This window comes from Xiphophorus maculatus, chromosome 14 (genome assembly GCF_002775205.1).
Source record: "Xiphophorus maculatus strain JP 163 A chromosome 14, X_maculatus-5.0-male, whole genome shotgun sequence".
In the NCBI taxonomy this organism is placed as follows: Eukaryota; Metazoa; Chordata; class Actinopteri; order Cyprinodontiformes; family Poeciliidae; genus Xiphophorus; species Xiphophorus maculatus.
In genome coordinates, this window is record NC_036456.1 from 24,758,741 (window position 1) to 24,820,647 (window position 61,907).

General features: G+C 38.0%; 3 protein-coding genes across 5 annotated transcripts in view; 1 reads left to right on the plus strand and 2 right to left on the minus strand.

Moving 5' to 3' along the window:
- Nucleotides 1-3,417, minus strand: part of LOC102218387 — an 11,410-nt gene extending 7,993 nt beyond the window's left edge. The window contains exons 1-5 of the mRNA XM_023345778.1: nt 3,380-3,417; nt 3,085-3,187; nt 1,646-2,095; nt 1,295-1,558; nt 655-912 (exon numbers count right to left, since the gene is read on the minus strand). Coding sequence (XP_023201546.1) covers nt 655-912; nt 1,295-1,558; nt 1,646-2,095; nt 3,085-3,130 — 1,018 coding nt within the window. The 5' untranslated portion in view covers nt 3,131-3,187; nt 3,380-3,417. The remainder of the gene's footprint in view (nt 1-654; nt 913-1,294; nt 1,559-1,645; nt 2,096-3,084; nt 3,188-3,379) is intronic.
- Nucleotides 3,418-10,424: 7,007 nt separating this feature from the next.
- Nucleotides 10,425-12,721, plus strand: LOC111611225. The gene is made up of 5 exons (XM_023347096.1): nt 10,425-10,547; nt 11,176-11,220; nt 11,379-11,405; nt 11,512-11,874; nt 11,962-12,721. The coding sequence occupies exons 1-5, from the start codon at nt 10,508-10,510 to the stop codon at nt 12,147-12,149; spliced, it is 663 nt and encodes a 220-aa protein (XP_023202864.1). The 5' UTR covers nt 10,425-10,507; the 3' UTR covers nt 12,150-12,721.
- A 20,009-nt stretch (nt 12,722-32,730) lies between these two features.
- Nucleotides 32,731-49,254, minus strand: LOC102218636 (GRB2-associated-binding protein 1-like). Of its 3 annotated transcripts, XM_023346565.1 has the most exons (14): nt 48,982-49,252; nt 48,718-48,851; nt 43,223-43,351; nt 42,634-42,799; nt 41,162-41,351; nt 39,909-40,537; nt 37,712-37,794; nt 37,517-37,626; nt 36,154-36,449; nt 35,469-35,540; nt 34,642-34,738; nt 34,187-34,316; nt 33,972-34,100; nt 32,731-33,178 (listed from the first exon to the last, which is right to left on the minus strand). In XM_023346565.1, the coding sequence occupies exons 2-14, from the start codon at nt 48,790-48,792 to the stop codon at nt 32,993-32,995; spliced, it is 2,292 nt and encodes a 763-aa protein (XP_023202333.1). In that variant the 5' UTR covers nt 48,793-48,851; nt 48,982-49,252; the 3' UTR covers nt 32,731-32,992. The 3 variants fall into 3 exon arrangements, with proteins under 3 accessions (XP_023202333.1, XP_014328143.1, XP_023202334.1); XM_014472657.2 differs by having other exon boundaries at nt 48,718-49,252; XM_023346566.1 differs by lacking the exon at nt 35,469-35,540 and having other exon boundaries at nt 48,718-49,254.
- Nucleotides 49,255-61,907: the final 12,653 nt, after the last annotated feature.

Here is a 61,907-nt window from a genome sequence, read left to right on the forward strand (position 1 = left end):
AGTACTTAATACTTAGACTAATATAGTATTTCATTTACATTTTTTACAAGCAGAAGAAAATGTGCCAAACAATTTAATGCAAATAAAAAATGAGAATTTTATTTTCTTTTTTACAGCATGCTGGGTTGATCGGGCAACAAAGTATGACTCTATTGGGCTTCCTTTGAAGATATGGGTCACAAAATAGTTCAATAAAAGCACAAGCAATACGCTATAAATATTATCTAATATAATTATTTCTAAGACATAAAGTTTAGTGTTTAATAGTAAAATTGTTGGTTTTCTTTATTTTCATATAATTCAAATTTTATACGCTCTGTAGTTTTTCACACAGCCTATTCAGGACTGGTGTGATGTTTTACTGACATTTAGAAATTAAAATACATTATCAATAATATTTCTGTGGATAAATAACCTGCTCTCTGTTTGCAGATTTCTCCATGTATTCTTTGATTTCAAAAATCACAGTCAATGTGTTTTTCAATCTCACCATTAGCCTGTAAATAATACTGTTCATTCTGGGTTCAGGTTGGAGATGTTTGACAGAATATCTTTGGTTTTAAGAATTTTTCTTCTTTTGGGATTATAGTTGACGTTTAACAAGTTTAAAATTGACGACTTACCTAAAAATAACAAATAACGTTAAAATCTTACCAGTTTGAGCAATAAGTTGTATTCCAGTACTTCTGATGTTCTCAAACTCAGAGAAGAGAGTGAACGTGTATTTGGTTTCAGCAGAAAGAGACGAGACGGTGTAAGTTACTGGTCCATTTCCAGCTGGCGCATCGATTCTTGTCTTGTTACCGTTGACCTGGAGAACGAAGCTTTTGACGTTGTTCACTCTGTTCCACTGCAGAGCTAAACTGCTCTCAGTTTCATTCAGGGACACCAAGCCAGATGGATCTGGAGGAGCTGAAGACAATGTTTAGAAATTTACTAAAGGTGGAAATTTCACTGTGCCTGAGTAACGGTGTCTAATTTCATAAAGTGGAGAATAAAGTGAGCGTCAACTATATTTTACCTTATAATTAGGCAAAAATGTTTTGTCAGAAGTGAAATAATCTGCCAGTGGAACTAGTACTTTTCCCCCCCAATTTTAAGGAATTATTTACTTGAATCAAACTCGTATATCTTGCTGAAAAGTTACTGATAAGTAAGGTTTTGTCTTATTTCAGGTGTACTAACACATATTTACACTAGACCAAAAACACTTGGGAAGGTTTTGCATCTTTGCAGTGAGGGTACTAATAATTTTATTATTATTTCCTTCAAAAAGTAAAGTGAAACATCTTACCAGTGGCAGCTGTAAATTGGACTCCACGGTCTCTGACATTTCCAACCACAGCAAAAACAGTAAATATGTAGTTAGTTGCTGCTGTGAGGGAAGAAACTGTGACCGTTACGGCTCCATTTCCACTCGGTGCTCCGACTGGTATCTCTCTACCGTTATACTGGATGATAAAGCTGATAATGTTGTTTAATCTGCTCCACTGTAGAACGATGCTGGACTCAGTTTGGCTTATTGCTTTAATGTCAAACACATTCCGAGAAACTATTTCTGGAAAAAACAACGTAACAAAATGATATCAACATTTTGTGGGTTGTAGAGAAAGATTGAATGGTAACAGTGGTGATGGAGCAGTACCTGCACAATATGCAAGGTGGCAAACTGATGGTTTTGCAAGTTTGTAAACGTAAAAGTTTCCAGGGCAGAGCTTGACTTTTATGGTGTGTGAGGGAAAATAGCAACAGGAAGATTCCCAGTGATTACACACAGTGCGAGTTACGATTTCATTGGTCTGTGTGGGATGAGGCTCTGTTATGTACAAAGGAGCATGAGTTCCACATCGGTTTTTTTCTACACAATTTTCTGGAATAGAAGCACTTTTCTGACTGAGGTAAAATCGATACCAGCCATCCCAATTTACATTCTGGTCACACTTCAAATTGCTCTGGTCTTGGCTATTTATTGAGCGCCACTCGTCACGCAGTTCAGTGTAACGGGAGCAGGGATCGACACACTGCAGAACTCCATTTACGTTGATGCAGTCCAGTCCAGCAGGACAACCTACCACGGCACAAGACAGAGCTTGTCCTATGAGGCATAGAAATCATGATCAATAAAAAACAAACCTCAGAGATTGAATTGCATTTTAACAACATGACCTGAATTTCTCCTAAAATGTTAAATGAACTGTTTTCCATTGTCACATTTATTTGATCCTTACTTATTCTCTTGTTGTTTTCAGTTACTTTGCATGATTTTTCTCCGATTATAATAAATAATCCTGCTCTATAATCTACTGTAGCCTCAGTTTGCCAAAAACGGCTCCAATAGCATTGAAAAACATGATCTAGAAATTATTCTGTGCATAATAATAATCACCATAATCATCATCATAATAATAGTTTCTGTCATACTGGTGTTTAGAACCAGAAAGTTGCTGGAGAGCCAGTCACTGATACTGGACAAACATTGGACAAGGATGGCCAACATGTCCAGCTGATGCGGTCGAAATGAAAAATACAATCGAACGTCATCCGTGTAAATGTGATAAGAGATCTGAAAAGGACTGAATAATGCCAGCAAGAGGAATAATATAAAAGAAAAACAAAAGTGGACCCAAAACTGAGCCTTGTGGCACCACACAAGTTAAGGGGGCACAATCAGAAGAAAAGCTGTCTGTCTTAATGCAGGATGTCCTGTGAGATAAACATGAGGTGAGTCAGTCCAAAGCTGAGCCACAGATACCAGCCAGAACCTTCAGCCTGTTCAACAGGACTGCATGGTCAACAGATGAGATCTAATAAAACCAGCACAAGATACATTTGTTTATTTTTATTTCATTTTTGTAGTTTTGCAGAGAGTATTTTAAAATACCGTAGCAGAGAAGCATAAAGAGAAGAAACAAAACAAATCTCCAAAAAGAATGTGGGAGTGAATTTCCATTAACAATAATTTCAGATATTAACAAAAAAGAAACCTTGGAGTCTAAATTGTAACCAAACTAAGTACAATAATAAAAGAAACACAAAGTGTTTTTTTTTTTTATTCCAAGAATAAAATGATGTGTGTTTACATGCCTGTCACTGTGACACAAACACACAGGAGCAGCAGAAGGCGAAGCATCTTGGAGGCTGACCAGACAACCGACACCGTTGGTTCAAATTCTCCCAAAGTTTTTCTCTGGTTTAGAAATAAATACAAAAAAAATGACATTTAGGATTATGGTTATCAGAAACAAGGGTAAATACAAGAGTTCAAACTGTAAATATAAACAGTGATGTTGCTCTTAAACTTGGACAAAAAGATAATTAAAATAAAACCACAGTAGACAAAAGCTGTGACCCATAACAGGTTTAAGACGACGTTTCTTACATGTTTTGAAGGTTGTCTGCTGCAGCTGGAGTTCTGTCTTCATCTCAGTTCTCTGTTTCTTTCTGCATCCTTTTATGCTCACCTGAGTTCTGTCCACACCCAGGATGGGTTGTTATCTCTGTGGAAAAAAGTAGTTTTATGTTACACAACTGGAAGAAAAGAAAACATACAATTTTTGCATGTACTCCATTTAAAATTAATTCAAGTTTTAGTGTATTTGTCATAAAACTGAAAATAAAATAACATTTTTTGCATATTACTTTTCTTTAATTTGTTGCAACAGTTTTTTTTGTTCCAGAGACACAATGCTGTTTTTCATGTATCTTTAACACAATTTTTGAATTGTTCTTCATTAGAAAAAAAGAATGCACAAAAAATAGGTTTTCCGTTCTGAGGTCTTTTTTTGATTGATTGATTTATTCATTTGCATTATTGCTATGGGTGTTTTCAGAATACACAAGGAAGTATAATGGGAAAAAAAAACTCTATATGAGGCAACTGTTAAAGTTCTCAATTACTTTGTTTACCTGTGACCCACAAAGTAAAAACCACAATTTGCAGAGTGTCAGTGGAGAGACAGAAGTTTAAACATGGAGTGTAATAACGCCTGTAATTCCAGGAAATACGTCCTTGTTTTCCTTGAACCACAGGCAGGCATCATCCGTTTCCTAAAAACAAACACATCTTCCAAGAAGCTCAGTTGTCACGGTTTGGGATTTGGATTAGAGTTCAGATATGAACTGAGTATAAGTTACAGTTTTGGTTAAGTTTTATTAATGAATATAAGTCAAAACAATGTCTTGATGACAGGAATACAAGCATGCCAATAATGGCGGCGTGTGTGCTTCACTGTCTAGTACGTTGTGTTTATTCTGCGATTTGCTGCTCTCAGTTCTGCTGGTTTATGACTGCTTCCAGGTCAGCACAACTACAAGCACAAACAGGACACTTTCTGCTTAACAAAATATAGTTTCATCTAATTATGATACAGAAAATGTCTTGTTCATGACCTGCTTCCAGCTACTGACATGTTTCCATGACTCCTCTTTTAATCTGGGTATAAAATGGATTTGTTTCATTGTTTGGTCTAGAACCTGTTACATAAAAAAATCAATTAATACTCATAAATTGAAATGAAAAATAGGCGTAAATTCAAGCTGGGAGACTCTGTCCGCCTACCTGCATCATACATGTGTCATGCCTTCGCCTCATCCAATCAGCAGCAAGTTGTCACTCCAATTCAGCCAATCATCACTCCAGAAACCTTCCTAATGCCAAACATGCATGGATCCACCTGCTTTGCTTCGCCCCACCTCCTCCCCGTCTCCACCCTCATCCTTCCAGGCTTCACTCCACCATCAGAGTCTTTGCCCTGGGGGAGAAGGCTACCCTGAGCTCCGCCCTGAGCTGTTCATCCAAGCTCACGGCGATTCTCGGCATGCATGTCTCCTCAAGAACCTCAAGTCAAATAAAACTTTCTAACTGTTGTTTTTTCTCCATCTGAGTCTCTCCAGATTAAAATCTATTTAATGTTATGATCATTTTCACTTGACAAATCTATTTTTTTCTCTCTTTTTCTAATTAATTCAATGTCAGTTGTTAAAGTTTTGTGCCTTTACTTAAATATTTATAGCAGTAAATCTTTACCCCGCAGGATCATCCCACCTTTTCTAAAGGAAGGTCAGACATTACTCTAAAATTATATAGATATAGAAAAGCAAACAGGAATTGACTGGAGCTTTTATTTTTTAATTCCTAAAATATTGTTTGTTATGATTTATAAATGTTCTGGTTGTTTACACTGTTCAGATAATGGAGTGTCGTTTGCAAAAACCCAGAGACAGTTTGTTCCCTCAGGCGGTCTGGTGAACTCAATGTTCACCTCACATCCTGAGTATCAGTTTCTCTACAAAGTGAGCATATTTGCACTACTGGAGCCTGCCTTAAAAAACAAATATTGAGTCTGCATACACATACAGTTTATGCACATATTGGTCTTTTCATTTTTTAATTGAAATGATGCCACAGCAAAATAGATAGATAGCCTTCAACTTTGTTCTCAAAAGTTTAGAAAGCCAATATCTATACACAATCTGTTTAAGAATACGTTATTTCCATACAAATGAAACCCAATAATCAGCAACAATCAATAAAGTAAATAAGCAATTATTCGCAAAATAGCACCTTTCACAGAAACCATGCAGTCTGTTAGTTAAGATTGTGTGATTAGTAACGTTAAAAACTGAAAAGTCTAACCAGATTAAATCCTCCAAAGTCTGCAGCCATCATGTTTTCATACAACACTTTCAGTAATATTTAAAAGACATAAAAACATTAAAAAGCATTTAGCACAACAGTGTGGAGTTTTGCATTCATACCTTCATCACATATTTACACAATAAGAGGAGAAAAAAAACACTTTTCTAAATAACTTAACATTTTATTAACAGATTTTACTCAAAATAACCAAACTGTAGAATTTGTCTTAGTTACAGAAATTTAAACAACAAACCAGAACAGAAAACCTAAAGCAAACTTTAAATTCTGTCTGAGAGTTTCTGCAGCTCAACAACAATAAAACTGACTTCAGATTATTTAGACGCCTGTTTTATCCAGAAATTGTTGATAAAATCAATCAAATACAGTCCAACACTCCAGTTATATTCAGCTACATAAACTAACAATGTGGCCAGATGTGTGATATGGATCTGCAAAGCAAAATAAATCAAGAAACAGGAGGAAAAAAATCTGGATTTTTCCTCTTTTCTTTTAAAGTACTACGGCAACACAGACTAATTGTTACATTTTGTAGTAAAAAAGTTACTTTTTCAGTTACCCAAACAGGTTTTCATAAAATAACCTGAATGAAGTTGGTCCCACCACCTTCTACAAATCAGTCAAAATTGGTGTCAAACGTTTGTGCTACGTTTGTGCAGCATTTGTTTTTTGCTTGTGCTGCTTTGGCTTTGAAGATATTAAAGAACGTTTAAAGTGCAAAAGGTCTTTAAACCCCACGTTTACTAAATCAAAATGACCTTTAAACTTTCATTAATATCTTTATCAAGATATAGATAAAGTTTGTGCTGCTTTATCTCAAAGCAGCACAAACAAATATTGTTGCTGCACTAACCAGCACAAACATAGTCGAGTTGATTGACACCAATTTTGTCTGATTTGAATGAAGGTGGGGGACTGGTTGACCTTTCATGACCTCTTTAAATATTTTATATCTTTAAAATGATAGCGGCACAAACAAAAATATTTTGCAGCACAAATTAGCACAAACATTTGACACCAATTTTGTCTGATTTGAAGAAGGTAGAGACGGTAGAGAGGGCATTTCCATGTTTTTAGTTCATTTAAATTTCTCTGATGGTTCAATGATTTTATTTACCTTCCTGCTTCATTCACTAGTTTCAGTCAACATGTTTTTTAGTGTATATAATGTAGAATAACCTGGAACACACTCCTACCTCATGAATCCAGGTTATGCTGATGAAGACTGGAAATCCAACCCCATTGTGAGTCTTGGCAGATCTACGTCTTCTGTTTTCCCCACCAGTGCAAACCTGCAAGTTTAGAAAAGGAAATAAACTTTAGATTGTTGCAACAATCTTCTGAATTCTAAAGAAATAATTTAAATTTTTTACATCATCCAGCAAGGAGTTTGTTGGGTTAGATTTTTTCATGGCCTAAAAACTAAGAAACAAAGAAATAAAGAATCCTTTTTTGTAATTTCTTTTCAATCAGTTAGATTCAGTTAATGAATTAAAAACCTAACCAACATTTTGAAACAAATGTGATGTTTTTTTATGAGGTAAACACTTTGAACTGCCTTGTTGCTGAAATGTCCTGTACAAATAAAATTTGATTTAATTTAATTTGGGTTGTTTTCAGTGAACAGTACCGGCTTGCAGGTGTTCCCCTGTTTGACACACAGCTACAGCTTGCAGTGCAGATAAACGTCCCCAGAGCTCCCAGAAAACTGGAACATGTTGAAGGAGAAGTAGTTGGAGGTTCCTTCTCCGTTTCCCTCCACCTGCACCGTCTCATCATCAGCACAACTGAGGGAAAAGAAAGTTATGCAGCACATTTCTCTTTATTTTCCTTTTCTACGTTGACTACCTAAAAGTGTCCTTCACCCGTTCTTGAGATACACCGGTATTGCTCAAAATCAATCAATCAGAGCCAGGAGGAAGGTCTTAGTGCTGTCAATCAATCTTGTGTACGTGCTGATAATGGTGGCGAAACAATGCTTAATCGCCATAATCAGTGGCTGACTAGCCTTAGCATTCATGGCAGCTGGAGAACCAGCTGTAGCATAGCAGAGAGCAACAGGAAGCAGTAGCATATACATGAGAGTGATTGACAGTGCTGACTCCTCTCCTCCCTCTGATTGGTTGTTTCTGACAAAACAGTGTATTTGTTCATTTAGTAGTGGGAGAAGGCAGAGAAGCTCAATTTTTTTGCTATACTATACTGCCACAACTTAATTTGAACAAATATATTAAACAATGACATATTCCTCTGTTCTTTGTCCCCATGAAAAAAACAGTGGCCCCCTGCTGACTCTCTGGTAAATTTGGTAGTTGCCACTGATGTGACAGTTTGTCTTACGGCACTTGGCAGCAGACCACCAGTCTCCCAGTGAGGCTCTGCTGTTCAGGATGCAGGCTCTGGCGTACGCCCACAGGAACTGACACCTGAGACCATCAATTGAGGGATATTTGTACAAAGTGTCGTTGCAGGCGTTGATATAAAGAACTGGATTCATGTAATTGCTGCAGGAGGAGAAGGGAGATTCCTTCAGGGCGTTTCAAACAGAGAACACAGAAGGTTTTTTTAAAGTTTGTCCTCAGAACATAAAATCTTAAGTAAGTTAGTTTTGTCTAGAAACTAAAGCAAAAATACTTGGTAAGATGTTGGGTTTTTGCAATGCAAACTACAGGCTAAAATGAAAAGTGACATCCAATCAGTCTGGTGTAACACAGACTGATTATGTCAGATGTTAGTAATCTGACATATGTCAGATTACTAACATAATCTGACTTAGTGTCAGTATTATTCTGCTCACCGTTTGGTCATCAGGGTGCAGTTGACTGTACTGTCCACTGGGTCTTCATATTGAGTCCCATAACTAGCAAATGGTAAAAAAACAAACAAACAAGATAATCAGAAAAGGGTTTTATTTGCTGGGCTGTCAGAAAACAGCATGCCCATCAAGCACCAGTTGCAGTGTCACAGATTCATGAATGTTAGACGGTAAATCACCTGGAGGAGCAGAACTGAGCGACCTTTGCATTTGAGATTCTGCTGGAGTTGACACACACAGTCCGTCCACAGAGGATCCAACGGGTCCGGGAGCCGTCAAAGAACACAACAGCTGGAGGCTTTGAAAACTTTGCAGTGACACCAGTTTCGTTCTTGGAGAGATCAACACCATGAAACTGCTGTGCAGAACTGTTGAGGGTCAGCTCAGTACTGCTGAACTGCATCAAAGAGATAGAGAAAAAAATAAAATCCCTTAATGCGACATTAGTAGATCAGAGCAGATAAAGAGAGGAAATATGAGTTCAGATTACTCGCATTCTCCCGCCTTGTTCCAGATGTAAGTGAATGTTTGAATCCTGCTGCCGTATCGTTACACTATCCAAAAAACTAAACTCCCTTGTTGTTTCTCTCTGTGCCGTCTGCAGAAAAGTTTTAACTATTACATGTCTGCTGGTTGTGAGGAATACTAAAAAATACTGAAAATACAGAAAAACCAGTAGAGAATGACACCAAGTAGAGATTATTTTATTTGAAACTCATAAAAACTACATTTTCATGGTAGGTTTGGGTTTATGTACTAAACCTACCAGTAGGTGGCGCTAATAGAAGATATTGTCATAATTAGACGGGTTATTTTTCAGTACAGTCCCCTATGAAGTGAAATAAATGCAATTTATAACATATTTAGTTCAATCCAAAACTTTTTCTTTGTTTTACTCTTGATGAAAGTTTGGAAAATGCATTTGAATTTGTGAGTTTGTTTCTGGATTATGATACGACTGATATGATTGAGGAGATTATTTAATTCAGAAATGTCTATTCATTTAATAAAGACTCATGACCGCCATGTTTAATATTTGAACAATTTGGTCTACTTCAATAAATCCCTTCATTGTTATGTAAATTTTGGTCTTTAATATTGGAGTATTTCTGCTTTTGTTGATTTGTTTTGCTCTTTATGTGTGCTTATGTTTCTAAAGTTGACTGACTTAAAAAAAATCACAGTGTTATTCATAGATAAACTGATGCAAACTGTGAAGAACTGTTCACTTTTTATTTCAACTTAAGATGGCAACAAGTAAGAGTAGATGTTTTTACACAATGACAAACCATTAGGACTGGAAACCAGGTTGCAATTATTAAATAACTTCTCTGCTTTTCTAATCAACATCTGTCTTAAAAGCCTTTATTTCACTCAAACATGATAAATTCAGTTAACTTTAGTCTGTAACTACAATCTGCAATCGCTACAATCTGGCATGGTTCTCTAGTTTCTTCTTAATTTAGCCTCTATTAGAGCTTTACATCTACTGGTTAAGCTTGCTTTAATCTCTGATCCCCTGAGAAACTTGATGGGATTCACAGTGATCACTTATTCAAATGTTGAAACTGTTATTTTGAACATATAAGCAAATAAATCATGCAGAATAAAAAACCCATAGAATAAAAGAAAATGTTAAAATGAAGCATGTAACTTTGTAACTTAGAACTAACAGATGGAAACACTTTATCCATATGGCAGAATATTTGTCTCCTGAAATGATTTTTGGGTTTTTGAAGCGTCTAAATGCATTGGACAGATCAGTAACACATCAGTTCAGCTAATTGTTTTCTTCTTTTTTTTTTGAGGAACATGAAAGTGAAATCTGTAGCTGTGTCAGAAATCCAAATCAGCCCAATCACAAGACCTAACATATGATATCTCATATATAGTGTCATCCTAGACACTGATGCAATCACTTTTAACAATCAATAGTTGTTATAGGATCAGAAAGAAAGATAATTGTGTGTCGGCTTAAATCTGTTCTGACCGGGTTTTCTGTTTTTGCTTATAGACTTTTTTTTATCCCTGTACTAATGGCTTGGACAAAAGAATTGGGTTTCTGTCTCTGGAAATGTAAGTATATATTAAGATTTTCTGTCAAAGTGCTTGACATCCTCAAATTTAACGTATCTATTTACTTGTTTTAGAAAATCTTCTACCTAGGTTCAATGCTGAATCACATTATGGTGCCATAAAGACTCATGTATGAAACATATTTGTGCACCCAATCTTAATCCATGTATATTTACTGTTAGTTATCAGTGAAAAACCTTAAATATTTTGTGATTAATATACGTACCCACACAGCCATGCATTGACAACTTGTACACTTACTGGCTTGATTAGAAAAAGTTCAGGCTTAAGGAATCACTTACTTGTCTTTATCACAAAAACTCTGAGTTCAGTTTGAATATGAAATGACTAATTAGTGTTTTCTCTGCAAATAAAGGGATTTTCTTTCCATTTGGTGAAAGAAATGGCTTAAATTTAACTTGATCATTGGATTATATCTTAAAGAAATGAAATTATGAATGACCAAAAACAATTTCTTTCAGAATAATATTGATGATACCCTGCTGTTTAACTAATTAAATCTTTAGTAGTGTCATTTTAAAAGGCTTTCAAATAACCAAGAGATGTCTAAGTGAAATTAATGACATGTTGATCATAACACTGATTGTTTTTATGTTCTGTCTCACAGGGACAAAGGTTATGGCTTTCATCATGCTCTCTTTACATCCCTGTGGTCAGTTTTCACTTTCATTTCATCAAGATCATAAAATAAATGTTACCAACTGTTTGGTATCTTAATGTTTGATCATGGACATGAGTGAAAAACAACAAAACAGAACTATTTTTTAGACACAGTTTATATGTCCTCACTTTCTCTCTTTATCTTCTCAGTATCAGAAAATGGAGATCAGAGGATCCGTAAGTAGAATATTTAGAGGTTATAAAATCAAAGTTAGTTGTAATAACAAAGGTTTTATAAAATTGCCTATTGTCCTGTGTTTCTGACTGTAACTTTTATCTTCAGTAGAGAAAATAGAAGTAGATGTGACACAGAAGTTATATCAGGTTGAGAAGAACCACAACATCACACTGGATTTAACCTTCACCACCAAACCAGAGTGCTCCCAAACTTTCTGGCTTGTACTTTGTTACCGAATGGAGGATAAAAAGGTTTTATACCAGTATGTTGATGTTGGTAGTAATAAAGCCTCAGAGTCTCAGGATGAACAGTTTTCAGGACGAGTTCTATTTGACAAAGACGTCCTCAGAGAAGGACGGATCCGACTCCATGTATACAGTCTCAAGATGGAAGACTCTGGATTTTATGTCTGTAAACTGACCATTGGCCGTTGCATGGGCTTGGACACATGTGACCTCACTGTGACTGGTAAGTCAGTAAATTTATACTTTGAAGTGAGAACAGTTTTCTGTTGAATTTTGTAAAAGGTTTATTTCCTCCTGTCCTTCACCACAGACCCTCATCCATCTGAACTCCCAGCAACTATCAGCTCTCCACCAGAGAATTGGGGAAGGACAGGATTAATTATTGTGGCAGCAGCAATAGTAGTAACTATTCTGATTATTGGTTACTTTACTTCTAGAAAGAAAAATGACTCTGAAAGCCAACCTCTATGGACAAAAAGACAAACCGTGTCTTCTTAACCTGTTTCATGGTATTTGTGCATTCTAATATTTTTTGTATTAATTTGGCAACTAGGATCAATTTATAATCATTTTCACTGTGGATCAAAATAACATAGCTGATGCTAAAAAGTACAATAGAAATGACTACTTTTTTCTGGGTCTTTCAATAAACTTTAAAAGCCCTTTATAATATTAAAATATTTTATCTAAAATATCACACAGTAGCTATTCTGGATTAAAAAAGGTTTGTTTGTTTTTCCATATAAATTCCAGCATTGAAGAAGGAAACTGATTACTTCATTAGAGTTTAAAGGAGACGTTTCTCATTCTGGTTTAGAGTCAGTGGATTTACGCAACTTCCTGGTTTGTGGTTAAATCAGCTGAACTGAAGGAGAGAGAAACAATAAAGTCATTTAGAAGAATGAAAGTAAAACCGCCAAAAACCTGTCAGGACATTTTTTTACGTTAGATTTTTAACAATGAGAGAAATTAATATTTTAAGTGAAGAAACAATGCACTGGAATGTTTTCAATGATTAAAAAAGTTTAAGGCTGTTTCAGTTTTAGTTAGTTTTTGCTCCTTTGTGTTTTTTCAATAAAATAAATGTCAAAAAATGCAGAATATAAATAAACTGTAAAACCTGAAGCTTTTATAATATAATGGTACGTGAAGGTTTTGTTAAAAGTTCATGATGTGAAATAATAATTTACATCCAATCAGGACAATCGGCTTTAATACTGATTCAGCCGAGGTTGGTGTCACAGGATTCACTGTAAAAAACAAACTGGAAAATCCCCTGGATTTATTTCTATTCTCTTTTCCCACAGAATTTGCTTCGTAATGAAGACGAATCAGATTTTCATTGATAAAACAGAACAGGAACAACTATTTTAACTGAAAATAAAATAATGTGCAGACATTTTGAGACTTAATACTCAAATGTTGAAAGGTCATTCAGTGTCAGATTTACAGTGTATTTTCTTTACAGTCTCATTTCAAGTCCTCTCACAACTGACCAATTAGCAGTCAGGTTTTCAGGCAGGAAAACAAACTAAAAGTTAAGATTTATTATGAAGAGTTAAATTAGCATTTCAGAGAAGAAGGTTTTTTCATGGTTTAACTAAAGCCGCTGTCAGATGATGAGACTTAGATGTTGTGGCTGAGGACAAGTTAAAGAGTTATTGAAGTGATTGACTGAGGGAACACAAGGGTTTGCCTCTTCTTGCTGATCCACATGGTGACTATCAGTACACTGTGATGATGTGCTGAAAAAAGCTGGAGCTTCTTAAAGAGACAGAAACCAATTTTGGCTTGAACACAATTTTAACATTACTGAAACAGTCTGGTAAAGAGTGAGTTTTAGGAATATCCAGGAACTGTTAATGAATAGTCAAGCTGAAAAAGAAAAGGCAAACAGAAGGAGTGATAGAAAGAAAAAAAAAAAGCTAAACATGGCGGACCGCTAACTGCTTGGTTCAGATTTACAGAGAAACAGTGACACCCAGTGGTAAAACCTAAAATGACACGATGCATGTAAAAATTGCTCCAGGGTTCTCCATCGTTCATTTTGCTCTTTATTCTGCTGTATCAGAATAAAGAATAAACTGATCAGACCTCCTAATTAAACTGAATGTTCAGCAAAGCTTCATGCATCAATCCAAGATTCAACTGTAACAACAAACATAGAAGTCTATCCTGTAATTTTGTAATGTATTTAAACCAGTTCATCATGAAATTCTTTGAATGATTTTTTTGAAGAAAACCATCAGATTGCCTCATAGCTGTCCTGTGATGCTCTCTGTTATGCTAATAAAGCACGAGCCGTAAGTGGAGAGGAATAACTCAGGCCCACATCCAGGTGCAGGATGTTCCATTCTAACATCATGCAGTATGTAATGTTGAAATAAAAATATTAGTATAACATATTTTTATACAAACTGAATTTATTGTTAGCAGACTTTAACATATTTTAATCAGGAGAAAAGATAAGAAAGCAAATCACACCAATAACCCCCCAAAAGTAAAGTTCTTTAATTATTTACAAAATCCACCATAGTATTTTTCACTGGGATATAGAACACTAAAACCCAAAGAAAGAACCCTGTTAGTCATTGTAAACAAAAAGGTTCTGAACGGAGATTTGATCCGTCTGTCAACCCCAAAACAAGGTTCAGTTTTCAAAATGCACTTCACTGAACGACAAAAACCATGTTTGTTTTCTACAAACATGATTGTATTCTCAGTGCAACCAGATAGTTGTATCTGTTGAAATGTTTGTCACTGTTAGTCTGACTTATTACAGTCATTATAAAAATAATCTATCACATAATAGAATACAAAACAACAAGATATGGTACAAACTGTAGACATTTTTATAACAACAGTCACTAAAATCTTCAGGATCAGCTTGGTGTGACTTAATAAAAAGTTTTAATTCCTAAATATCCATTTTTAACATAAGCGACTAAAAGTAACTCATGGTCTTCTCTGAACATCTTTAAACCTGCACAAATAATCCACTTCCTGCTTTAAAAGACAAAACCATATAAAGATAAAGTCATGAGCCTCTCAGGCTGAAAACACTCTTTCTGTTTTGTCTGATTCATCTCAAACCACCAACAATGTGACCAGTAATTTATCGACTCTGTAGATCCTCCTCCATCTCTCTGGTTTCATGGATTCTCTCTTGAAACCAGCAGAGGGCAGAAATGCAACATGAACGCAGCCAGCTGTGGCCTGGTTCTGGTTCTCTCTTCACTTCAGACATCCTGGGCTGTGATGCTTGATGAGTGAAGCACAGGAAGCCAGGAGAGCTGAAGCTGAAGCCGCGGTGAAGAGTCCCAGTCCGACACAAAGACCGGTTCTACCTCGGGTCGCTGGTTCTGGTTGTTCTGATATCACTCCAGGCTCAACTTGGGCTGGAAAAACGAAAATAAAGTCAATTAATCAATCAGTTTGTGTAGCATATTTAGCAACAAGGCAGTTCAAAGAGCTTTCTGTCAGAAAATCACCATGGTAACAAAAATTACATTTTGATGACTGAATTCACCAAAACCGCCGATTCACATCAAATAAGTTTGTCAGTGTTTCATTTTGGTTCAAAAGCAACTCTAAACATTAAGGCGAGTTTTTAGCCTTAATGTGAAGGAAGTAAAAAGGTAAAGCAAAAAGTCTATTCTGGTACTCAGGAGCTGATCAAATTATCAATTATTTAATGTTTAAAAATTACATAATCAGACAAACCAAAATATAAAGTTAGGTGGAGATTTTGGTATTGCAAGGTCCAAAATAACAATAATTCATATAAAAATAAAGAAATATTTTCCAAATCAGTTTCATTCAATATAAAACTTTAACAGAAACTGCAGATGTGTGTCTGTGTCTGGTGAATTTTTTATTAAAACATGTCTGTTTTTCATTCAGTGGGTAAAAAATCCAGAAATTTGAATCAAGAAAGAGTAGAAATACTTCAAAATAAAATTACAAAGAGTAAAAAGTACAGCATAGTAAAAATACTCTTGGAAGTACATATGTTTTAAAAAAGTTACTCAAATAAAGGTAACTAGTTATTATCTAACTCTGTACCTATGAAAATGCTACATTTAGAAGAGTATTTCTGAAAAATAAAGGACATTGATTCCTAAAGGAATATTTAAAAAACAAAACTTATATTCCCTTTAGTCCCCACGGAGCATTGCTCACATAATAACAAGAAACACAAATTTCTGTGATTTTTTTTCTTATTTTGGAGACAAAGATTTGGACAATCTTTGTCTATCAATGAGAAAAAATATTTTAGATGAGTAGAAACTTACAAGTGACGTTGAGTGTGAACTCTTTGACCTTCCTGCCACATCCAGTAGCCATTCTGCAGAGATAACTGGCCGAGTCTTCGGCCCTGACTCTGGCCAGGTGAAGCCTGACCCGGCCCGCCGCCAGCGCTTCTTCATCGCACCGAACTCGACCAGCGAACTGCTGGTGTTGAGCTTCGACGACGCTGCTGTCCAGATGATAAAAAACCTTCAGCTCAGGTAACTGAATACAGTGGATCTTAAGAGAGGAGACTCTCAGGCCAGGCCTGAAAGCAAAGCGCCACTCGATGGTGACATTACCACGTTCCTCCGCCTGGTAAAACAGACCATCGCTGTGACTCAACACCGAGCCTGAAATCAACGAAGGACACAAAGGCTTAATATACAAAAGAAAATACACAATTAAAATAAATCTACTCTGACATTAATTTGATAACATTTATGGAAGCTTTTCTTTGTGTACACAATGCAAAATACAACAAACGTCTGATTGATCTACAATGGACTAATAAAAAAATGGGACGCAGTTTGAACACATGCCTTAAGTTTTTTTTCCTCTACAACAAACTAATAATCTGAAGTACTGCTGAACCAGACGTGTCGGGACTCAACATTCAGCATTTTTACCTGCATCTTAGTTATCCCTGTCTGATCATAAGGAAGTTATTTATAATCTGTCAGCATAATGATATTTAATAACCTCTGCCTTCCCTGCAGCTCTATAATTCCTTCAATTATTTGCAAATAAAACAAGTTTTGTTGGAAGTTTTGTAGGATTTTTTTTCTGCTAGCTTTCATTTTAACAAGTTGACTCACCACAGATGGTTGAGGTCATGGCAGTGAGCAGCAGGATGCTGCAGATCATCATCTTCCTTCGGAAAGCAGAAGATCATTAATGCCATTGAAGGTAAATTCAAGTTAAAGAGATTTAAATCCCTGATTATCTGTTAGAAAAACAGTTCTACTTGCTGGCATTCAGCCATCTGACTGCTACACAGTAAAACCTGAATAACCTGCTGCACTGATTGTTTACTTAAAGCTCTACAAAGTTGTTTTTCTACTTCGTCAAATTATTTTAACGTCATGCTATCTGTGTCTGTTCTTCTACCATCTATTTAGCTCAAAATATACTTACAAATTAGATTTTTAATCTCAACAATAAGAAAATAAAGATGGTAAAATAAAGATTGCATAAAATAAAATAATTCACAGTCCCTGTTTACTGCAATTTCCTCTGTCTCAGTTCTGTTATATTATAAATACTCACATAAAAATATCCAGTATAAACAGCCTGCCGACTCTCCTGAATCAATGTTTCCCAGAATGCTTCACTCTGCTTCTGAAGTTTAAAGATTAAACTTCAGAAGTTTTACAGCTTGTGCTACAGATAATCTCAGCTGTCTGAAGCAGCTGCAAATCCTGCTTACTCACAGACATGTTTCTTTTTACGGCTTCAAACGGGGAATTTAACAACCACTCCCTCTGTCATTTCTGTTTATGCTACTGTGGTAGTAAACACACCTGGTCTCCTAGGCAACAGAATAATAATAATAATAATAGAAAATTATTAGATTTGTCTAAAAATGTTTAGAAAATCACTCACTAAGAACAGCCTAAAGAAATGAGGCCTAAATATTGAAATTCTTCAGGATCAATAACGTAAATATATGAAATTATTAAGTAGATAAGCGTTCAATCACCCCTGAAAAGGACTTTTGAAACGAGTGTTTCCATAGGAACAGTGAGGAAAGTAAATAAACTGAGACCTGTGACAAGTCACCAGGAAATACACATGCAAGGTTCAACCAATTACAGGAAGAAACAGTGAAGATATGAAAGGTTCTTACAGCAGAGCAACAACTTTCACTTTGAGAAAAAGTCACAGTTATGATAACGAAGGAGTCATCGCAAATATTATGAGTGAATAAATGCAGGTTTTATCTTCATGCATTAAGACTAATTCTTGAACAGAGCTGCAGTTCTCAAACACAATCGAGCATTTCCTAATTTATCAGAAAAAAACACAGGTTAGCTCGTTGTAACTGGAACAGTGATTTTATTTGTTCATATGAGACTAAGATCGAGTTTCTCCTTAATCGATCCAGATGCGTCGGGTGCAAAGCAAAAACAAGAAATATGTGGAAAAACAGTGGCGATTCTGAGCCATTTAAAATACTTTGAGAGAAACTGAGCGGCTGCGGCCAGAAAAGAAAACATCAGAAGAGTTATGATCCAAATCAACACAGAAATGATTCATTTCACACAAAATTAGCCTCAATCCCATATGAAATATACAAACTAAACTAATAAGAAGAGAAAATAAGACGTAGGGGTGCATTTAAGTCTGAAATATTTTCAACAACAAACAACTAAAAAGTGCTGTGGATTCCTCCCAACAAACAATACACAAATATCGAGAATTCTGAAAGTGCATCATATCTGAAAAAAGCAAAAGATTCATGAAAATTAAATTCAAAACTAACATGATGAGGTAGAACTTCAGCTTAGACCAACATGGAAGATGAGGCATTAAAGTTGATAAAGGCTTTTTATCTTAAGAACATATATTCTCTTTTTAAAGAAATGTAAAAGGAATCTCCATCTTGTTCAGAAAACTGGAAACATAATGATTTTTGTCAACAGTAGGTGTGATGTCACTCTCAATCAGCTTCCTGTTTCCTCCAGGCTGCAGCGGTTGGTCATAGCGCTGCAGTAAACATGTCAAAGGCTGAAAGATTTGAAGATGATTCATTCTCTAAATGTTGTTTAAGTTTAAATGCTTAATCATCCTCATCTACATTTCATAAGAACGTTGTCCCTCCTCTGTGTCAGATCAGTGTTTTGGTTGGGTCTCCATGATAACAGCCCTAAACAGTGGAGGGGAATCAGCAGGTGAAGCAGACAGCAGGAATGTGAAAAGCTGATGAGCTTCGCTGGAAACGTGAAAGGAAAATAATCACTGATGCACCTCAACGCAATTCAGCAATAGTAAAGTTCTTATAAAATGCTAAACTTTTTGGATTGTTTTAATGATTATTTAATAGCTCTATTTAATTTCACTTATCTTTGCAGCTTTTGATAATCTACCTTCTCCGGTCTAGATCACATCTGCTCTTTCTCTCTAATTTACCATGTTGATTAAATTATTTGATCATTATAAAAATAACAGTTGCCTGGATCTGCATTTTATTTCCATATTAACAAAATTAATATGAAACAAAATAATAATGGAAAAAAAAATTTCAAGAAAATAAGGAGTTCTTCAAAGCAATTTCAATGCTGTTTTTTAACGTATTTTAATGTCACAAAAGTCGCACCAGAAACGGCTCCACCTGGCAACTTTCTAAATACCCTCCGCATTGACATTAGTTTATCGTAGAGTCACAAGACCAGTGTCTGGGATCATGAGCGCCCTCTGCCATGAGGCAAGAGAACTGCCGGCCTCACCTCAAATCTGTTCTCTGCCGTTTCTGATCCTCAGCACACGAAACACGTTACACACACAGCTGGTGACACAAAACACTGAACATTATATAAATAAGCTAAATAATGGAAAATCAGTTCACATATTAAATGTTTTTTAACCATTTTATTGGCGACGTACAAACAGGAGGAGCATGCTCCCATAGAATGGCAGCCAGTGCAGTTAGCGAGAGGTTGGTCCATCTGCAGGGGTGGGCAACTCCAGGCCTCGAGGGCCGGTCTCCTGCAACTTTTAGATGCATCTCTACTTCAACACACCTGAGTCAAATAATGAGGTCATTAGCAGGACTCTGGAGAACTTGACTGCACTTAGGAAGTGATTCAGCTATTGGATTCAAGTGTGTTGGACCAGGGAGACATCTAAGAGTTGCAGGACACCGGCCCTCGAGGACCAGGATTGCCCACCCCTGAATGTGAAGTTCAGTTCGCTGCTGAATCACCAGCTGCGCTTCGAGCATTTGAATGGGAAATTGCAAAAATTCTGCAATTTTGAAGAAAAAATTATCAAAATTGGTTAAGCTAAATGAAAAATACTTTATAGTACAAACCACAGAGTGAAAATAGCAATATATATATATTTTTTTTTTTTTACAAAAACGCATGTATAAGAAAATATAACAACACATATACATTTCTTGTTGAAAACACATATGTAAGGAAAAGGAAAAACAAACACAGATTTCTGATTTTATTTTTAATTACATCAGTTTTGGTTCTCCATAGCGTCTCTTTTGCAGTGAGCATTTCACTGGCAGGGCAGAATTATTCCTAAAAGAAAGATGGGTTTATATTTTTACAGTTGATGCATTGGGAGAGCGCAAAAATCAGACCACTGGTGCCTCTGTGCGTTGGATGCTTCGAGCGCTGTCATGGCTTGATCTCTGAAGTTTACCTTGGCGTGAATCGCTCATATAGGCTCACATTTATATCAACCCCCTGTGAAGACGAAGATCCATGTTTCATTGTAGAATTTCTCAAGGTACGAATCAATCTTAATCAATCTGAATGTTCATCTGCTAATTTTTTTTCTCCAACACTTATACTCTGCAAACATTTGCTGCGCTAAGCTAAATATGCTAACCCTGAGCAATGTGGCGAACCTGACGTCTATCATGCAGGTTGGTCTCAACTCAAAATAGTTATATAAACCTACTTACCAAGCATGGTGTCGAAGCTTTCCACTTCCACATGTGGAAAGCAAATTGTTCTGAAATGACTTGGCTTCTGTGGCTTCGCTTCGCTGGAAGCTGTGATTCTGGGGGCGGAGTCAGTGAATTAACCGCTTTAGTGCTACAGCAACTGTAGGAGTTCAGAGTTAAGAAGTCAAGAGTTACTGACTCCATTTTAACACCTCTAGATTTGATACGGAAACACTTTAACACTGAATTTTAACTACCAATATTATACACCCCAGAGTTACATAAACAGAATGTGACTCTTAGAGTAAAATTAACTTTGCTTTTGGACAAAATCTACTAACACCAAAATATTTAACACTTTTGAATTTGTTGTGTATGAAGATTGTTCTTTAAACTTTTAGAAAGTAAACTTGCCAGATCCTTAAAATCTTAAATTTTAAACAATTTAAAATCTTTTAATTTATCTATGCTGAAGTACGGTGGCCCTGAGGTGCAAACCATTACAACATTAACGAAGCACAATTACAAAAGCACTACAACATTAACGAAACGGAAAGGGTATGTCCCAGTTGGAGACCTGAGAGATCGCTGATTGGAAGACAGTGCTTTTGAACCGGAAGTTATCGCTTGAGCGGCTTGGCCCGTTGTTGCGATATGTTATAGAGTCCGCCATTTTGAAAGTGGCTTATCTACCAGCAAGCTAATACAAGTAAATCGACTGAACTTCGTAAAGTGCCGTTCTGCAAAGTATATCAAGTTAATGAATGTCACAGACACAATCTCTCACACATTATTATATGCAGGAATGAATGAAAAAATAAAACGAAACAAAGGACAACGTTTCAAACTTTTTGATGTGATTATTTAATTGTTTTGGGGCACAATAATTACATCAAAAGCACTGTCATCCAATCAGCAATCTCTCCAACTGGGACATACCCTTTCCGTTTTGTTAGTGTTGTAGTGCTTTTGTAATTTGTAATTGTGCTTCGTTGTAGTGGTTTTGTCAATGTTGAAGTGGTTTTGTCAATGTTGTAGTGGTTTTGTTAATGTTGTAGTGGTTTGTACCTCAGAGCCACCGTACTGAAGCCATTAAATCAAATTTAACAGCATTGACATTCTCTTAGTCCATTTATCCCTTGGGTCGGTTCTAAATGTGATCAGCATTACATCATGTTTCCAAATCCCCTAACTGATGACTTCATTTGGATTTAACAGAAGTGCAAATAATTGACATTTATTTTAATTGTATTTTTTTTTATTTGTTGCTTTTAAGACTCTATAGTTGTGGGTCATAGTATAGTGGATCATGGGTATAGTAACATAATTAACCCAGTAATATTTTACATTTCCTGTCAACTTAACATCTTTTAAGCCTCAGTGTCCCGACCACCGGGCTTAGCAGGTTTTCTGGGGGAAACCCCAATATATATGTAAAGATTAGATTTTTTTCTGTATGTTCCAAGTCAACTGAGTCTCTGTGTTGTCGGTTTGCCCTTAACTGTGTCCAGCTGTCCCTCGTTATCCTGATTACTCCTGTGTGTATTTAATCCCACCTGTGTCTGTGTGTCAGATGTCACTTTCCCTAGTTCCTGTGTTGTGTGCCTTACCGGTTGCTACCAGTGTCTGAGCTCTTTGCCTTACTGCTCACCTGTGCTGCCTGGACTTCAGTATTTTTCTGAGATTCATTAATAAACCGATATTTTTGCCACAACCTGGGTCCACCTCATCTAATCCTCACCACCCCAACAAACCACCAATTTATTATATATCAGTCTCAAGGGAGATTGACATTTAAAATCGCTTAATGATTACAACAGTCCAAAAACAAAAAAAAACATCTCAGTAATTTTTGTGTTTTTGTATGTGTTTCTCTATTGTCTGGAGAAGTCGCAATACAATTTTAATTCCCAAATTTTAATGAAGCTATTTTTACATGGTCAACTTTTTTTTGGTAACTGGTTGAACAATCTTCCACCCCCAAGCACTAGGGTCTGCGTTAAGGCCCTGCGTTTGCTCTCAGAACACAGCGATTAATGCTCTCCTCCACAACTAAAGATGGCGAAATAATGATTAGAATTTCATTTAGTCGTACACGTTCGTTCATGGCTGTTTCCACGATGCGCAACACGAAGCTCGACATCATTAACAGCAAACAGTAATAAGTACAAACGGGGACAAATCACCCAGGAAAATATGGACAAATAGAGCCTAACTAAAACCACCTGGATGTCAGAAAAATGTGTATCTCTGCTTATTTCCAAGTCCAAATAAGCAACTTCACGTTCAAAAGAAAAACCAAAAAAAAGCAGCCTGTGACTCGTTAGATTTTCAAGACCCCTTTATTAAACACATAAGTCCACATTCGCTTATTGTTAGCTGGATTTAGGCAATTATGCTATTAGGCTAATGTTACAATTAGCAGATTTTACAACAATGCATCCAAATAGCAAACACCACCACTAATCGTAACATCACCAACGTTTCGTAACTATTCCAGGCTTATAATTATTTACGTCAGTAGCAGATATTAGAATAGCTAGCCTGAGGCTACTGCCGGGTGCGCAGTAGTTTATATTGTGGCCATAGTACAGCGCTGTATTTTAACAAACTGCCATAACATCTATAGTAAACATAGCAAATACTTTTTTAAAAATTCCAAACCCACTGAATTGAAGTCTGAAACGGTTTGAAGGTAGTGTGAATGCAAGCGGATTGGAGAACTTTCCAAAAGCAGAAGGCTAACTACATTGCAGGGCATTCAGGTCAATGTATTACTTTCTGCTCTGCTAGTTAACAAATATATATCCAATCCACCTCAGCAAACAACAAAAGTGCATTGCTATCATGCAGAATTTTTTTTTCCGAGCACTACCACGTTACAATGTCATTCGTATCTAGTAAAAACGTGACAGTTATCTTGTAAAAAGTAATAGGTATCTTGTAAAAACGTGATTATCTTGTAAAAAGTAATAGTTATCTTGTAAAAAGTAATAGTTATCTTGTAAATGTGTGATAGTTATCTTGTAAAAACGTGATGCATATCTTGTAAAAACGTGATTCGTATCTTGTGTTAAGGAAGAATAATTTATAAATTAACTTTGGACAAAACGTTTGGCTCTCTCTTCCTTAATCTTCCGGGTCCTCTCAGCGGGCGACGTGCAGCCACAAGGAAAACAACAATGCGTGTTAACGTCACATCACAGAGTTTATTCCCATACAAAGCAACGTATGAATCAACAACAAAGCTGCAGAGGAACAGAGATATGCATTCTTTACCTTATACAGACAAAGACAAACAAAAAACAAAACAAAGACGCGTCTTTGGAGAGAGCCGATGGAAAAAACAAAATAGTGGCAGCTCTCTGAATTTTTACTCCTGTACACGAAGTCTTATACTGAAGGTGTGTCTTTTCTTTTTAATATATTCACTTAAGGCGTAGCTCTCGTCGGCCAACTGGAAGCTACCTTGGACACTCAGAGAAACTTAGGAACTCCCCCTAATTTACGCCAAAGATCAAAGGCCATTTGCTCTCTTGGTAAAACAAAAGAGCCAACAGCTGCGTCCTGGTCTCCTGGGTTCTATGGTCATTTGGGTACAGAGAAACCTGAGATAAGATTTCACAGATGCCTGTGAAATCCGAAGTCTCTCCCATTATCTCTCCTTACATAAATTCTCAGAAGAAACTTAAATCCAGTGATTTTGGTTCAAGGAAAGGTTATCTTTACAAACCCCAGATGTTGGTTTCTGGAAGACTTTTGATCTTCTGTGAACCCAACAGATTTCTCTCCCCCAAGCCCAAATGATAGTGCCTTGGGGAGATGCTAATTTTACGGCCTCCTGTGCTCTGGCAACACAGCAGGAGTCCCCATTGAGAGATCTGCAATTGGTCCCCGTCTGTCTGAATGCTTGGTCATCTGGTTTAATTTTAAATCCTTAACACAAACCTGTTCAAAATAAAGAAATTTGTTCAAAATAAGAATGTTCAATATACCTTTTACACATGCCGTAAGATTAACTGTATTAAGCACTAAAAATAATAATTTTTCCTCAACACTTGTAAAAACGTGATTACCTTCTAAAAATGTGATTATCTTCTAGTGATTATCTTCTAAAGATGTGATAGTTATCTTGTAAAGATGTGATAGTTATCTTGTAAAGATGTGATAGTTATCTTGTAAAAACATGATAATTATCACGTTTTACGTAAAAACGTGATAGTTAGCTTCTAAAAACGTGATTATATTCTAAAGATGTGATAGTTATCTTCGGAAAACGTGATAGTTATCTGATAAAGACATGATTCGTATCTTGTAAAAACGTGAGTTATCTTGTAAAAACGTAATATGTACCACGTTTTACCAAGATACGCATCACATTATAATGTAATGGTGCTCGAAAAAAAAAATTATGTGTGACAGCAATGCGCTTTCGTAGCAAACGCTTCACACTGTGAAAAATACATCTCCACTCCAAATTCTTTCTGGATGGCTTCTTACACGACCTGTCATACTCTGCAGAGTAGGTCATACAGGCAGCTTAAATCCACAAGGTCATTGTTTTGTTCAATACACAAATTACATGACTCAACTTAACAGTAAAAAATATAAACCAAGTCTTGTCTTCCAACTCAGCTCTGTCAAAACCACAACAGAGTTGTGACATCAGCATTTATGCAAAACTCTCAATCTGTCAGTCTGCGACTGTCCTTCCCTCAAACTTTAACTCAACTTCATACAGAACCACCTTCCACCCTAGAGGTTGTCTTGTGTTATCATGTTACAAAAATTTAAAAATGAGTCCATTCAAAAACACAGAACTCTTCTTTAATTTGAACAATTTCAAACAGTAACAAAATAAAAATGTAACATAGCTAAACAAAACATTAAATGAACAAGATATGCGGGACTTAAACGAGTTCTGCTTGTGGATGAAATTTCCACAGATATGAAGTCTTGCTCGTCTCCATCAAACTGGTAGATGATGGTGTCATCACGTTCACCAGGAATAGGCTCTGCATTTGAGGCTGAGCTTGATACAAACTGCAAGCACTATATGATATACCATTAAATCAACTGTGAATTTTCATACAAGCATACAAGATATAAATAAAACCTTTAACCAACATTTTATACCATTCACATACCTGCCATCAGCAATAAATGCTGCTGAACACTGCAACATCTCCAATTCCTGATGAGCTGCTGACAACTGAGCTTTGCTCAAAATCGGTTTGTTCTTGTAGGAACTGAATCTTTTTTTCCCCAAGGCTTTAAACCTTTGGTCACTTTTAGGCAGAGCGTTCAGTGCCATGTTAAAACATCACAGGACTTCCTGTATACTCATCCCTCGTTGCTGCTGCAAAAGCGTTGTGAAAAGCGTTTTCCCATGGCTGTGCCTTTGGTTTGCAAGAACCATTTGTCGTCAAACATGAAGTTGTTTCTTTCAAGGTTGATTTTCAAGAGTTCCAGAATGATGTCTGGTCGGGTTGGGTCCGGGTTCTCCTGGAAGCATTCCAGTCCTCTGTCCATTTCAATGTTTGTGTACAAGCTTTCGACATCCATGGTGAAGAGGAGGCTGTGCTCGGTGATGGTGTGGGTGGCAATTTTCTGTAAAAAGTCCCCTGTGTTCTTGATGTAGCTGGGGTGTTTGTTGGAGAGGGGATTCAAGTAGTGGTCTAGCAAGAAAGCCGAGCCGTTGGACTCGCTGCTGCAGAGACGATGGGTCTGCCCTTTGGGATTTGAAAGGGTTTGGTCCACTCAGCGTGTTCCTTCTGGATCTTGGGAAGTAGGTAGAAATACCTAGGCCTGGGTGGATTGGTGCCCATAAGAAAGAGGAGCTGCTTCTGGTTGATGCATTTCCTCTCAGAGTTGTTGAAGCAGGTGGTTAATCATGGTTTGTGTTTCTGGGTAGATGGTTTGTAGTATTCCTCATCCTGGAGTTGTCTCATGGCCTCCCAGGCGTAGTCTGTTTTGTCCATGATCACTATGGTGGAGCCTTTGTCTGATTGGTTTGATGATGGAGTGGAGGTTTTGGAGTTCCTTTAGTGCGTTCTCCTCCCCCTGGGTGAGGTTGGTTTTCTCCGGCTCTATGGGGATCCTCCTGGTGGCTCTCCTGTCCTGTTCAATGAGTTCAAGGACGAGGGGGTGGACCTTGTCCTGTTCAATGAGTTCAAGGATGAGGGGGTGGACCTTGTCCGCCGTTGTTTCCCACTGGGAGGGGGGCAGGAATGGGGACTGTTCCTTGTTGCTGGTGTCGTTTTGGAAGAAATAGGCTAATTTGATTTTGCGGTGTTACTGTTTTATTTGAAGATTGAGAAGTTCCCTGACATTTGGGTTCCTGGTGGTGGTTGGGACGAAGGTAAGACCTTTTGTTAAAAGTTTAATATGGTCATCTTTTAGGTGGAATGTTGTTGACGGGTTAAGTACTCCGTTTTTAGTGCCAAGTTGGCTTGCTTTTAATTTTAGCTTTTTCAATACTTACTTTCTGTGTTTCGAGGCTAGGCGTTCCGTTTAATTCATACGGCCCTATTAGTTCAACGTATGGATCCAGTGGTTCAGGATATGCTGCCCCGTGGCAGGTGTCCAGTGTATCCTGTACTCAACTGTGTAAAAGTGAGCGTCCTGGATTTTGGGGATGATGTGGTGGTTGAGTCTCTGGCAGACTGACATGATGGTCTTGTTGATCATGTTGAGATTTTGTGTAGTTTAGCCTGTCTGAGAAGTTGAGGAGTGGCATATACTGTAGATGTGCGCAAACAGGAAAGTGTCGGGCCGTGTTCAGAAGGGTAGTGAGCAGTTTCTGTATTGTGGTCTGATCCCTGTAGTCCTTATTATTGATCCCAAAAGAGAGTAGAACTGTTTTTGCCTCGCTAGAGTGGCTTGCGTGTTTGAATTGTGCACCAGGGTAGCAGTCAACCTGCATGTCTGGATTTGTAGGTCTGGGTAATCTTTTAAGGTTGCAGTCTCCCAGGATGAGTACTGCTTTACTGGGGGTCAGGTGCCAGTTGGTGAACTTGTGCCCCTGGTGGGTGTGGATGGGGAAGAGTGCTCCAGGAGCTGCTGTTAACGGTTTGAGTGAGGTTCTGAGAATGGTTTTGAGTTCCAGTTTGGTGGAGGAGGAAGGTAATTGTGCTTCGTTATTGTTGTAGTGTTTTGCCCCTCAGGGCCACCGTACTTTTAGCAGCAAATCTAACAAACTTCTAAAACAGATTGAAAATTTACCTCACCTGCCACATTTCTTGCATGGAAACACTTCATTGGGGTCCTGCGGCGGTTTTGGTGGAGGTTTGGGCTTCTTTGCGGCGGCTTCAGCCCGAGGCACCGATGACTGATGCGCCTCCTTACTCATTGGGTCTGGCTCTTTGATGACCAGAAACTATCCCTGTCTGAAGCTACATGTGGGTTTTGACTTTGCAAAGAAAGTCTGACAATTTCCTCTTTTTGAACGTAATGGGGTGTTCAGTGAATAAAGAGGATTGCACAGTACTTGCGTCTTCGATAGCTAATTTCCGGGAGTGACATCACGTTTTTATTCCCTGCTTGTTTGTGTCTCTAGCGGCCTTAAAGGTAAAGTACCAGACAAGAGCTGAGAGCGGTAACGAAAGTTCACAGGATTTAGACGGAGCGCGCTTCTTCTAATTAATGGACAATTAATAAAGAAAAGTGTTTATTTTAGGCTACACTCTTTTATTTGGCCTGGTTTAATGACGCTATTAGCACCGGGGCGGCAGAGCTACCTCAGTGTTAAGTCGTATCTAAGCTGAAGAGAATTTCAGAACTTAATCATCAGTGGTGTACCGTTGGGTCGACAGGCGTTTATCACCGGAGACGCCCTAACCAGCTGTGGCCCCCCGAGGTGATCAAGCCTCGAATTCAAGTTCTGTGTCCAATTAGAAGGTGATTTTGGTGATAAATAAAGCTTGGAAAAAGGAGGAAGCTAAAGTTTGGTAGCGCAAGTAGTTTTGTGCCCATTAAAAGCTGCGGTTTTTAGTTCGTCTTGGTCCTCGTTCAAGGACACTGTAAACGAGGTTATTTAGGAGTTGTTTATTTGTAGGATTAAGAGTTTCTTTATTTTTATTGGTTTGTTATTCTAATTAATTACCTGTTAATTGTTGTTATTGGTTTTGTTTAAGCTTGCGGTCTGTTTCGGCTTAATGCGCGGAACAGAGGGGATGGAGCGAACGGAGCGGAGGCTTTGTTAGGAATAAGTTCAAGTTTTAATTGATAAGTTTTTTTATTTTCCAATTTAGGATTTTAGAGATAAATTGTTTGTTTTTTAAGGCCAGGCTTGGTTGGTACAAGATGTAAGTTGAGTGGTTTAATGTCTAATTTTAAACCTGATTAGTTGTTTCTATTTTTTGGAACTACAGAAGCTTGGGTTGGGGTTTTAAAATTTCTCATTGCTGAAGTTTCACAATTCAGATAAAGGTTTTTTCAAATCACAACTAGGTTTGAAATATTCTGCTATTGGTGTAGAATAATCCAGTCCAAGTTTGAATTGTCACCCAATCTGTTTGGATCATACCACATCTCTAAAATAAATACCCCAAAATGAGTTTCAGCTTAAATTTTAGACCACAACAGACAAAATAATGTACAAAAAAATAAAAGTTGGAATCTAAGTAGTGCAGTCGTGACAAAACAAGCAAACAAACAACTGAAGGGAACAGGAAAGAATGAGAAAACCTGTCACCGAATCGACATTCCTCACATCTCTGTTGAACTTATAGCACCATCACTTAGAGATGGTGCTATATGACAAAGATGTTCTTCACTTATCAGTAATCCTTGTTCTTGTCATCACCTTTGCACTGGCTGAAGCAACAATAAAACTTTCTCAAATCCAAAAAATCTTAAGACATCATAGTCACTATATTCCAGGGGTCTCAAACTCCAGGCCTCGAGGGCCGCAGTCCGACAATTTTTAGATGTGCCACAGGTACAAAACGCTGGAATGAAATGGCTTAATTACCGCCTCCTTGTGTAGATCAATTTTCCGAGCCTTGCTAATGACCTAATTATTCTATTCAGGTGTGGTGCAGCAGAGGCACATCTAAAAGTTGCAGGACTGCAGCCCTCGAGGACTGGAGTTTGAGACCCCTGCTGTATTCTCATAAAACTCACCCTAGTGCAGCGCTTCTCGATTCCGGCCAGATAATTCCGGTCAGATAATGCTTCTGCATGTTGGTGTTCCCGCTAAAGCCTTGTTTGTTTTTTGCCCCTATTTTCCCTTTACTATAATCTTACAACGTCCTGCAGTGTGTGGTGTGTTGAATATGCCCGATTATCGCAGCCTGTGGGATTTTCCCCGACTGGGAGCGAGAACTCAGCCTGTTGAATGTGACAGGTAGCCAATCAGAAAGCGCGGTGACGTAAGAACGGACGGTCCATCTGGGAGAGATGAGAGACAATAACACCGGAAGTGTTGCTGATGCTCAGGGTTCTTGGTCTCTAGTGGTGAAGCAGTTTGAAGCTTCATTGCCTCATTGACATCCGGTCACCAAATCATGCAGAGCTTGGACTGTGGGAATCACCTGCCGGGATAAATCCATCCTCCTGTCTCTTCTCTGGGCCTTTTCCCTTCATAAAGAAACTTTCCAAAGAATCTGATCTGTTTCTGACTCATTTTGCTGCTTGTGGCTCAATGTTGGCGCGCAAGACGCAACCGAGTGAATCCGGTTAAAGGATTTTCAAAATAAAAGATCCTCCAGACTCAAATAATACATAAAACGCAAATATTTAATTATTTCTTGTGCGGCAGGGGGTTGGGGACCACTGCTTTAAATGTACAAATATTTAAATACTACTCAGTAAATAGCAAGGAAAAATAATAATATAAACAAGCTAAAATTATATATTTTTATTTTCAAACATTTTATTTGGTTCTCTTAAAAATTTAATTTAATCTAAAACTTTACTTTGTAAAGAAAATCAGTGTTTATGTCTTTCTACATGAGCACTGCTATTACTGACATCATTTTATTTTTTTAAACTTAATGTATTTTTTTATACTGTGATTGTTTTCAGTTATTTTTCATGTGTAGAAAACCACTGCCATATTAGATGCCCAACAGAATGAATGAAGTTTGATTCAGGCACCAGAAGAGCCTGAAAGTCAACGTTAGCTAAAATCAAATGCAGAAAAAGATTTTCTGAAGGTGTTAGGAACACCAACAGAATCTTAAAGGTGGTAAAAGATAAAAAAAAAAAAGAGTTTAAATTAGCAAAGAAATGAGAAGAACAAAGAGGTTATGTATTTTATTTTATTTCTTTAATCACAATATTCAACAGTTACATATTATATCCACATTTAACACTATAAAGTCATAGAATTTACATTTCACAGCTTCTTTGTTTTCAATATTTGACACTTTTTTATTATATTTTGCTGGATTTTATTGTTTCTGCTGATGGTGATGTGACCTACAAGTGTGGATTCTTTCAGATAATTGTTTTTAGATTTCTATGTTGGAAAAAACCCTGAGATGATTTTCTTCTTTTTATTGCGATGGACATTTTTTTACTTACTTCTGGGTTTTGATAACAATATAAACAAAAGTAGCATGAGAAGTATATATATCTTAAGAGATGCTAACATCAACTTTGTCCCTTAGTTTCATTTTTCAGGCTGGAACAAACATGATACTGATGATTATAATTGATGTAAAATAGTCTGAATTATTTTGTCCATATTTACGGTTTTAATAGTTAATAATGTATCTAAGCCAACATTCATCAAGGTAATTCAAATATAACATTGTTTGTTTTGACACAACTGATTTTAACTTGAATTACATTTATTTCACTTAAATGCCTGCAGGTATTTAATTTTTATTTCACTTTCTGCTGCAGGTAATGTTTGTGTGATAATTAACTAAATTAAACTGGATAAACTACGCTTGTCTGTTACAGGTTTATTCCGAATATTAAATCTGGAAAAGGATTGTTTCCAGGGCAGCAATGTTACTTTTTTCTAATACTTCTCTTTGAAAAAATGTCAAAATGCTAAATCAAATGTAAGATAAAATAAAGACCAAAGCAGAATTTAAGCTTATTTGTTCTTGAAAACGGCAGGAAGGCGTTTTTTGTATTATTCCAACTGTTCAAAGACAAATAATCATAAAACTCATATCACCCAAAATATCTTTAAAACACACATCCTGCAGTCGTCACTAATTTATGAAATATTTGTTGTTCATGTTTTAACACACATAAAAAAAATGCTAATTTCTGTTTTATTCTAATCTTTAATCAGCAGAAACACAAAATAAAATCTGCGTCTTGTTTGAACTTATGTCAGAAAAACTGACTCAAACTCCCTCCATGAGACATAGCATCAACGTTGCCTAAAATGTAATTAATGTAAATTATTTTAGACAAGCAAAGAGTTACGCTCACTGGCCACTTTATTAGGTACACAGGGTGGACTGATTATTACCAGAAATAGTAAATCAGACAGACAGCCACGTCTCAGGTTTATAGAAAATGATTCAAAAAAACAGAAAATCCACAGTGAGCAGCAGCTGTGAGGTTTAAGGTGAAAGAAAAGGCAACTGTGGTGCAAATATTCACACATTCAGATGGTTTGGTCAGAACTTGGAATAAATATAATAAAAGTGGATCAGCAGCAATACGATGATGTTGTTCTGGTAACATAGATTAAATCTCTAAGCCATGAAGAATTAATGCTTTTCTAAAGTTAGATACAAATCGCGTTACTGAGGTGTGTCTAACAAAGTGGCCATGGAGTGTAATAGTACAATTTAAAATAAATTATTTTTACCACAAGGATGCTAAAAAAAATTCAGATGAGCTACTTGTGATTTACATTCTGGTTGAGCTTTTAAAGGGGCAGTATCATGTAAAAATCTACGTTTTTGTGCTTTACTTCATGTTATATTATTCCCTCATCAGATTCTTTCAAGCATGTTTGAGAAATCCTTTAATCTCCATGGCAACCATTCAGCGCCTGAAGGGACCGAAAGCATGTCGCCTCTTTTCCCCACTCAGCAGCTCCCCCACTAAGCTCCTCCAGACTAGCCAGCAGAAATTAGCAAACACCTGGTGGAACTGCACATGTGCTGAGAGTTTCAGTGAAATGCTGGTGAAAACGATGCTAAAGGGTTAATGGAGGAGCCATGTTGTGACAACTTCCTGAAAGAAAGAGCAGGAGTCTATTAAACACACAGAGGCCCAATTTCAAAGCGTAAATTTGCAAAGTAATTTTTGTTTTTTACGTCATACTTGACATAAGTAGAATTTTTACAACAGAAGGTAACATAGGTACTTGATACAAAATACGTGATACTGCCCCTTTAAGAAGAAAGAAAACAAGATTTATTGCTTTAAACAAACATTGATGTCTGTTTGTCTGATAGTGAGGAAGGTGATCCAAACAGCTGGGAGTTTTTTTGCCCCAGCATGTCTAGCTTTTCTCTTTTTCTGTGGACATCCTCCCATCATGCCACGCTTCCCGGGTGTTCTTCAGGGCCTTGGTCCGTTTGGGGTCCACCACCACGTAGTCCACCCGCCTGCGGTCGCCGCGCGCTCGTTCATCACCTGCTGCAGCGTGATCACTGCTGCTGGGCCCACCTTCTGCTGTGGAGCGTTTCTAAAGACACAGAGAAGATTCATGACATGGAGTTTTAATTTATCTCTCTAATGAGTTAAGCTTAATGCACTGGTGTCCAAACTCTTTGCAACATGAGCCACAACTGTGAAGTTAAAAATAGAGTTGTATCTCTTTTGTTGTGAAAAATGCAAAAATAATTACAGTGTAAATGCAAACAAAATACATAATATATAACAAAATGAATTAGCCTGGTTTCTATGCAGAAAGTATCTGTTTAGATGTATTCTAGACTACAAAAACATTAGCTGAGCCCCTCTTCTTAAAAAAAGTATTTATTCATTTGGCCTAATTTAATAAATGGAAGCATCAAATTCTTTTTTTTTTTAGTAAAAGTTTCTTAATGTTAGTGGTGCTATCAAGTTAAAATGAAGGCAATTATTCTGTAATTAAAGGATAAATAGTTTGTGTGTGTAAATTTTCTATTATAAGATTATTTTGAATTTTTCTACATCCTTTTTTAAATCAGTGAAATCTGTGTGATTCTTGAACTGTCAACAAGGGCCACACAGAATCATACCACGGGCTGTAAATGGCCCCCGGGCCACACTTTTGACACCCTTGTTGAACTTTAAAAACACAGTTGGTTCTTTGACGCCCCCTAGTGGACAAACTCCAAGCAGGTAAAGTAAATCACTTAGATTTGAGTTATCCAGTTACTTTTTTAAAGTAATAAGTACGCAAAATTTTATTTTTAGCTAATTTTTCTTATTTTGGTGAAATAATATATATATATATATATATATATATATATATATATATATATATATTTTACCTGTCTTGTTGGTGTCGATCGTCCTGTGTGGAGGTCCAGGTCCAGATACTCCACCTGTTTTTCAGCTCGTTGTACCAACGGGCTGCTGACTCCACCCTCAGAGCCGCGGTGCAGCATCTTCCTCAGCGACTGCAAACGAAAACATTCAGATTTTAACAAAATACCAGACATAAAAATAAGCATTTGGTGATCAAAGGTGATAAAATGTATTTCACCTGCTCCCCAGCACTTTGACTGAGGCTGGAGGTCACCATGGTTACGTAGCTGTCGTCAGGGTCATCAGAATCAGAAGATGGGGATGAGCTTTGGGCCGAGCTCGGCCAGAATGACCCACGAATGGACGGACTGAGACACAAAAAACACAATTAATTTATAAAATAATTGATAATTTTCTAAGGATTCTTTCAAAAACAGTTTTTACTTTTTTGACACTTCATTGCTTTTATTTTTTTACCCCACCAAACTTACTTTACTTCTCTGAAGATGTCTATATTCAACCACATTCATTCACAGCAGATATGACGTATTGTAATACTAATTTACGGCCACAAGGTGGAAGCAGAGAGCAACGCAGCTGCAGCTCTTCACCGTCTTTCAGAGAGCGCTTCACATTTATGGCTAAATATATTTATTTCTTCCTGCTTCAGCAAAAATGTTGACGCCAACTCACCCTCGAGTGAAGGTCCGAGTGACAGGTGAGCGAACAGGAGGCGGGACTTCCTGCCAGTCCTGAGACACCGGAGTTATGTCCAGAGGAGCTGGTTTTACTGAAATATACACGAAGAACATTCAAAACAGGGCAATGTTAATAAGTGTAGTTTTGTTTGGATGTGACCCAGTAAAATGTAATGATAAATAATTATGCAAATTAATTTACCATAGATATCAATCATTTTCGCACCCAAAAATATTTTCTAAATCTTATGAAGGCAGCATCATGTCAGCAGGGGGCAGCACTACAACATACTCTACACTACAAATAGTGAAAATAACTGAGTCCTGTCCTTTCTCTGGAATCTTGTTTTAAGAGCATAAAACTGCAAACTCCCAAATATAAGTCAGCATCTTTAGTGTTTGCAGGACCAACACAAACATTAATTATTAATGTTTCCATGTCCTGCAGCTTTTAGGTTTCCTGATGTTCGTTTGCATGTGCGCTGCTGCCAGAACCTTTTTCTGCAGACTTGTCAGGTAAACTGGGTCCAGGTTAATAATTAAAATCAAAAGAGGCAAGTTGGGAACAGGAGTCATGAAATGACAGAGTTACACAAGACGGAGGAAAGGAACTATGAACTCCTTCTAACTGTTTCGAAATGACTCAGTAAGTCGATTATAGACTAAAGCTGCAAACAAAACTTAAGAGGTAATAATGTTTTCTAATACATCGATAATACAAAAGATCTTCACTAGCATTAGATGTATTTAATCGATACATCTGAATGTGTGTCATACTCAACACTCTGAAGCCAGATAGTTTTGCAGGACTGAAGTTTGTACCTTTTGTTTTATGTGTGGCCTCTGCAGGGATCTGGCTGCTGTTCTTCTCCGCAGACTGACTGCCACAAACTCCTGCAGAGGCATCATTTTAGGTAGAAAACAACTTTATGATCTTAGACTTTAACAAATCAGTTGTTTTATGCAATCAGAACGACGAGGCAATGTTAATTATATATCATCTTTCAGAAGATAATTGTTAAAGTGCTTTTAGATGACATCAAAAAGACAAAGAAAATTCCAAACAGGAAAAACAATATTTCTTGAAATAAAGAACTGGGATGGATTGCCTTTCATCTAACCATTTAGGTTTTAAATGTTAAAACAAAAACCTTTAAAAACACCAAAACGAGAAAAGACTGAACTCTGCGTTCCAGGGAGGCCTTGAGGCATTTAAAGCGAAGATGCAGCAGACCAGCTCACCAACCTGTTTTCTTATTTTTGCTCTGGTAATAAATGTAAAGTCATTTTATCTCAAATCACAGAATTAGAAACATGTAAAGTAAAATATCTTTTTTAAGAAGCATCAGTTTGTGGACGAACAAAAAAAAAAACCCAGTAGTGGTTTTAACTAAGGACGATTGTTGTTTTAAGTATCATTTTCTGTATCATAACCTCATCATATCAGAAGTCTCAGTGCATCATGACAATAATAACCCAACAATAACCCCGACCAGCTGCCACTGACCTTTCCGCTGAGGTTTCAGGTTGCGGTGGATCGGAGGAGGAACGACTTCAGCTTCACCTACGCTGGTGTTGTGCATTGTATTCCTCCGCAGGGGCGGGGTGGAGGGAATGACTGGAGTCATTGTGGAATTACGAAAACCCATGTGGGCCGGCGGAGGCACTTGCCTCCCCAGCAATGCCAGGTCACCTGTAGCAGCAATGGGATAAGCAGGTAGGGAGGAGGTCAGTGGAGTCATTGGGACGTAGTTGCCATCTTGGAGCTCAGCAGTAAAGTCTGATGGACCCCCTGGATTAGCCCTGGATTAAAAACAACAACGTTAGATTAGAATTTAAAAAATACAAAGTTTCTGCAAATGTTTTAAAGTATAAAATCTTTAACCAGCAACTAGATCCTATAGCTGAGCCCTAATTCCATCAGTCCTTTCAAAACTAAATCCAACCTTCTTTTAGCTTTTTAGTTAATTTTGGCTTTTACATGTTTTTGTTCCACACTGTGTGGATTGTATTACTGTAGATTAACATGCTATAAGTCAAGCAAGTGAATCTACAGTAACATGTAGATTAACATGTTACTGTAGATTATTTGTGTAGCACATTTTAGCAGCGAGGCAGTTCAGAGTGCTTCTTAAAAACACACACACACACACACACACACGCACGCACGCACGCACGCACGCACGCACGCACGCACGCACGCACGCACGCACGCACGCACGCACACACACACACACACACACACACACACACACACACACACACACACAAAGATAAAAATTAAAGCTAGTGCTAATAGATGCTATTATTATTTTTGCTCCTTTTAGCTTTTTAGCTAATTTTGGTTTTTGCATGAGTTTTTTATTGTATGTTACTGTAGGTCCCAACCTAGAGGCTACTGTTGGTATTTCAACTAGGTTTAACAATTAAGCTCATTTTAGCTCAGAAGCTGTTCTGACCTTACAGTTTAGCTTTGTAAACAGAGTTCTGCACAAATTTTTAATAGCCTTTGTGTTGGATTTTTGCATTGACTGAATGTTTTCCCTCCTCTTCTACAGATTTTCTACTTGTGTTTTGCAGGCTTTTGCTTAGTTCTGCTGCTTCTTTTCCATTTCTTAAATTTCTGCGAGTCTCAAACGTTTCTGCAATATTCAGCTAACAGCATCCACCCCGCATCTTCACAGGAGATGCATTTTGTTCTGGTTATAAGTCATATTACATCCTTCTGCTTTAATTAAACCGTTAAATGTTCAACAATAAGTCATTTCCTAAAATTAGCTTCATTTGAAAGAAGAGCTTTGATATAAACTGGTGTAAAAACGTTTTTCAAAACCTGACCAACACGACAAAGTGTTTTAATGCTGACTCACCTCGGTGCAACCGGTGGCTCATTGGTGGAGGCGCTCATGGGAACATAACTTTCATCCAGATCGTCATCTTCAGAACAAAGGCTTCCCAGAGGTACCATGCCTTTATTAAACTGGGAGGAAGAAAGAACAGGAGGGAACATGACTTAAAGATGAGCAACAAAATAAACGATTGCGTCATTTAAAGTGGTAACTCACAAAGTAGGTGTTGAAGCTCTCGCTGAACTCAAACATGGTGGCTCTGTCAGACTGAGGCCGAGGAATGAAGACAGATTCGCTCCCTGAAACCCAGATATTAAAAAACTTGCATCTTAAAATGTGAGTTCATCAACATCCTCCTTGTGTCGACATAGATTCCTCCAAAATTAAGTGAAATAAGCCAAATTCAAAAGATAAAAACCTGTTGTTTAGGTATTATTTGGATCTCTGCACACATGTCTAAAGCGAAAACCGAGCCTGATGAGATGTGGATGTAGACGAGGCTGCCACAAACCAAACTGTGTCATATTTTATGTTGACAGCTGTAAACATCCTCCTCATTTCAATGTTCATGCTGCTTCTTTATAACGGAAGAGTTACTGCAAAAGTAATTAACAGGAGGTGAAATAATTTCTACACAATAATATCTTTGTTTTGTTGCGGGGTAAAGTTCTCATCTTCTTAATAACTGCAGTTCTGGTGAAATTACTCTGAACACAAGCAGGAGTTGTTCCACTAAGCATGAAATCCGTAACCCTGCCATCTGAGAACAATAAAGCTTCTTAAAAGTAGTTCTCTGATCTCCTGTGAGCTCCAGAGGTCACGACAAATCTTACTCCCGCAGTGAGCAAAAAAATGCAGCCATTTTTAGATAAACCATTTTAATTGTAAAATATTTAGCACCATGGAGAGTCGTTTCAGACAACAACACTTTTCAACTGTTTTTATCCAATTTAATGTTAATTTAAGGTCAGGTCTCCTACTTTGTGGAAAGCTTTCTCCTAAAAATTACATTTGTTCACTTTCTACTTTTAAATCATTAGTTAAAGTTTACTTTAATAATAGCACCTTTAATTTTTGAATCTTTCATTTTAATTTTTGTCTCACATTTTAATTGTTTTGGTATAAATTTTTAATTTCTTGTGTCATTTTGTTTTAATTATTTCTGTTTATATATTTTGTAACATTTGCTTACAGAGTGCTACACACATAAAGTATTATCACCGATGTATTAATATAATTATGAACTAATGTACCTCTCAGAGCTGCAGGCATTTGGTTTTGCTGTTTGCTGAAGTTGCTTGGCAACGAGCTGTTTTACTGGAGTTGCTGGGTGTTATGGTGCGTTCACACCAAATGTACTACGGACGTCAAAAACGCGTCCAACGCTTCAGGTTTGATGTGTGTGCACTTTGAGGGCAGACGGCTGACATTTTGCTCACAGTCAGATGCATCAGACACGTGAAAATCGCTCTAGCCATTGTTTTCCTATTTGTCGGACATGTTGGACGCTCCTGACGGTTCAAATCACGGCGCGCCACGACGGGCCTTTGACGCGCCTCCACATACTTTGAACGTAAATCAGACACGCCGGACGTTTGAAACACGTTGGGTGTGAACGCACCATTAGGCAATGCCAGCTGATGTGTGGTGTTGCATTCTGAAGGTTTTTAAAACACCTCATTTTCCAGATAACAAAAAACTTTAACTTATTGCCAAAAACTGACTGGGTCTTTTTTTAAGTCCTTTGGCTGTTTTTAGAAGAAAAAGAGTCCCAACTGGAAGAACAAAAATGTGAATTTTGTATAACAGGTCCTGCTGTGGCTACTCTTGCAAAAATGCCAGAGAAGTTTTTTTAGGAGGTTTTCGACTCAGTTTTCTGGTTTCAAAAAGTGTTTTCTTTACTTATAAAAATAGCAGAAATATTCTCTTATTTGACTTCATACAAAATATTTAAATATAAAAGTTAATTTTGTGGTAGAAAAACTGTTTCACTCCTTCACCAAACCATCAGATCAACCACAGCAGCTTGTTAATCACAGCAGGAGGCTGACTGACCGGGAAGAGAATTTAAGCAAACAATAAATAAATAAACAACAATAGATCTACCATTCGCATAATCTTGGATCTGTAACATTAATAGTTTAGCAAAAAATAAATTAATTCTTGATAGGCTCCAACACGTCCCTTTAATGCATAGCAGGAAGTCATGGTTGTTTGAAGCAATCACATAGGTTTGTTTTGAAGGTTTTGCTTTGTTTTAGCTTTGTGCTACACCGCCCCCTACTGGTTTGGCATGTTTAAAACAACTCAGGGGTGGATTCAAGTGGATGAAACCTTTTCTGAAACCAATGTGTACAATATTATTTGTTATAATTGATGTCACAGAGATATTCTTCAGTAATGATGTCGTTACCTTTTGTCAGCGCTCCTCTGTTGATGCCTTCGTCTCTCCTCTCTGGTTCAGAGTTGGCTCTTGGTGGTGCACCAGGCCCTGTGTCAACAGCGGCGATCTCTCCATGCAGTGTGACGGTGGGGGGCTTGGGCGGCCGAGGAGGAGGAGGCGGGATGGCGGCGTGGAGCTCGGCCTGAGTTAGCGAGTCCACGCTGGGCGTAGAAGAGGGCCGGTGTGGGGGAGGCGGCTGAGGGGTGGATGCTGGACGGGGGACCTGGTAGCCACTCGTGGTGCTTGAAGGATGAGCGTTGGGGCGGTTGTCATCGCTGAGTGTTATGGCAGCTGGACGCAGGTGGAAATCTAAGGAGTGCTTCCTGGGATGAGGGGAGGGGTGGCCGTGAGACCGGGCGGCTCGTTTCTGGAAGTCGGAAGTCATGGTGGCGTCCAGGGACTGGCTGAGGGGGCTCGCCATGGCGACCACTGTCCAAGGAGCCGACCTGAACCCGGTCGAGGATGGAGGTGGAAGGCTGGTTGGAGGAAGAGAAGAAGAGGAAGAGCAGGAAGAGGAGGAGGAGTAGGTGGCCAAGGGAGGAGGGTCGAGGTTACCACTGTAGTCCGTCTCAAGAGAGGTGGATGAACCCAAAGCAGGCCTGAAGATAAAGGTACAAACTAGTGTTACATTACACCTGGTGCAAACTTTAAACCCAATAACTTGTGGCTGCAGCTTTTTTCTCTGACTGTTCCAGTCCAGTGAGACAAATGAATCCAGAAGGAACAGAAATCTTTTCATCAGCGAAGGCGAACTCTCCCTGCAGTGTTTTTATGCTGAACTGTAGCGTGACGGTGGGAGAAGTCAGCCGTGGTAGAAACCTGTGGGTGTGATCCAGGTTGAACTCCAAATCCCTCGCTCTTACATGCAACAAGTCTAAACCTGAGTCTCTCGTTGGTCTTTTGTTCTCTAGATGGTTTTATTCAGGATAAATCTTTTAGAAGTTGTTCAAACATAGATGAGTCTCAGAAATAAACAGTTTCTTCAGTAAAACTCATGGCGACTTATTTGCTAATCCTTTTGTTTAATCACCGTTTCCTTTGCTCTACCGGCGAAATTCAGAATCATAAGATTGAAACCAGTTTTAGTTAGATGCATATCTTGGTAAAGATCCCAACCTCCCACATTTGAATGATTATCAGAGCTTAATTTACTAATTTAATACAAGTTTGGACCAAAATCCGAGGTTGGAGGTTTTTTTTATTTAGTTTTATTGGTTGTTTACCTGGTGTGACTCTGGCAGTTTGATAGCCACAGGTAGTCATCCTCTGCACTGCTATCGTGCTCCAGATGACGCACATTCACAGGGTCGTATGGGGGTGGGATGGACCCCGTTACCATGGTGATAGTAGGCGTGCCTCTGGTTGCAGTCACGGAGGTGGAGGCAGAGTTGGACCTTAATTGTCTTTCTGCAGCTAACGGGAGGAAAAAAGCCGTGTTATGTCTGCACAAATCAAAAATATACAACGCAGAAATTATGCAACCAAAACATTGTTGCTACTTTTCCAAACCACATTTTTAAACTAACTCCGTTGTACTGAGCTGTCGGTTCAAAAAGACGTGTTTCCTTTGAGTACACAGCTGACGACTCATCATCACCTCCCATAAAACATGACATCTACATTTAACGACATCTTTATTTGGTAATATTTAATTGCTGGTCATTAGTGAAGTGTCTAGTTGTGGCGAAGATGCGTCAGGATTTGGAGTTTCCTTCCTCAGGATGGAGGTTAGGAGTAAAAGCAATAGATGGAAAAACTCCTTTGTACCCACAGAAACCAGATCCCTCAATTTGTGAGTTACAACTCTGTCTTTTATATTTATGGTGCTTGCGTGCTTTGTCTGTTTCCAACATTGTCTGTGCACTTTTATGTCATTTCGTATGTTTGAAATGCCTGGTTGGGAAATAAATTTCCCCTTTGGGGATAATAAAGGAACCGAACTCAAATGAACCGAACAGAATGAGGCAGAAAGAGAATTTAAGAGACTCCAAACATGGCAGAGCTGTTGGTGAGCTTTTCAGAAACCATTGATATACAGAATCTCTTGGGTCAACAGAGAATAAACTGAAAAGGGAAGATTGTCCAGTGAGCAGCTGATGTGTGAATGAAACTGTCTTTTTGATACCAGAGGGAAAATCAAGACTGACAATGACTGAGGCTTCAGATTTTTTCAAAGATTATCGTTCCGTATTTTGATAAGAAGCTTCTTCTACTCCAAATAAACAGATCTCATGGAAGAGTAGCTGACAAACGTGCAGCAGCTGTGTGACGGTACCATGTCTCCAAAAAACAATCCTCCAATCGGTGGATTTTCCACAAATAATTTGGAGCAAGAAAAATCTGCGAATGCATGAATTTGTGAATATTGATTTGCTAAGTATGTGAGTGCTCACTGTGCAAATCCAGTTTAACAACAAAGAGAAAATTATAATATGATTTAGTCAATCACTAGTCTGAAAGTAAACACAGTTAGTGCATAGAAAGAAGCTGGTGAACTATTGAGATCTCGTCTGAGTCACTGGCACACAACCCAGCAGACCTTTCATCCATATTTTTCTCTGCATGTTCTCCCTTTTTCTCCTCCTACCAGTTTTCACACTGACTCAATCGCTGCCCACACAGACAAACTAAAAGCAAGCAAAACACAGCAAAAGGGACATTTTGGGTTTGGCTTATCTCATGCTTTGTGTCGTACCGTCATCGGTAGGGTTGAAGCCACACAGGAGGCAGATGGACGTGACCCAGCGGTTCATGTCCTCCTCAGACTCGGCCACCAGGTACCAGGTCCTCTCCTCGGTTCTCAGGTCGAAGACAAAGCTGCTCTCCAGCTCCTTCTTAGTGAAGGAGAGGCCGGCGTCGACCTGGAGGAAAGAAAGAGTGGGAAATGAGGAGAGTCAGGTTTCTGTACGTCTGTTAAAGCGTTTATCTAAGCTTCTCCTGACAGACAATCAGAAATATACTACTGCAAACATCTGGTTTTTAAAAAAAATAGATTTCCTTCAAGCAGAGACTTTTGGGTAATGAATAACTCTTCAAGTTTTCATAACGTCTGTCAATTTTTTCCCTTGTACTTTGGCTGCTTTTTGTTTTAGTCAGCAGATTTTATTATTTTTGTCTATTTGGTTTACTTTAAAGAGACTCCTAAACTAAATGAAATTAATCTCTGTAGTAGCTGGTTACAATTGCATCTTCGAGAAGTTGGTAAAAAATCAATTTAAAATGGGATCTCTGATCCTGAATGAAACGATTACATCACTATTTTAATCATATTTTGGTGTTTTTACCTGCTCACACAGATTCAAGTTGATGGTCCCAATTGGCCGCCGGGAATGCTGGTTCTTGTAGTACTGCAGAACGTCTGGTTCTCCACTCAGCCGACCACTACGCAGGACGAACCACCGCCTTTTCCATGCCTGGTGAAATTCAGTCATTGCAGAGATATTGAAGTTTTTGTCAACAACATTAAAATAAAATCTGCTCTTCTGCCTGTTGGCTTCTACACCAGGAGTCAACAATCTGCAGCTTCAAGTGGCTTTTTGGAGCCTCCATAATGTCTCTTAATAAGTTTGGCTAAAAAGAATCAATTTGTTTTAATACCAGATGCAGAAGGGTTAGCAGTTTTCCAATTTTCTATTGAATGCATTCGTTTAATTTCCACAACAGAATGAGTGTGATTTAAGCTTTTTGTACTTTTTTAATGTATGTGACTAGTTTTTTATTTTAAATTTTTTTAAATGGTGTTGAAGAGAACCTGTGCAGTACAAATTTCACTGCCTATTTTTGTCTGAGCACATGACAGTAAAGTTATTTCATTATTTCCATTTCACTCAGAGCACCAGTAACATTTTAGACCCATCTTTCTTTTGATTAGGTTGAAAACTATGCAAGTTTGTTTTTAAATCATTTTCCACAAACACCAGCAACTCATAGTAGAAAATATAGCTATCCTCTTTTTGCAAAAGATTAGTTTTTTCTGAACTGTAAAGGTAAACACGAGAGACCAGCTGACCAAATGTGCTGGAGCTCTGCTTGGTTTGCTAGGTAACGTGCTGGGCTCAGCTGCGGTTGCTAAGTAACAGGCTGGGCTCAGCTGCGGTTGCTAATTCAGGGGTAATAATCTGATTTGTGACTTAGCAATCCGGAGGTTTTTGAAATGTCTGATTTATGAGACACCAAAATCAGTAACTTATTCCTAAAAACTAGTTGGGTGGATTTTTTTTTGAAGCAGTAGAGACCCAAATGAAAGTACAAAAACAAGCAAAAAGTCAATTTAATAATTCCCGTTTAACACCCTGGCTTTTCCTTTTAGAGTGGCAGAACCTCTGTTCTGTTTTGTTGGGTTCAGTTCGGTGCCATGCTCACACCGGGTCTGTTGTTTAAGTTTTTCCCTTTTACAAATAATTCATCACCATCCCACACTTCAGCAGCCGTCTGCAGCGGCTCTGCCAGCACTTTCCCGACAGTTTTTTCTTTTTTTCAAAACGCCAGGTAACATTTGCTGCTTTAAACTACTTTTACGCAGGTGAAACTAAACAATTACTCTTTGAATTATAAAAGTTACAGATCGCTGCTCTAGACTTTTGGACTTCATAAACAAAGTGGCTGCTGGTTGTAAGATCAGATTATGAATGTTTTTCATTTTCACTCCTACACACATGAGTATTTTGACTGAAGCCGGGTGCTGTCCTCATGCCCAAGGTCTAATGCTTCTAACTAAACGTAAAAACTAAACTAAACATAGCACACACACAGTGAGCTGTTCAATGTAACGCTGCTCTCTGGATGCTGTCATCACACAACAGGCATTGTGGGTACAGACCATCTTCCTCCATGAGAGAGCCACAGAATGACACCTCATATTTTAGACATGACTCACAAACTGTGTGTGTGTGTGTGTGTAGGTAGAGTGTGACCATGATTATTTAAAGGTGTGAAGCAGAGCAAGGAGAAACATTTTAAAGTGAATTTGCAGCTTATATTCAGAGGAAAAGGATTAGTTTTTAAAAGCTTCGGTTTATTTGTGCTAATGTTCAGCTTCTCTGTGTGGAAATGAACTTCAACTCGTCCAAAAACAGAAATCCCTTCTTATCCCTGCTGACCAGCGTTTCAAAACAAAACCAACAGGATTCCACAAAAACTCATATGGTTTTTGTTCATATGGTCAAAGTTTGTGCCAATGAAGCTCTGAGGCACATTCCCCTTTCTTTCTCTCCAAACACAGACAGGAAGAAGCTGAACAGGAAATGCTGGTAAGAGATGGCAGTGGAAGTGCCTGTTTGTTCTCAGGCTGTTTGATAATCGTTTGTCTTCAAGCTGCTGGTCCAATGAAAGCAGCAGGGCGGCTGCTGCTTGCATGAAAAATATTTTCCTGCACCTTCTAACTTGAGAAACTTTTGAGTCGTTTGTATTTTGATCCGGGTTCATTTTAACAGTTGAATTATTTTACACTTTGGTTGAGGTGTGAAAACTCCTCCAAACAAACCAATCTTTGAAACCAGTGATGTCATCTTTCAGCACTGTAGCTCAGTTTACTTATTTGCTCAAGTTTCACTGTGAATTATTTATCTTACATTTATAAAATGTCAGTTTGAAATGATAACGGCTTGTATTTTGTTGTTGGAATAATCAGCATATTGTTTTCATTGAGGTTAATTAAAAGTTATTAGTTTTTGCACTAAGGATTGGATGTCCAGGAAAAAGTTTAAACCATAAAAATGATCTATATTAGTAATTCAATGTTACGTTTTAAACTAGTTGAGCTATTTTCATTTAGGGAAGAATTTTCTTTTTTATCGTCTGTGCTAGATTTTGTGAAAGTAGTTTTTAAAAGCCAGTTTTCTTTTTCATTTTCTGAGTAAGACAGAATATTTCACCTGGAGCCGCCAGCAATAAATAGACTTGGAGTTAATAAGTACTAAAATAAGATTGTTTCTCTAATAGATCTCATCTGAAATGACCTTATTACTGATTTAAAAAAAAAAAAAAACAGTAATAAGTGTCCTCAGGTTTGAGGATTTTCCAACTAATTAACCCACTCAGACAGAAAGCGCCTCACTCTGTAAATAAAAACAGTCTGCTCAGTCGGGAAATGACAAAACATAAAACTCACCAACGTTTCAGACATAAAAAAACACTTTTTTGAGTAATGTAAATGTTTTAGATCCTGTAAATGTCTTTTTTTTTTAAAAGAGGACAGCGACAGCAACTATTTAGATAAAGTCAGGAAATAATCAGAAGGTGTGGTCTTTGGTTTCACCTACTGGAGACAATGCATCCGTGTGATCAAACATTTCACTCCCTCATTTTTTTTCACCTCAACTAAACCCGCAGGATGGCCTGCTGGCTCAATCTCCTACGCTACTGCAACAACACATTTTGGTATCATTGTCCCAACTTTGACCTATGACCCTAAAATTCACAACTTTTGAGATGAGAGGTGCAATTGTCTCCAAGAAACGGTACAGGAAGTCCTGTTTTTGTTGTCTGGGGTTTGTCAAAAAGTCTCAGCCTGTAATAGTTTGTCAGTTAAACAAAATAAATCAAATAGCAAGCAGCTAATTAATACATCTAGTCTCTGCTAAAACGAAGAAGCAGCAAAGTGTTTTGTTTTATCTCACCTTTCCGGCTTTCATTTCGAGAGGAAGATTTGAAAGTAATAATGATAAGCTCTCTTCCTGTGACAGTCTCCTCAAGCTCCCTAATGTCTCCTCCTTTGACCTTTGAACTCAGGAAGAGGCACAATGGCTCTAAAATAACACTTCCTCCTTCCTGCCGCTGAACTAAAATTAACACAGCATCTTAATTTGAACATTCCCCCCCCCCCATCTATTTACTCTTGACGCTGAAACAATTAAAAAATGTCACGTCTAATTTATTGCAGTTTCCCAAACAGAAGACAGGTGACCATGCACTGCTTAATGTGCAAGTAGTGGAAAAACAAGTTGCTATTACAGGATAACTGTTAATATGTGATCGCCATCTACCCTGCACATTCATGGCAGGCTCTGTCGTGGTGAGCAGCGCCTACACGAGCATTATTGACATGCTAAGAAACCTCCTCCTTGTTCTGATTGGTTGTTTCTGACAGATTTCTGCAGATAGCATGTGGATAACTTGATTTTTTACCCAGATTATGTTTTCCTGTCAGGACATAACAAATAATTACTGCAGCTTTAAGAGTTTCAAACATAAACATCTACAAACATTAATAGATGTTTCTTGTTTTATTGTGGCTCCCCTCTGTGGAAAATATGATGTCCAGCAGAGCAGGACCATGCTGTCCAGATCAGGATGACCCATGCTGAAAATCCAAGCCAAGAACGACGACAGCGTTCTGGTGTTTGGATACGATCAGCCCATCTCAGTTTGCTTTAGAAAGCTCTGAGTGGCTCCAGCACTAAGAGAGGAGGAGATGCATCTAAAAACACTGCATGAGGTAGAAAAAGGCCTCATGCAATGTATGAAATGCATAACATTTGCAGATTTTTCCCGCTTCTAAGGCCCTCAGGGGCGTGTCTGCAGCATATTTGCGAGTGTAGTTGAAGTTACAAAATCTACCTCGTCCTGCTTGGTGGTTCTGTGTTTCCAAATCTCTGGGAGAGGCCTCTTTTTCCCCCAAACAGGCCCAGCTGAGAGCGATTAGTTTATTACATAACACACGAGCACAACACACTGAGGTTTCCACAAAGGGAACTTTAACCATATTCTTAACATGAACACACGGCTGCTGCTGCCATCAGACTGCAGATCTTTGATCATGTGTTGACAACAGAAACACAGCTGGATGGAGTGTGTTTATCCACACACTGCGCTGACGATACCATCATGTAAATGTCTGCTTTTCCTTTTTCTTCCTTGTTTTCCCTTATAAACTCAATCAGCTACAAATATAATTGAGATAGAATCAAATCTTCTTGATAATTTATTATTTTTTCCTTTTATGGGTTGTTTTTAAAAGTGCAATAATCCCAAATTCTCAACTTGAAAAGCTGCATTTCTATATTTTACGTTATTTTCTCCATTCTCATATCAAGTCCAAATATACTTTTTTTTTTTACATGTCATTATTCCTGCCAGACTTCCCTTCCACACATACTTTCTAAGGAAGGAAGGCAAACGACAATAGAAGAGGAAGAGAAAGTCCAGTGAACGAGTGAAAGAGAAAGAATTGGAGGGTTGTGATAAGAAAACAGCAGTTTGTCTGGAAATATGGAGATTATGAGAAAACATGAGAAAAAGGAGAAAGGAGATTAGCTTCACTCACTGGTGAGGCATGTCAGAAATGCGGGGTGTGTGTGAAGCTGCTTTACTGGAAAGTGAGTCCATCTGTTGTCCGACAAAAAACAGCATGTGGTAATAAAAATGTCGCTTTTTTTTAAACAGCCTGTGTGTCTTTTTTATGTGTTAGAGGAGAAAACAGGAAAAATCCAAACAGATCCAAGGTTTTAGTTTTAAACCCAACTTGTATTTAAAAAATGCTCTCTGCCTGTGTGTGTAAAAAGTCTTAGATCAGCTTTTAACAAAACTTTATTGATGATCCACAGACCAAAGTAAAGTTTAATCATAGTAAAACGTCGCTGCAGCTGACAGCTGCGCTCAATGTTTAACTGCTTTACAACTGGGACTCGAGGAAATGACTCCTTGTGTCAACAGTGATGACACACACACACACACACACACACACACAGAAAACTTCAGAGTTTAATTTAGAAAAGTCTCAGGAGAGAATCCCTGAGACATGATGTGCGGTTGCTATGTTTTTATAGGAAATGTTACTCACATAACGTCGCAGTTTTTTCTCCGGAGGGGATTTTCGCAGCCAGCCTTCACACACCACGTCTCCTGCTCCGCTCATCCTCAACTGGGTCAGGTGTCAAATTAAAATATCCAACCTGTCAACCAGGCACTCAGGGACTGAAGAGGAGTCAACGCAGATCGATTTGAGGAGAAGTGGTCAGTCAAACTCCCATCAGGATGTTAAGTTTGCAATCCAATTTCAGAGCAGAAGAGTTTTCCAAAATGCCAGGAATTTAAATGAGCTTACGTCTACACGTTGTTTTCCTTCCTCCTGTGATCCAGATGAATCTATCGCATCTCATCCCCACATGGCCGAGCCGCTCCGAGTCTCTCCAAGTCAGCGAGTCACGCCTCCTCCTCGGTGGGTTTCCACTTCCCAGCAGAGCCACGCCCTCCTCTCCCTGCTGCTGCGATAACCGAACACAATGCCTCAGCTCGGACATTCCTTCGCTCCTTTTCTCTCCTCCCTGGGTTTTCCACTCCTCCTCTTCCTCACTCCTCCCATGCTGCTCCACAGCTAAACAGGAAACTCCCCCTGTGGGTCTGAATGTTGGGAGGAAGGAGTTTCCTCGTGTTAAAACTCACATGGATTATAAATAAATTACATAGCCTTTAGGGCTGCAAAATGATCATAAAATGCATAAATAAAACCCCAAACATACAGCAGGAATTCCCGAAGGAAATATTAAGACAATATATTTTAATTTATTTATCTTAGTCAACATTTATATGTGTTATTTTTTAAAGTAGGAATTATAACAAACGTTATAAAAATTTTTTTTCTTACCTACATGCGATATTAAATACAAATATTTTGAAAAAAGGAATACAACTTAATCAGCATAATGTAAAAAAAAGAACTATTTTCCCAATTTCATTAACTCCACATTTTTCAATTCCCTCTTTTTCCAACCTATAAATAATTTCCCTCTGATTTTTGGTACTGGTTTGTGAATATTGAATTAAACGATATTCATTGATGCCTTTTCTTATTTTTAAGTATTTTTGACATCTGATTTCTTCTTTTGACCTTTTTCTTCCATCAAGTCTCAGTTCTTAAACATACTTATTGTCCTGTTATATCCACCTTTTTGTACCACATGCTTTGTTTTGCTCGCTTTGTTACTAGCTACTTTACTGAGCACTGGAATTATTATAGAAGAATACAAACTTTAATTCAAACACAACATAATCTATAGCACCACCCAGTGGCAGAATGTGTGAACAGGATGAAAAATAAAAGTCTTAATTCCTTAATTCCCCCCCACACACACACATCTTCTTTTCTTCCAGGAAAAGTAGACAACTTCTTCTTTTTTGTCTTCTTTTTCCTAGAAAAAGAAGAAAAGATGTCATACTTCTTTTCCTCTGAAGTATGACATCTTTGGAATATTTATTATGAAATTAAGTAGCATTCAGGAGTGAAATTACAACATATTGCAAAAATAAAAATAATTACAGTAAACCTAAATGAAGTGATGAAAAACGTTTTCAAAATCTTTGTACATTATTTTTGTAATTAAGTGGTAAAATAAGGAGAAAAGTTTTTTTTTTTTAATTCTGTTTATTACAGTGCAATAATTTATGTAATTACTATAGAAAAGGTTGGTGGTCTGCAAAAACACATCAGTGTAATTTTTTTAAGGAAGTCAAATCTAAGGCCACTCTAGACCATTGTGTCCCTACTGGGAGTTCTGGTAGAAACTTGGTTTTGATTCTGAATGATGCATCAGGAGGAAGTGAAATGTGTTTTATATTAAAATGTACTTTCAGGATTATTCTGCCCTGCAGCCTGATTTTAACCCTCCTTTTACTTCAGAGAAGACGAAAGCGAAGTTAAAAGAAAAACATCCAGTTTGACGAAGCAGATTACACAATAACGAGTTTATATGTTTCCTTCTTACACAACGTTTGCATTAGTTTCTTTCTGAGGAACTGAATCAGGATCATGTGTTTCTTCAAGTAAATGTAGGATGTTTTAAAGAACAGAGCGCTTTCTGCATCTGGACAGTGAAAGATTAAGACGAACTAAAAAAAAAACTGAACTGTAAAGTTTATGTTTTCTGATCGCAACTATGTAAATTAATGATTAATGTGATGAAGGTAAAAATAAACAAAAACACCTTTGTGCTTGTGGTATTCTTACTGCCTGGATATCGAATAATAAAATTGCAATAATTTGCCTGCAGAAATGAACCGTAAAAACATGAAAGTAAAACCTCAAATTCACCGTATGCAAAGAAAGAGTTGGCAGAAACATTCAGAGTGACGCAGCCATGTTTAACATTCGAGTCAGACGTCAGTCGACAACCTGGCTCTGATTCCTGGTAAGACAAAGTTTGGGGATTACAAGGTGGGTCTCCTTTCATGCTCATGTTTGTATTTGTCAGCATTTTTAAGCACTACAAAGAAAACAATGTAATTTTTAGATTTTAATTAGTGAAAAGGTTCATATAAACCTCTTTCTTAAAGAGTGATGTGTTTTTACATGAATTAATGCTTATTACCAGCATCACAAAATTATATATTAGAAAGCATTTCATCCGCTTTTATCCTTGATACAACTGTAAACGTTTATGATCTTTGGTTTTAGACATGGATTTCAGCTATTTGCAACTTTAATTTGTTTTAGTGAAGTGTTTATGTGCATTGTTAAAATGTCATATTTGGAAATTAATGATGAATTCAGTCTCATAAAAACTTATTTTAAAGAAAATGCAAGATTTTATCCAGAATACTGAACTTTATTTGGGTGTTTTAGGGACATAAAACAGTTTGAATACAGGTTGATTTTTTTTTTTCTCAGATGGTCACCAACTCTTCGTCCTCCAACGCCTCCTTCGGTCCGTCACCCCCATCCGCAGCAGACTTTTCCTTCAGCATATACTCTTACTGCCTCATGACGACGCCCAGCTCCTTCATCTTCATCGCCATCGACATCAACATCATCATCCTCATGCTGCCCCTGTCGGTCTTCATCCTTCATCATGGTGTCCAGCAGTGGCTGCAGAGACGCTCCACCTCCTCCGCAGCAGCAATCAGTCACTCTGACTGCTTCACCTACCACATGGTCGCCATGGAGATACTCGGCGTCTTCGGCTACATCCTCAACTTAGCTGGCATCTGCAAAGGCGATTTCTATATAATACGTACGGGAGGTCATTGCACGTCTCTCACTTGGTTTGGGCAGATGTTCTTTCACGTCCTGACGTGTCTGGAGCGCCACCTGGCTGTTGTTCACCCCATCGCCTATTTAAGACTGAAAAACGAGCGCGGGATCAGGATCAGGAACGTCAGCATCGGCTGTGTCTGGGTGCTCAGCATTGTGGGAGTGACTGTGCAGATGTACGCTGACTCATTCTCAGTCGTAGATTTGTGTCTTGTGGTTCTGTCTCTGATCATCACCTCTTACTTCAGCGTTTCTGTCCTTCTGGTTCTGATTCGCCCAGCACCGGGAGAACCAGGTGAGGGCAAAGAGAGGGTTGGCCAACTGAAACGCAGGGCGTTCTGCACAATCGTGGCCATACTGTCTGTTCTGGTCATAAGGTTTGCTTGTAATATGGTTTGGGAAGTCGCTTTTATGTTCGGAAAAAGAAGTGGTTGTGTTTTAATAGCCATGTGTGACTGGGGTAACGTTCCTGGCAGTCTGGTTTTACCGCTTCTGTTTCTGCACAGAGCAGGAAAATTTACTGGGTGTGTATTTCAGTCAAGAAGATAGAAATCTTTACAGAGTGACAGAACTACAACGGCATATTGGGGCAGAGTGGAAAAAAGCTGTATGTTTGCGGGAATAAAAAATCTGATTTTTTTTAGATTAATCTCATAAATTTTCTAGAGAAACAAGGAAATGTCTGAGTTTGAAAAGCCAGAAATGTTCATCATTTGAAATTCAAAGTTTTTTGCAGATCCCACACATTCATGACACAAACTAACTGTTACTTTCAGTCGCTATAGAGAGCTTATTGCAGAAATCAGATGCAGCAGAGACAATTCATTCCTCCAGTCTTTCTATGTGATGAACTCAAAGAACAGCTGATGGCCAGTGTAGTCAGGATAGACTATAATTCCTTCATCCCTATGTTTATGTCATTTCCTTCAATGTTTATATATTTATACTTCGTTGTCAGCACTATAAAACTAAAGAGAAGTTCCTTGCTTATGGACACAATCAACCAATAAAACAGATTCAGATCTACATGGAAACATTTTGTTTTTATTTATGTAACCCTTATAAATATTCTTACTTTTTTCTTTAATTTTCAGCGTTTTGGCTCAAACTATTGATCCCATTCGTTGCAGTTTTGCGTCAATACATAATGCAAATTAAAATACAACTTAAGTGGAATTTGCCTGTCGAAACGAAGCATCTAACAATCATAAGTGGAGTGTTTGCTTACCAGTATGCAAAAAGTCACACAGAATTTCCTCCAGCTGCCGTACAAACGCTGCCCTGACGTTTGAAAGCTCTTTGTATTGGATCAGATATCAGCTGAAGGCAATTTGTGGCTCTGCAAGGAGAAGAAGACAAGAGGAGAATTAACCCGATTCGGGCTACCAGATCGCCGGCGATCTGAGATGCATACATATTTTTCAAATGCCGGTAGAATTCGAACCACGTAAGGTAGAGCAATTTTTTTTTTTGCATATTAAACTGTAAGAATTGCGCTTCCTTTTCCGACCCTAAACATCCCCCCCGAGTTGCTGTGCGCGCGCAGACGAGTTCACAGATTTATAGTAAAAAGGATGGGTCCACAAACATGATGTGGCATCCATCCCTCTATTTGTAGATCAGCTCGGGTCTGGCCAATCACTTCCTGTGTTGTTCTGACGTTGACAGAATGAAATACTACGAGATTTCATGAAATGTCACATGACTTCAGGTGAGATTTCATGAAAGTCATTTCCGTTTCCTGCACGTGCTATTTGGCTCTGCTCTTGCAAATGTCTGTCATGTGGACAGACATTTTCTCATGTGAATACACAAAGACTGACACACTTTCATTTAAATGTTTGTATTTTATTGTTGATGTACAATGTGCAATGTATCTTCTGCACTTCTTTTTTCTGATTGCACTGATAAAAGCATTTTTTTTATTTTCCCTCGTTTTATTGTTTTTAGAAAATTGGCTGTAACTTTGAAACGAAGCTTTGAAAAAACTCCAAATAAATTGTGTTTGGTTTAGAAGGCTTGTGTGCAACTTTTTTGTATTGGGAACTTTGGTAAATAAAGTTAGGAAACTCTTCATATTTACAAAAATATGTCAAAAAAATTATAAACGGATGGAGTTCTTGTTATTGTTTTGCAAATTTTCTATTTTTAATCAGTTATTATTGATAAATGGCATACAAACTTGGAAAGGAGGACTTATAAGGATTTTATAGATGTAAAGAACATTGGAGTGCTCCTAATAATGACTCTGCAGCATCCAAAAATGTAAAAAGATGCTCATGCGGACTTTTATAATGGTAGTCCTAGAAGGGTTAACAAGGTGGGTGTTGTGGACTTTTATTAAGACATATTTTGGTTTTGTGTGTTATTTTCAATTAAATTTAAACTAGTTACACATTCTTATGCAACTCCTAACATTTAAAATGTCTAAAAAATATACTGCTGGTACAAATCAGTTCTTTAGTTTGGATTAGTAATTCAAAGGCTGTGATAATATTCCTAAAAATCGCAAAGCTTCATTTATTTGGTATGTGAAGGTTCAAATTAAATATTTAATGGTTCCTGCTTTGTTTCAATTGTAGATTTATATTCAAATTCTAAAAAAACAAATTCACTGTTTAAAGTAAGGGTGGGCGTTTATCATATCATTTATCCTTAGTGTGACAATTTATTTCATTATGACAAAATGTATTTATTATCACATTTCAATTAATGATGTTAGAAAACCCCAAAGAATTACAATAAATTGTTCACTTTACTGTTTTTCCAATTGTTTATTCAATAACAGGATTAATTAATATCAATACATTTTAAAATATGATTAAAGACAGGTTAGGGATAAAAATAACTTTTTTAATGTAACTGATGTCCTGAAGAATCCTGTTTGTAATTTCTGCTTTTCGAATGCAGTATTTGTGCTGGTGGGGAAGTGATTGCGTTGCCATGTAGTTGCATACATCATTTCTTCTATCATCATTTATACTGTGATCACAGTACAATAAAATCTGGTGGCTTATTACAAATAAATCAAAGTGAAATGTTTATTGTAGTCTTAATAACTAGAACACAGTTTTCTTAACTCTGGTCCTCAGGATTTACTGTCGTTCATATTTCAGACGAGTGTCTGATGCATCACACCTGAATCAAATTATTGTGTTACCTAATCAGGCGGCTGTGTTGCATCAGCCTGATAATCAGACATTTATCTAAGTCATGCTATGATCAGTTATTTTCTGTTTTGTATTCTTATTTTCGTTATTTATTCATTCTCTGTCCCTTCTGTTAGCTCAGTTATTTCTTATTTTTGAGTATTGGATTTGTTTTGTTAGATTTCGTTCTGATTAGGATTCCTTCTGGTTCCACTTTCGACATTTAGCTTCCCAGTTGTTCCCCTTCCCAGCTGCAATCAGTTACCTGGATGCAGGAAAACACCTAAAACAAACAGGACAGAAGATCCTGAAGATCAACATCTGGGCTGGATAACTTTCCAACATTTTATAAACATCATAGCACTTGTTTGATTTGTTTTAATATAAACCTTATTACAGTATTGAACTGGGTTGTATTGAAGTGAACTGAGTGAGGCTGCATTTTAAAGGGGACTTACTAATGCAAAATTCATATTTTGCACTTATTTGCATTTCTGTTTGAGTCTCAACTGATTCTACCTTCCTTTAAAAAAAAAAAAAATCACCCAGCTGTTTTTGGCAACACGTTCATGTTTTTTGGTGTCTGGAAAATGAGCCGTTTCAAAAACCTTCTGAAAAAAACATCACAGGTACCCTGTTACGTAGCAACTCCAGCAGCATTACTTAGCAACCCAATCCATCACATTTGGTCAGCTGGTCTTACTGTGTGTGCTGTACAATGGCTGCTGGAAAAAAGAAGTGTTTTGTTGTTGACTTACCAACGGGAATCGCTTGCTGTATTCTTGTTAGTTGTGCAGGAGGCTCCACTTCTGTTTTTCAAAGATATGCAGTTGTATAACTGAGAATCAGTTTGCAGCCATTTTCCTGTACAAGTTGTAAACGTTGAGTTGGGGGGTTGGCTTAGCTTAGCTTATTTGGATTTAAAGTGATGAGACCCTAAAACAGCTCAAAATAGGCTGAACTGAGCAGACTAAAATCTTATCTATGAATGATATGGTGCAAAAACTATAATGATTTGTAGCCGCTATATAATTTGTATAGGCCATAGACCTATCCTAACCAGATTGCTTTTAAATTGTGTTTGGGTTCATAATCTAATTCTACACAGAACTGAATTATTGAGTCTCGTTCAGAATATCTGATATCTGTGTTTGGTTCTTCTAGATGATAAACTCATCAGTGACCAACGGCTCCTTCCCTCCACACCTTTCCTCCGTCGACTCCTTCCTCCTCTCATATGTCCAGTGCATCCTCTCCAGCTTAAACTCCCGCCTCCTCATGGCGTCCTACGCCTTCCACATCGTCCTCATCCTCCCTCTCTGCGTCTTCATCTTCTACCACCATCTCAGCCAGCAGTGTCGGCAGACCTCCGCCTCTGCATCAACGAGTCACTCTGACAACTTCAGTTGCCACGTTGCCTTCATGGAGTTGATCACTGTCTGTGGGTTTGCCATCGGCTACGTTGCCATTATGAAGCAGGACGCTGACGTAATGTTGGTGGGGATATTAGTCTCCAAGTTCACTTGGTACGGAGAGACGTTTTTTCACATCTTGACATGTTTGGAGTGTTACCTCGCTGTTGTCCATCCCTTCATCTACCTGAGGGTCAAAGGTGACAAGGAAGTCAGGATCAGAATTATCACTACAAGTTGTGTCTGGGTGCTGTGCGTGGTAGCGACGGTTCTGGCGCTGAAGGAAATCGTTATTTTCATAGATCTAGGCGTCATGATTTTGTCTTTGGTTGTCATTTCGTTCTGCTGCCTCTCTGTTCTCTGTGTTCTGGTCCACCCGCGTCCAGGAGAACCGGCGGGGAGTAGAGAAAAGGTTGACCCATCGAAGCTTAGGGCGCTCTACACCACTGTGGCCTTACTAGCAGTGCTGCTGATGAGATTGGGTTGGGGTCTGGTTTGGACTTCGTATGATGCATTAGGAGGAAGTGACGTATGTCTGATTGTGATCTGCACTTTCTGGTTTAACCTGCCCAGCAGTTTGGTTTTGCCTCTGATGTTCCTCCAGAGAACAGGGAAGTTACAGTGCTGCAAGAAAAACATCCAGCAGAAGAAGAAAAATACAAACTAGGCTTGTACCTTTCTCTGAAAAACCTGAATCTCACACATATGACATATCTGAACATGAAATTTACAACATACAGATAAATAAAACGATTTAGACGTATTCTGTTTCCAGCCAGAGTTGACCAAATTCATTCTGTTCACAAACAGAATGTCTTAAATGTTAGATCTACTGATGTAAATCCACTTTGAATTTTTTGGTATTTACTGAACATTAATTTGAATTTTACATGAGATCTTAAAACATTTTATATAGGAAATAGTAACACAAATTGTAAAGTTGGATTATGAATTACTAATCAATAATTGTTAGCCAAATATTAAGCATGATTATTGAAATATATAATTATATTTATAATTTATATTTTAAGCATTATTTATTTAAAATAGTTAATGACTAATTCAACAACAATTCCTGAGAGTGTTGAAAATGTAGAGGTTGGATTTACGTAAAGGTTTAAAGAATGAAGAGTTTTATAAATTCAGCTTTTGTTTTTGTTATGAATATGTTAGCCAGATGTAGACGTCGCTGAATAAAACACCGGAAGAACTCTAAAGCAAATTAATTTCAGTTTGATTTTACCTTTTTTTATTTGCTGAATCTGAAAAGAAAAAGTTTTTAATTTGAAACATGACGACTTCACAATCGGTTATGTATTTTTATCAGGCTGTTTTTAACTGAAGAGTTTCAACATGTTCAGAACACAAACCAAAACTCTGCGTCAAAAAGAGCGCCGTAATCACGTTTAATATGTTTTATTTTCAATCTCTCTGCTGTATGTGTTGTAACTCTGTCAATTATTTTATCATTGGGCTTCTGTAAATCCAGTTTGCAATTTTCAAACAACTAGTTTGTCCCTGGTTTGCAAAAGCCCATGTAGGGACGAGTGCTACAAATTAGCTCATGCTATTAGCGCCATGATAATGACATGAGACGCTGTTTCACTCAGTTTGTCTGTTATTGTAAATCTGTTCTAATGAAATAAACGTCATAAAAAATAAATGTTTTCCTCCAAATTCATTTATTTTTTGTCAGCCCTGTCTTTACAGTGTGTACAAATGTGATCTGCTAATGCTACTCTCAGAGACCAGATTTATATTAGTACCAATATAAATCTTTAACAATCTATTTTTCTGCATTCAAGTATTTGAAGCAACATGTTTAAATCTTGTACTGTACTGTAAGTAGCTGCTTTAATGAGATACAAAAAAAACTTTCACAAATATATTGTAATTCTGCAGCTATCCCTGCTTTTGTTACATTGTAGTTGGCAGCCATTTTGGATTTTGAAGCAGGGATTTGTGGCTATTTCAGCTTCATGGACGATTCTGGTTGATTATTGCTGAATTTCCTAAAGAGAGTGCATAATTTTTTTTTTTTTATCATTAGACAAGTAATGCTGTGCTATATTTACAGCGAAGGCTCAACTGAATGGGCTCTTTGCACCTGCCGCGCTGACGTCACAACCGCATGCACAAATGCGGCTCTCTTTTTTCGCTTTGAGTTACTATGACAGCTAGAAAAGACAAAGTCTTATTTCAGACGCAAATAAAACAATACTATGAACATTGCTTTCTTCCTAATGTCTTCCTAAAACTCAAAAGCCTAATTGGCTTTTAGGTTTTCATGGATTTCCAAGCGGTCCTGAATTAAGAATACGGTGGCTTGTAAATATTGGTTGCTACCAGTTAAAGCTAACACGCATAGCAAAGTTTACAGCCTTCACTTCACTCCGGATCAACTTCTTCAGCCTAAAGCAGAAGGTAAAGGAGCCTCCTGTGTTATTTCCATGGAATCACTTCTGTATTCAGCCTGAAAGAGAGCAGACCAGAGCCAGACAGCCGAGCTACTGATCCGCCTGAACACACTGCTGTAAACACCGTCCTGCTTCACAAGAAACATGCAAAACTAATAAAACGAAGTAACACGGAAACCTTAAGGAATACGGCCATATTTTTCTAAAAGCAACAACTTTAAACGTGAACAGTCAGCTGAACTAGAACTCCGACACCAGAGCTGCTCTACTGTTAAGCTATGGGCTTGTTGTTCCTCAGGCTTCAGAAGCAAAAAGCCTGAACCGTAAAATCCCCGTTACTTGGTCTCTGATACTAACGACAATAAACGCAGGTAATATACTTGAAAACAAGGTAAAAACATTGTCCGTTAGAATGGATGAAAAATGTTTAGATACTTAAATAGCACGTTTTTACAAGAAAAATGTCAGAGAATATTTCCTACTAGCATAAGCTAAAGCTAATGTTAGCCACAAAGTTTAAAGTAAAACTCACCTTCCTATCTGTGTATAACGAGGCGACCATCTTAAAACCTTTCTCCAGCTTATTTGTCGGGGCTTCGGATCGATGTACATCATTAATTGTTACCTTGGACAAGCCCTGCAATCACCCAGTATAAGGTGCCTTTTTCAATAGATGGGAAAAGATTGAGCCGTTTTTCCCCGAACGCGGAAGCTGAGGTGCAAAGAGCCCATTAGCAAATGTTGTCACTGCTTAGGGCCCCCTGCTGGCCGGGAGTCACAAGAGCTCTTGAATTTACAAATGACATATTTAGAAACACACACAAAAAAAGAAGCTTTGTAGTTGAAAGATGTTGTTGCAAACTCACATTTTGATACTAATTTTATCATTTCTGCTGCTTATGTCAGACACATTTCATTCTCACTGCAAATTAAAAAAAGGAAGTACAGCAGACTGTGGGACTATCTGACTGTGGTTATGGTTAGCCGGTGAACAAATAGCCTCAGTTATTATGAGGCGAGTTATTATGACCTCAGCTGCCCTACTGAGCCCATAATAACTCGGGAAGACATTCTTCCTGTAGTGGGACAACATTTCCCTACAGAAATGAGCCATGTAAAAATAAATGATGACATGGAAGTTTGCATGGTGCAAACCAAATGGACACCAGGAGGCACAGCGATGCGCAGTGACGTCCTTCATGGCCAGGACTTTCTGCCATTTATCGGCCATCTCTGGCTTTGAGGTGAAGTCAGAAGCTTGGAAATCAGACACACTGAAAAGGTGGGTGATGTTTTCAATTATTATGCAGGTATTTATTTGTATTTGCTAAGTTTTCTAGGGTAACAGAAGGGGAGTAGGAAAACTGTTCAAGTGGCAACATTTCTCAAGTTGGTGTTTTTATTTACTTGTTTAAATACACGTATTTTATTTTGTGCTCTAAATGCACTTTCCATTTTGAGTTCACATTACTGAATACAGCAGGGGTGTCCAAACTTATCCAAACGGAGGCAACAACAATGAAGCTAAAAGTAATTTAGGGTCATAAAAATGTTATCACTTTTGTGATGAAAAATGCAAAAGGAGTACTATCATAAGAGAAAACTACACACATAAAATCCTAATAAAAAGTACAGCCTGACTTCTAAACAGAAAGTATCTACAAATTATTAATTATTATTTCATACTTAGCTTAGTTTCATAAATGGGGTGCAGATTCTACTTTGGAGTAAAAGTTACCGGATGTTTGCAGCGCTATGTATCATTGAATTGAGGGCCGCACAGAATCATTTCAAGGGCCGCAAATGGCCCCCGGGTCGCACTTTGGTCATCCCTGAAATACAGTGCATCTCTAATGGTTTAAAATCAAGGGGGTTAAAACCGACAGTGATCAAGAATCGATAATCAGTAGTTATTTTTTTGTGTTATTATATGAACATTTAGCATGAAGTTACTGTAGAATCTGTATGTTTTTAGAGCCAGAGCTGCTGGTGTTGGTGGAGACATCATGTCTTTAAAATAAATCTAATTTCACTGACTCCAGCTGCTTCTCTTCCACAGACATGCTGGTGAACCATTCCTCCTCCAACACCTCCGCTCCTGCGCTCCCATCAGACAACTCTTCCTTTGGTGTTTTCGTCCAATGCCTCATGACGACGCCCAGCTCCTTCATCTTCATCGCCATCGACATCAACATCATCATCCTCATGCTGCCCCTGTCGGTCTTCATCCTTCATCATGGTGTCCAGCAGTGGCTGCAGAGGCGCTCCACCTCCGCAGCAGCAATCAGTCACTCTGACTGCTTCACCTACCACATGGTCGCCATGGAGCTGCTCGGCGTCTTCGGCTACATCCTCAACTTAGCTGGCATCCTCAGAGGCGATGTCTATATCATACGTATTGGGGATTTTTTTACTTCCCTCACTTGGTTTGGGCAGATTTTCTTTCACATCCTGACGTGTCTGGAGCGCTACCTGGCTGTGGTTCATCCCATCGTCTATTTAAGACTGAAAAACGAGCGCGGGATCAGGATCAGGAACGTCAGCATCGGCTGCGCCTGGATGCTCAGCGTAGCCGGGATGAGTGTGATGATGATGACGACCTTCTTTTATATCTGGGATTTCTGCATCTTGATATCGTCTTTAGCGGTCCTTATCCTCTGCAGTGTTTCTGTTCTCTGGGTTCTGATTCGTCCAGGACCAGGAGAACAAGGTGACGGCAGGGAAGCGGCTGACCAGTTAAAGCAAAGGGCCTTCTGCATGATTGCCACCATACTGGGAGTTCTGGGTGTGAGATTCGCTTGGAATTTTGTTTGGGAGATCATTTTTATGAGCGGATCCCAAAGTGATTGTGTTTTGCTGGCTGTTTGTGTCTGGTTCAACGTGCCCAGCTCTCTGGTTCTACCTCTTCTGTTTTTACACAGAGCAGGAATGTTTGTCGGCTGTGGAAATGAAAAGCAGTCAGGAAAAGAGAGACTTATCAAATAAAGCGACATAGATGTTGAAAATAATAGAAATATTTCACATCA

Coding starts and splice junctions, on each gene's coding strand:
- LOC111611225 (XM_023347096.1), top strand. CDS start 10,508: ATGGCTTGGACAAAAGAATTGGGTTTCTGTCTCTGGAAAT. Junction 10,548..11,175: donor GGGTTTCTGTCTCTGGAAAT/GTAAGTATATAT, acceptor TCTGTCTCACAG/GGACAAAGGTTATGGCTTTC. Junction 11,875..11,961: donor ATGTGACCTCACTGTGACTG/GTAAGTCAGTAA, acceptor CCTTCACCACAG/ACCCTCATCCATCTGAACTC.
- LOC102218636 (XM_023346565.1), bottom strand. CDS start 48,792: ATGAGCGGAGCAGGAGACGTGGTGTGTGAAGGCTGGCTGCGAAAATCC. Junction 43,352..48,717: donor AGAAAAAACTGCGACGTTAT/GTGAGTAACATT, acceptor GAATTTCACCAG/GCATGGAAAAGGCGGTGGTT. Junction 34,317..34,641: donor ACTCGGACCTTCACTCGAGG/GTGAGTTGGCGT, acceptor TTTGTGTCTCAG/TCCGTCCATTCGTGGGTCAT.